The sequence below is a fragment of the Pezoporus flaviventris genome, unplaced genomic scaffold (assembly GCF_033815535.1).
Source record: "Pezoporus flaviventris isolate CSIRO_AGI_PZ_B2104156 unplaced genomic scaffold, CSIRO_AGI_Pfla_v1 ptg000037l, whole genome shotgun sequence".
Classification (NCBI taxonomy): domain Eukaryota; kingdom Metazoa; phylum Chordata; class Aves; order Psittaciformes; family Psittacidae; genus Pezoporus; species Pezoporus flaviventris.
Genome location: NW_026892585.1, coordinates 24,201,985 through 24,261,401, shown reverse-complemented (window position 1 = coordinate 24,261,401; position 59,417 = coordinate 24,201,985). Strand labels below are relative to the sequence as shown.

Here is a 59,417-nt window from a genome sequence, read left to right as displayed (position 1 = left end):
TATTGGCATATTACCTTTAGTTTTATTTCAGCATTTTTTACAATGACGACAAAAAGCCATCCATAAACAGAGAAAGCCTCAAAATATTTTGTTCCTTCGACAGTGGTGGAGGGACAAGAAAAGGACTTTGATTTAGAGAGATGGAGTGCTCAAGTACGAGGATGACAGCTGAAGAATAAGGACCTACTGTTCAGGGACAGTGAATTGCTTATGCCCTTTTACAAGCTCAGGGAGGGTCGAAGCTGCAAACAAGCTTCAGGAGCTTTGGCACAAATACAGTGGATCCTGTCAGCAAAATGGACCTTCCGCAGCATCTAGGTAGTCTTGTGAACCCTTTAGAGCCATTTGAAGCATAGATGGGCAAAATTGCCCTCTTCAGCCAGGAAGCGGGAAAGCAAACAGCTGTCACTGAGGAAGGCAAGGGGTGTCAGATGCCTGGAGACATGCATCTGGGAATTTCTGCCCAACTAAAATATTTCTGAACACACAAGATGATGGTTCCTACTGTAGGGAGCTAGTGGAAAGGGCTATCTGGGAAACCCACATGGATCCACTGCATGTTTGTTGTTCAGGAAGTTGCCATTCTTCTCAAATAACAGGCTTCATTTGGAAAAGGACAAGCTCTGCAGCATCATAATCATCTGCAGCAACCACAGGACAAACACAGGCAAGGCTCAGTGATTTTTCAACCTCTGCTAGCCAAAGCTGCGGTGGGTTTCACCTTCATGCTCAAATGTGAACATATAAAGAACACAGACCCCAATCCTTTAGTGATACAAAAGGCAAGTTCTCAGCTGAATATACTAGAGTGGCATAATAAATAGAAATGCTTAATAAATAAATAAATATAAATAATGTAAATGCATAATAAATATTCATGCTTGTTTACAACTTAACACAAATTGCCCATAGACTCCATCAGCGGTTCCCATCACTTGGCCTCCCATAAGGGCATTAGCATTCCTGAGATTCTCAGTTCTCTGAAGGGCTTTGGGTGAGCAATCCTCACAGGCATGGCTCATAGCTGCCTTTAGTACCTGTCAGCAAAGGAAAAAAAGGTATTTTTAAGTAGATGATTTAAATTAGTGTTATTTGTGTGTGTAAGGCCTAAACAGTGTTAGTTATTTATATAGCTAAGGCCTAAACAGAGGAGGAACATAATTCAATGTATTTTAATAGCCCGGTTTTGTTTTCTGTGGGTTTCCTTTAAATTTATTATCATTACTTAATATTATTTTGTTTCGAGTTTATTTTGCTTATTTACAGATTGTTTCATTCACAAATCTGTTTTTATCTTTTCTTATTTTTATTCCTTTTCCTATTTGGTTTTCTTTTTTTCTTTTCTTTTTTTTTTGCTTTCCAATCCCGAAGCCAGTTCCACTTTTTAAAATGTTTCAGCATCCCCAGTTCTCTCGTTGAGGGCAAGATACCATGTGTCTTCCCTTGCTAGCACAAGCCCCACCAAAACGAGGGTGGCCACTCACTTGGGCACCAGCTGCAACTTTACTTCCAGCAGCCGCTGGTTGCGAGGGGTTCATTAAAAACCGTAATTGTCGCGGGTTTATTTAGGTTTGGTCTCGCAGCGAGCGGTGCAAAAGGCATCACCTGTAATTTTTGCTAACTTCATCGCGGCAGTTTGAAGGCGAGGAAACCTCTGCCTGCCCCCGGCGAGCAACAAACCTGGGGTTCTCCCTCCCGGGCACGGCTGCCCCGGCAGCGACCGCGACGGCGCGGGAAGAAGCCGGTCGCCAGTAGACTGGTCGTAAGAAAACAATTAATCGAGCGACTTAATGTCTAAAGCTGCATTAATGCCCTGATGCTTTCAAAGAACGGCCCCCGGGGCCCCGCTCCTTCCCCGCTCGCATCTCAAACCGAAAAAGAAGGACGAGCAGGGAGGTAGTGCGTCAAACCCAAAGGAGAGAATGGTGGTGGGTCCCGCTAACGAAAACCGGTATTAAAATATCGCGGGGGGTAGTAGGGGACGGGGGTCGGCCGGGCTGGACGCGGGCGGATGGGGGCAGGTCGGGCGGGAGGAGGGCGAATGTTTCCTGCCTGCCGCCACCGCCCCCTGGTCGCCCCCCGCAGCCGGGCGGAAGTCAGCCCGCGCCGTCGGAGCTTAAAAGGCTCTCGCACGCCGCGCCGCGCCAGTGCCACCGCCCGCTGCGGGGCCGGAGTCAGCGCCGCCGACAACACCGCGCCCCCAATTCCCCCTCCCCCGAGGGCCTCGCCCCCCCTCCCTCTCCCGGCTTTGCACCTCCGCACCCCGCCAGGCAGGGGGAAGGTTCCCAGCGCGATGGCTCTCCCCGGATCCCACGCCGCCCGGGACGGTGCTGCCGCATCAGTGAGTAATTCCTGCTAATTCACCCCCCAGGGCTGGTGGGCTCCGGCTCTGCAGATCGCAGGGGAGGCGGGAGTTTGAGGCTTTTTTTTGGCTGTTTTTATTTTTTCCTTCCCTTCCGCCCTCCCTCTCTTCGGCTTTTATATTATTTTTGTTTTCTCAATAAAACACCACGCGAAGAGGCGAGATGACAAAGGAAATGTGATCCTAGGCGCTGCAGGGGCTCAGAGCGAGCGAGAACTGGAGAGGAGGAGGGGACGAGCGTAGCGCTCTCGGATAGCATTGCACAGCGGCTCCAATTTGTGCGAGCGAATATAATACCTCCTTCCATGAATAATTCAGGGAGGCCGCGGGGACCTGCCGCTGCTCCTCTGTCCGGCCGCTGCGGCGTGTGCGATCCGCGTCGAGGTCTCGGTGCTGACCAGCCGGCCGGGAGAGCCCACCGGGCACTGCTTGTGGCGGGGCTCTGTGTGCTCACCGTTCCCTCCGCCACTGCGGGGAGCCCCTCATAAAGGAAGGCGTGCGGTGGGAGCTCCGAGAAGCGAGGGGGGGATGGGATGGGGTGGGGTGGTGGGGACTTGGTCTCCTTAGCCTGCCCCTCCGAGCCCTTTTCTTCTTCCCATTTCCTCCTTCTCCTCCGTGTCCCGCCAGCGTGAGTCTCCGCCGGTGGGGTGGGCACCAGTGCCGGCCCCCATCCCCACCCCCCAGTCATGCGGTGGTGGAGCAGGCGTCGGCGGGGGAGGACGGGAGCTGGAGAAGTCTGCCTGGCCACTGTGTTTCAGTGCCTCTCTCTCTCCTAGAGCTGCTCTGGATTGCAAAAGTGGAGGGGGGAACTGAAACGAAATTTCCCCTTCCCCCCCGACAAGCGCAGGTTTAAAGGAAAAGAGGAAAAACACCAACGCCCCAAGAAGAAAGAGCGAAACTTGAGTTAAGCCCCTGCTGCCCCCCACCCGCGTCCACCCGGCCAAGAGGAACTTGCACTGCCGCCCCGACTCCGTCCTTCGGCCGTGGGAACCGGAGCCGAGCCCGGGCAGACGAAGGCCCGATCCCTGCTGGATGCGGTGGGGATCGGGCAGTTGGCGCCCATGCATTTTCTGTTCAGGAAGACAAGTAACCGAACAGCGTTGTCAAACTGCTGACCCGAGGTGGAGATGGGAAGACTGAGTGAGGTATTGACAGATCTGGAATCGATACAATTTGTCTAATGCAGCGGGGGATCGGGGGTTAAGTACATGTGAGGGAAGAGAGGATCCATTTGCTGAGAGAGAACGGGACAGCTATACGTTGATACCAAAAATATCCCCCTGCAGCAGCGGGAGCAGCATCAAGCCCAGTAGCGGTACGAGGCGAGGACCCACTTCCCTGCAGACTGCCGGATCGATGACACCGTATTTGCAAAACCGGCCAATCGATCCCACTTGGCAAAACGACTGATCGTTGCTAGCTTGCTCGTAAGCCGCTCGCAGAACTACCTTCTCCAAACGCCCCCTGTCTCCTCTTGTGTTTTCTGAGCACGTTATTGTCTTTTCTGACTTATTTTGGTGAGGGAGGGGAGATAACATTTTCACCCCCCATCGAGGAGTCAGGCCCATCGCAAATGGCCTCATTTCCCGAGTCCGACTTCCAGATCTGCCCCCTGTGCAAGGAGATGTGCGGCTCGCCGGCTCCCCTCTCCTCCAACTCCTCTACCTCCTCGTCCTCCTCGCAGACCTCCGGCTCCTCCGGGGGGGGCGGCAGCGGCTCCTCCTGCGGGGGCCCGCCGCGGAGGCTCCACGTCCTGCCCTGTCTGCACGCCTTCTGCCGCCAATGCTTGGAGGCGCAGCGGCACCCCGGTGCGGGCGACGCGCTCAAGCTGCGCTGCCCCATCTGCGACCAGAAGGTGGTGATCTCGGAGCCCTCGGGTATGGACGCGCTGCCCTCCTCCAACTTCCTCCTGAGCAACCTGCTGGACGTCGTCGTCGTGGCCGCCGCTGTCGACGAGCAGAAGAACGGCCGCGCCGCCGGGGCCGGACCCACCGCAGGCTCCGGCGCGGGAGGGGGAAGCGGCGGCAACAACCGCCACCACGGCCGCCCTCCGCCGCCTCCCCGCGCCGCCGGCTCCTCGCCCGCCGCTGCCTCGGCCGCGCCTTCCTCGACATCGTCGTCGTCCTCGGGCGGCGGCGGCGGCCCGGCGGCGCTCCTGCTGCGGCGGCCCCACAGCCGGCAAGGCGAGCCCCGCTGCAGCTCCTGTGACGAGGGCAACGCGGCCAGCTCCCGCTGCCTCGACTGCCAGGAGCACCTGTGCGATAACTGCGTGCGAGCGCACCAGCGCGTCCGCCTCACCAAAGACCACTTCATCGAACGGTTCGCCGCCGGCCCCGCCGCGCCGATCGCCCTGAGCCCACCCTACCCTGCCTCGCCCTACAACATCCTCTCGGTGTTCCCCGACCGGGCCAGCTACTGCCAGCACCACGACGACGAGGTGAGCGAGTACGCGGGAGGTGCGTGGCCGCGCTCCCGCCCCTGGCCGGCGCCAGAGGGCCCCCGCCTGCACTGCACCCGGCCCCGAGGGGCAGGCAGGTGGCGGGGACCAGTCGCGGCGCTTCGTCCTCCCTCCCCGCGTTGCACGGGGAACGCGGGTGGTTTCGGGATGGGTACGGTAAGGCGACGGCGTCCCGGGAGGAAGAGGTGAGCAGGGAGGTTGCGGGAGGCGGTGACACGAGAGGTGGTCGTGGAAGCCTCGGGCCGCTGGTGGGCGGTGGGGAGCCGCTAACGCGATGTGCGGTGGGGCATCGGACTGCGGGCGCCGCTGTTTTGTGGGAGCTTGTGGGGGGCTTAGCGGGGGTGGCGGGTCCGTGGAGGTGAGATGAGGGGAAGTCTGGAGTCCCCCCAAGCCCCTTGATGTGTCTAATGCAAAGTTAAATCACTTCGTGGAATATTTGTGGCGTGTAACCCATTGAAGACAGAAACCCCTACTAGATACAAAGGAAAATGATTGTATCAAGGACAGGATCCTTTTTTAATTAGTTGGAGGTAGTCGGAAAGTTAACAGATACACTTGTGTATGCCAGCTTCATCTCTTGCCCTTGAGTAACAACACTTTAGCTGCCTCTGTGGTGCAAACGGGAACTTCACTGATGTTAAAAATGGGAACTTGGCTTTACGTGCTCTATATTTAAAGCGCTTTGCTTGCGAGTTGTGTTTCTGATGAGCCTTAATATTTTTTCACGGATCTAAAAGAGGCTGTGGCTTCTTCAAAGTGAACTGGGCTGTATTAAGCTTCATCAGAAGAGAGTTTCTTGCTGTGATGGTCTGAGACTTGGTTTTTATCACCGACTGGAAAATGGCGGTCTGCTGTCCCCCCCTTCTGCTCCCGGTGTCAATGCAGGGGATTTTCCTGGAATTTGCCAGTATCTTCAGTGTTTGAGGTAGTTTCCTCCCAGTATGAAAGTGGGCAGCTTCAGGGGGAAAAAAAACTGCCTGAGGACAGGGTAGTATGTGGGATGCTTCCTTGACTGATAGAGGAAGGCGTTTAGCCTAGTGAAATGTGGTGATGCCTTTGTCTTGGGTTTGCAAGGATGCTTTTATTATCTCCTCTAATGCTGCTGTACTTCTGAAATAATGTTCTAGGAGGCTCTGGAAGAACTTTTATTTTTTCTTAAATTTGCTGGTATTGGAGGACAAAGTATGAATTTTGGGAAAACAAAACCTTCAAAGTGTGTAAAATTAAGCAATAGAGGGCTTTTGGCCATAGCAGATAGTATCTTCCAAAGCAGATGTATTCACCACCACTTAGTGAAGATGTAGCTGGGACAGAAGCTCCAAGGTATTTTGTAGACTTAAAATCTTAAATTGTAAAACAAAAAAAGGTCTTCTAGCCTTGCTTAAACTGTACAACTTTTCTAGAAGTAACTGCTAAAAAAGCTTGTTAGCTTATTTTTCATAACTAATTTTATTTTCATTAGTGTGTTTTGAAAAGTGTAAAAGAGTACATGTCTCTTATGATTGATTTTGGGTGCCCTTATGTCCTGTAGACCTAGAAATCGTTTTAAAAGTAGTGAGCATTTTCAAGCCTTTGGCTCCTGTTGAGAAAGGTTTTTATTCTGCAAATTAATGATCTACTAGTGTTCTTAATTAGTGTGAGTTTTGGTGGTTCCTTAAATGTGGGTGTGCCTGATCTGTACTTAGTATCCACTCAAGTGAAGACTTTTGGGAGAGACTGACTGTTTGGAACAGTTTATACTGTTAATCTTTCTCACTTTTGCTGGGAAAAACATAAAGTGGGTGAGGTGTACTTTTTTTTTTGTTTGCTTGTTTTTGAGAAAGGATGGTTGCAAAACTGTGAGGGTTATTGCTTGTTTAATTCTAAGAATGCTATTTACAGCCTCATAAAAGGAATGATAATAGAAAGGCAGCCTTCCAAGAGGGTACTTAAGTGATGCATTAAGTACTTTGTTTGGCTGTCTAATAGTGTGAAAACAAACCTAAAATGCAAGGTGGGAATGCTAGATCGGAACCTTAATTTAGTAGTATTAAACAGTGATTTAACACTAGTTAAATTTAACAGTGGTTAAAAGCAGTGGTTCTGCTCAGTAAGTGAGAAGAGCTGCTGCCAGGCTATGGTCATGCAGGTAGGTTTGAGTGCAGGTGGATCTCATCTGTAAGCTGCTAGAATAGTCCTCTTGGGTGTGGAGTTCTCCTTCCCCAGGATGTAGCACCACAGTTCCTCACCACTGCAAGAAAGGATTTTAAAGTTCTTTCTCCCCTTACCCACATTGTTCCTTTCTTTTGCTCACATCAGTTTTGGCTTTGGTCACCTTCTCTATTGAGCAGATGAATTAACAAGCCCAGAAGTTTCTTGCCAGATAAGCAAGTTGAAATGGCTCATGGTGGGATATCAGTGTATGTGAACATGACTGACTAAAATTAGACTGTTGCCCTGAATTCCGTAGTCGTATATGTTCCTGAAAACTTAGTGTCTTTTTAGACTACCAAAAAAATTACACTTCTCCTTATTGTCTTCCAGATTGCAAAAGATGCAACTTTTGAAGGCTTGTGTATATATAGGGGAAAGCATCCAAACATTTAACTGTCTCCTGAACTGAAAGCTACTTATCTGGTATCTTGGCTGAATTTGCTGATTGAATTTATACCTTTTTCTAGCATTGGATTAAATTTATTTGAATTCCAGAGGAATCTGCCCCAAACTGAACTGCTGGGAGGTAAAAGGAGGGATAATGTGGCTAGGAAGGAAGTGTAGGTTAGAAATGGTTCCTTTTATGTAATGGCTTGCCATCATTGCCAGACACTAAGCTTTACTTCATGGTGCTCTTAAAGCGCACATCTCACCAGAACAGTTGGGTATGCTTGTGTATCCCCAGTTCTGTGTCTTTTGCTCAAGGACTACTTATGTAAAACTTTGGTATGTGACAAATATACTGCAGGCTCTTGCTGTTCCTTTTTCTAATGGTCGGGGGTTTTCTACCTCCTATCAAATGATTGAAACTTTGAGGAGGGCATCTTGGAGGCACTGGTCTTACCATGTAGTACTTTGTGTTGCTGCTGTTGTGGTTGCTATAGCTTCAACTTTAGAGGAAAATGTGCATATGAGCTAGAGAAATTCATACTTCCAGTATATGTAAGCAACTGTATTTATTTCCTTATGCTGATGTGCCCTTCACTTATTGTACTTCTTTTGTCTTTTTTTCTTCTGGTATCAAACGCACATGCAGGTGCCCAATCTGAATGCAATACTTCAAATTCAGTTACTGACACTTGGGTCTTCAATTTTTTCTGGGTGAAGGCAGCAAGTTATTTTGTTCATATGTGGTTTATGTAATGTGGATGTAACATACTCAGAATGAAGGGGTTTAGTAATTTCACACGTTTTTACTTATAATGTTCATATACCTGGTGCTAAACAGGTTGCCTATTAGGTTACTCCGCCTTGTCTTTTAGCTGCTCCTTCCGAGCACACCTGTAGCTCCTGTATCTTCTCTGTATGTAGAACAATTTTATTTAACTGCTGCTTTATTTATTTAACTGATATTCTTATGTTACTGGCCTATTAAACGTAGCTTGAGATAGTTTTCAGTGAGTAAAAATTGGAAGAAACAAAAATGCTTTTGTCTGTTCAGGCAAGTTTCATGGAGTGCTCTTACTTTGAGAACATCTTTGAAAAAACAGTTACCAATACAGTAGAAACTTGCAGGCCACAACATAGACCTAAGGTTATAATAACCCTTGAAAAAATAGGAGTGGGGATAAGTATACAATAAACAGGTTCTCAGTGTACAGTAACTAGTTTCATGCCTAATTTTCTTTAACTTCAGTTTTGCTAAAACTGATGTCTCTTAAGTGTATTTCCTAACTTGTAGACAGGGCCTGATTGAATTTGCACTTCAAGGGATGAAATCTTGCATCATGCGTAGTGAGTTTCTCTTTTCAGCTGAATCTTCAGAGCATGTAGACATGCTTGCTAGACCATGCTTCCTTAGAGGAAAACTATTTAGTTCCTCTGGTTTAAAGTTAAGAAGGTATTACTCCTCTTTCAATACTGTCTTGCCCCTTTTTCTTCTTAGTTCTCTTCCTATACTCCCTTCCTTCCTGCAGAGTTCTTGGTGTCTTTCCATCAGACAAAGAATCACGATGTGTTGAAAGCACAGATCTTAAGATGTATGAACAATGTACCAAATGCAAGACTAATGTTACCACAGGTTTCACGGAAGGGGTTTATTTTCTTTAGGGTTAATCCACTTTCAACAGAGCAGCTACAAATACAACCTTGAATCATAATTATGTAGTACATAATTTTAGTAATGATTTTGACCTGTCATTAAGACTTAATTAAAGTGTAGAAATACTGGATGGGAACAGGACTACTGTTTGGCAGTGCAAGTATTGGTTAATGTAATGATTGGAAGTCCCTGATCCCAAGATAGATAAGGCATATGTCCTTGTTTTAGGTGTTCTCATCATGGCCTCAGCTGCAGTTCCTTCCATGGGTTGTTTTCGGCTTTTTTGAAAGTCACAGGAATAGAATAAAAACATGTTAGAGAATTGGAGCAATAATACCTGCTGTTTTCTAACTCAAAAAGTTCAAAAGTTTCTTCACTACGTAATATCACTTTGAACAACTTTCTCTTCTTTCCCCCTTACCTTTCCCACCTTAAAGAGAAAGTGTAGGTAGCTAGTAAAAGAGTAATATTAACTTCCTAAAGTTCTTCTGACTCTAAGCTACCTGGTTCTTCACCAACCCTCAACAAAATAATGAGATTCTCAACTATGGAGTCCATAGCTAATCTTACTTAGGAACTGAAACTGATGACGAGCTCTGAATACTAAACAGCTCTAGCTGTTTAGTGTGACAGGGAAGAAAACTCAGTACCCACAGATGAGGCTCACTGTGTGTTCTCCGTTGTCCTACTGTGCTGCCTCTTGGATATGTATGCTATACTGGCACTTAAGTGTCAATTTATAGTTACATGTCCAGCTGGAAGAAATAAGAGCTCCATTCCATTTCACTTGAGTGTGTGATATGCATTTTTAAAACCTCAGATGGTGGGCTTGTTGGATAAGATGATGACTGGTAAGCAGTTTTCCCACATATGTAGGCAAAATATTCAAGTGACTGAGACTTAAACCAGAAACTATACAAGAAGCTTATTGTTTTATGATTTGGCATACTTTATGCTATATGCCTCTGCACTGTTGCTGACTTGGAGAAAATGGCTTATCTTCCAGCAGTAGATAGGCAGTTTGAAGAAATCTAACTAGCAATAGTTGTAAGTAATTTTTCGGAGTGAACATTTAAAAATGCTGGAGATTGAGGTCCCCAGTGCTATATCATTCAGTGCTATAGTGGAAATGGTCCTCACTGAATGAAGAGGTAATCACCAAGGCTGCTCCCAGTACTGGTACTCTCCAGGACTGTTAAAACAGTGACAGCCTGCCCTTGGATCTGGGTGCTTTCTGGGGAGAAGGGTCCTTTAGTGAGCTAAAGGTAATAGTTAAACTTGTGTTGCATCATTTTCCCTTTAATGTTGGTCTCCATGCATAACCAAAATATTTAGTAAGCTTGACAAAATACCTTTAACTACTCTTATCTTTTTTTAGTTGCTTGCTTGTATTATACGACCATCCCATGTATTGTGTGGATAGCTGATAAATTACCACCCACTGTAAATATTTCTTTCCCTGCTTAAGGTATCATAAATTTAGAGAGCTATCAAACACTGTGTTTGGCTGGATTAAAAGGTTGGTAGGGACCTGAGATTTGGCAATCAAATGTCGACAGGATTCTCGGATGTTAATGTCAAAGCTTGTTGCTGTATTTTACCCTTGTCGTGTGTTGTCTTGGGTTTTGTAGGTTCCCTTTCCATGTTTAGGTACTTGCTGTCCAGAGTGGCAGGCATATGGTGGAAGACTAATTTTATACAGCCTTTTGTTCAGCTGCTCTTTGTCAACAAAAGGCAAACTGTTATTTAGGGGAAAATGTCAATTATCAAACTTCAAATCCTCCCCTTTCCCTCCCCCTGCACTTCAGTGGTTCTTATTACTCAGCCATTCACGCTGTCAAGACAGTGAAGTGTATACCATTGCCTTAAATCTTTGGTGCAAGCAAAGCATGAAAGCTGTCTGCATTATGGATGTCTTTAAGCTTTGTAATCCAACCTAGTGCTGCATCAAGGAACTAGATAATAGAATGCCCTCTTATGTGAGGGTTGGCAGTATGGTCTGTGAATTGCCAGCAAACTAGTTGATACTGGTCCCTGATCCTCTGTAACCTTGAGTAATGCCATGTCAGGTGATTGTTATCTCTTACATCCTCAATCATTTAGCTTCTAGGGGCTCCCTGTCACTGTGTCTTTCTGTGGCTTGGGAGCCAACTATATAGTCCTAAAACGTTTTAGCAAGTGCATGTATATGGGAGGCAGTCTGTTACTTTGAGGAAGAACATGTTACAGAATGGAAAGGATCATTGTGCCTCCAAGCCTCCTTTTTCCTTTAAAAGCAATGCTGTTAAGGAGTTAAATTCCTGCCCCAGCCTCCTCTCCCCCCCCCCCTCCCCCCCCCCCCCCCCCCCCCCCGCACCGCACACCACACCCTGCCCCCACTGCTATATGCTCTGTGCCCACAGGCAGTGGAGATTTAATACATTGAAGTTGGAGCGTGAAGGGGGTCTGCAGCCTGCTAGACAAAGTCACTCAGATTTCAAGAATACTTGATCCATACAAGGGTGTTACTTGAGAAAGGCATGTCTTCTCCATAAGAAACTGGTTGCCAAATGAGCCAAGTGTATCCTAAACAGTTTTTGTGTATAGATGAGCAAACTGGAAAGCAGATTTTCTTTAATTGAAGACTGATAAGCAATCCAGCTAAAGTGGTTGTAGGATCAATGGTTATTTGTAGGGGAAAATGAAAATTGTGGTTCTCCCATTAAAGTGCTTGCAAGTTACAGAAACTGTTGTGCAGATAACTAGATTATCTATTGTATCATATTGAATTGACTGAACAAATGGCAAATAGAACCTTCCCCCCTCTAGTTACTGTAGAAGCAGCTGTAGTGTTGCAGTGGTGTCCTAACACAGCACATTTGCTATCAACTTCTTTTAAAGGCTTTTAAATGAATGGGCAAATACTTTAGGAAGAGAGGAGGGACGGTTACAGGGGATGAATAAAACAAAAATCAGAACTGGAAATGTCAGGCAGTGGTCTGGATTAGATTCTACCCTGAAATAAATAACCAAGCTAACAACAACAATTAGGGAATTGGAATGGATGAAGTAGAAAAGAATTTCTGGAACACTGATGTTCTAGTTATCCCAGTGCTGCTCTCATACTCAATAATGGTAATAGAAGGAAGATGTAATATTCTTCTTGCTTCTTCCCCTCTTGTACTATATATATATATACCAATAATAATACACTAATAATATAATTGTGAATGAGTGGATGTAATACTACCTCCCCCAATATCATGAAAGTATTGGTAAGATTAGAACTGGGAATTAGATGAAGGTTATAAATGGTGGCTGTTGACAGTGTCCCAAAAGGTGACAGCATGCCCTTTCTTAGAGTGAGGGTGTCATCTGTCTTTCTGCATTCTGGACAGCATGTATTTTAATTGACAGTACTGTTTCATGGTAGCTCTTGCTCTATTCTTTTTTTTTTTTTTTTAAGGACTCTTGAGCCTCTTAATAGAGCAGAGAGAACTTCTGTTGCTGAAGCATGCTTCCCTTACTTGAATTACCCTGTATATACCCTGTCGGTGGGGTTGTTACTATGGAGGTTAGTGGGCAGTCTTAAGCAGGCTGGTGTTGAGTGGAAACAAGTCTATGAGGGTTTTGAGGTGACTTCCTCTGCCGAGCTGGCATGCTGCTGGAGGGCTGTCTACTCCAAACCTTGGGCCCCTCTCGTGCGGTGCTCTTCCCAATGACAGGCTGCATGTGAATGCATACAAATTTGATATACTTGATGGGGCAAGTTTCAGACAATTGTGACTTGTCAAAACAAACCTGATTATGTCTTCACATTACTGCCTTTCTGGCAAAGGTGATGTTATTCCATCTTTGCACCTTGCCAAAAAGAAGTACCCATAAATCTGAACTGTTACTCTAAACAGTAGCAGCTGTGTCAAGACAAACTAACTTCTGTGTCTCTGTACCAAATGCAAGTGGGAAACCTCTAAGGCAGTGTTCATGTGAGACTGAAAGGGAGGGGAGTTCCATTCCATGTGGCTTACTCTTGAAATAATATTTTAGGGAGTAATTGTATGCTTTGATTGCATGTGATGCAGCTACATACAATTAAAACTTCTGTATGATCCAGGAAAACAGACATTCCAGAGAACTAGTAGTCAGATTCTGCTGGAAGTTCTGAAGTACTGCAGCTAAAATTGACGTAATGCCTGCATTTCATTTCCCCTTGAATGAGCACTTGGCACTGACTGGCTATAGGTAAGGTCAGGATGTCTTTGCAAAGACTGCAGTAGTTGGGTTCTTTGGCCACTTAAGCTTGTAGTGGTATACTGTATGTTTGGCCTTGGATTAGGTCCAGAGGCTCTTTCACCTGAATACTTTCTTGTCATCTTTCATTTCCTATGCTTCTGAGTCAGTGAAGTGACTTCACGCAGTACATGATTACTGCCAGTATTTACTAGTGTTTCTATCTTGGTCTCTTTGCAACAATGCCGAAAAAACCTTCTACATTAAGGTTCTCCCATTTCTACTCTCAATGTAAAAGTGTGGGTGTTAACATGAAGTACAGACTAGAACAAAACAAACACTTGAACCATTGTCACAGTTGATGGTTTAATTTTCATATCTCAGTTCTTAGATGAGATGCTACAAGCAAACACACCTTATTTATCTACAGAAAATGCCATCATTTTTATTGTTACAGAAGTCACTGTAACTGTGTTAAACTGTGTGTTAAACTATATGCTAACTTTATGTTAATTGGTTTCTGATTTGCTCATCTAGCCACAAAAACTTTGTGTGGAGGATTTATTCAGCCAATTCATTTGGCAACCAGTTTCTTACAGAGGAGTCGCAGCCTTCCAAGTAACATCCTTGTAAATACAATTCAAGGTTAGCATTTTCATTCTGTATGTTTTCAGTTCCTGAAACCTTAATGCCATGCTATGCCATTCAGAAAAAAACAGAGCTGCTAAGGAGCTCAGGCTGATGAGACCCCTTAATGGTGTGGGGTACAGGCACAGAAAGTTGTATTCATCATATACAACTATATAATGAGGAGGGAAATGATAAAATGTTTGATATGCAGGCAAAGCGGGGGGGTTCATGCGGAAATCGGCTAGTTACCTTGCTAGCCTTGGCACAGGTAACCCTTGTCCTCTTAATCTGCAATTCCTTTCTGCTTCAGCCTTCTTCAGATGGTACGTGTTCTGCATCTGATCCCTTCACACACTGATTAGCAAAAATAGCTCGCATCTAAGAGGAGGAAAGCCAGTGCCTGGTTGGCTAAAATCACTGGACAATGGAGGTAGCAAAACCCTTCAGCTGAAGATGCTGTAGGGAACAAGGAGAAAAAGTACTGAAGTTCCTCTTCTCATGTCCAAACCTGTTCATCTGTTCTCCTCCCCGAGTTCTGCCTTAACTCTAAACCCCAAAATTTTGAAAAGAAATTGAATTACTTGGATGCTTTGAATGAATTTTTGTTAAACCCATAGCTCTGCTTTTCATCATAAAGGATTCTTGTGACTAAACATCTTGCTTTTAAATTGTCATCTTCTCAGCTGTTTAGTAATCTGCTTTTTCTGTTGCCATTCATTTGTCTTCATTCTATATTGTCAGTGTACTTATATAAACATAATTTTTATATAGTATTCATGAGGGTTTGGCTAGCATAATAAGACTTAATTTTTTTCCTAAATGAAAGATAAAGCTTGACAGTTAATCTAGGAATAATGGAACCAGTATCTTGTCAGAATGGATGTTTTCTTGTCAGATGGATTGTCTTCACCAATCTTGAATGCATCTGTTCCAGAAAAAAGTATGGAAAGCTGTATAGTATGTAGTTCTAGAGTAATTGCTCCACAAGGTGTCCTATTTTAAGTTATATCTAAAATCATCATGGGGAAGCCTTGAAGATATCCTGTCTTACATACTCTTTTAACATTAGTTTTCTAATATGAGCAACAAGACCCCTCCATGGTCTCACCTGAAAATACCATAACATATATGAAACTTAATACCATCTTGGTTGGAGAAGACTGTTTTCATAAGTGCTTTTATTGATTAAAACTTAAATTAATGCCACCCAAGGAGGTAACATAGAAGGAAACACTTCTCATAATCTGGGGATAGGTTGCAAAGAGGAAGTGTTGAATGCTGAAACAAGTACCAAAATAAAATAGAATAGCGACACTTCCCAGCTAAGATTACTGTGTGCTATCCAAATATGCTATCAGGAGGTGAGAGACTCACTGAAGTGGTAGGCTCCTTGGAAATCTTGTTTACTCTTCCACGTATTCTTTACTATATGGGGGAACAGTGTTACGTTTTTTTGCAGAATTCAAGTGCATTTGTATATGGCTTACCTTGGAATGGAAATCTGATGAACTACTCATGATAATGAGTATATTGTTAATCTAACTCTATCCTAGTTGTCTGTCCTTGTGGAGCTGACAGAATTTGGTTTATTCCTTTTTGTCGTTCTATGTTGTGGTTTATGATTTTAACAGAAAGGTTCCTGGTAAGAATTTTCCTGAGGTGTGTGCAAAGAAATAGTTGCCACCTGCATTTGCTGGATTCTTAGTTTGGAAATAGGTTGGCAGTTTTCCATTTGGCTCCTGTGGCAGTGATATGTTATCAGACAGTTACGTAGTCCCTTGCCCTAAGGAGGGAAGTAAGGGGAAATAATCCAAGGTGACTTCCAGAGCTGTAAATCTAGTAACTTGTTCTGGATGCGTGTATTCTAAGGAAGTAGCATGTGTTTTTGAGTGGTATGATGTGAAAAGATACAAAATACTATGCTGGTGATCTAGGAAAGGAAACTCCTCTTAAGAGGCCCCTGTCTGACCCCAGGCAAACTGCTGCCAGCAGTTCACTAGGAGCAAATGGCTGTTGATGAAAGATACTCCACTAAATCAGTGTGAGTCAGAACATCATGGTGTGTGCGTTGTTTTTCCCCATTTCATGTATCTCTTTTTCTCCAAGCAGGGGAGACATCCCTACCAAATACTCATGCCATGGCTCTTTTTCCACTAAAACCAGATAGAAATGTTTTCAGAATGAAAGATCTATTATAAATCAAAGCTTCAGCAAACAAAACAAACCCAGCCAAACCCAATTCTCAAAACACCCAACTCTGATGTGTTTGAAGAAGCCACTTCTTGGAGTAAGCTGACTTGTTTCATGTTTGATCACATACGGAGTTACAGAGGGAAACCATTCCTTGAGTGCTTCTGTTAAATAAAGCTGTTGCTGTGAATTAAGCAACACTGTCCTGGAATGTTTCTGATCATGGTCTTGCAGAGCTTGTGACCTTTGCACTGAACATGTGAACTGAAACTTCATCTTCCTGTGTTCAATAACCACATTAGAAATTCAGAGGTGAGGCAGTCTTGGGATTTCCTTAGACTAGCTTAAATGCCAAGTGATATTTAAGTACTGATTTATACAGTTACTTTTTTTTTTTGTAAATCTAATTCAGATTGAAAATGCTAAAATTTTAAAGCTGAGATTTTTTTTTTTCTTTGTCAAGTTAAAAACAACTGTGCAGATGATCTCTTAAAATGCTTCCATTTATTGGGGCCTACTAAAGCTCTAAAATACAGTCACCTTGGCTAGAAACATCCAGTTAGTATTAATCTGGATGTTTGTAGTAGTGTGCTGCTACTGCTTCTTAAAGCAATTGCTTTAACCAAGACCTGGATGTAGTGCCTGAAGAGACTATTCAGCTTAATTGGGCTGCAGCTGAAAGGGAAAAAGGAGCATTTTAATGTCTGTGCCTCTTGCAGTATAGCACTGTTTGATGCCACTGGACTTCCTACCCTACTAAAATGCTATAAACAATTAGTATTGTTCTTGTTTACCAGATAGAAACACTGCCACCTCTTGGCTATTCGTTGTCCTGACCCTTTTAACAATTTTCTAGTTTCTTACGATGTCCTGATGTGTGTTCCTGAATTATCAGGTGGTGGTGTGCTGAAATCCTTAATATCATGTACTGGAGACCTGAGGTTTTGATGGAAATCTTAATTTACTGATTTACTTAATTTACTGGGACAAAATGAAGAGGGGGTGCTACTTGGTTTAGCGACTATGAACTTGCTGACCCATCTCTGTGTATACATCCCTGGAAAATACGCTATGCTAATTTTGGCTCCTGTCTTTGGGTAGATTAGCTGACCAGACAATTAGGCAGCAGTGCTGGCATCTGAAAGTCATGTCTTGTGAATTCTGCCTTTATGCCTTAAAAAGGAGATTGGCAGAATATTTCCTACATATCTTTGTTTATTTGAATTTGATAAAAGACTATGTTGATCAACTACTGAATTCTGCATAGCTGGGGAAAGAGGGTCATGTTAGGTTTTGACCACGTTTCTGATAGCAGTGTCAGCAAAGCTAGCTTGAGGAGTTCTGTAAACTCCTGCAGTAAATACTGCATCTTCAAAACTATCTATATTGTGTGGGGTTATAATAATTTTAATTCCAGAAGACTTTCCATTTGAGCGGGAAGTTACACATGTAATTTTTTTTGCTGTAAGCAGCCTTCTCTTTTCCTATAAACATCCAATGCTGGCCAGGTCTTTGTCTGGTTGTGCAGTGAACCTTAATCCTGAGAATGCATAGAGAAACTGTGAACTGTGAAACCAGCCTTGAGGAACCTGATGCTGGCTCTTACTCTTAACAAGCCAATCCAACAGGGTGCTGCAAAGACCTCCTGCTTAAAACCTGCCCAAGTGAGGAAGAAGTCTGACTTGGATACTTCTCAGAGGACTTTTCCCAAAGAACAACTCTTGTGCAAAGCAGTAACATCCATATCTCAAAAGGCAGCAATAGTAGTTAGTGCAATCCCCACCCCAAGGAGAAAGTTTTAGTGAAGTGCAGAAACTTGAGATGGAGACAAGGTGCTTGTAGAACATGAGAGGACTTCAGTGTTTGAGTGGGATTGTCAGGATGCTGTTGGTGTAAATCCAATTTCCTGTGAATGAACTTTCAAATCTTAACTTGGAGTGTCTTGTGGGAGCTGTTCAACTTTATAGAGCAGAACCTGAGTGATTGGTCCAAGAGAAAGCAAGGATGAACCTGTCTTTCTCATCGGTAGGAGAGGAAGAGGAATCTGGGGTGCCAGTCTGTGCTCCAGTGGCTGTTATTTCATATTATGAGTTCTTTATCCTGAGTTAAAAAGATGAGGATTCAGACTTTGTATTAACTGCAGTGCAAACTAGAAAATAAGCTGGAGTTGCTTAACAACAACACTGTAGCCATAGCAAATAAGGCTTCACTGCGCAAACTATATGGTTCCTTTTGTCAAATTTTAGAGTGAGGAAGTAGAATAAGGCTGAAAGATACTGCACAAATTTTACTAAGGCTTCTCCTGCATCTTGACTTTTTGTAAGTTACAGTTGTTGTCCAGCTTTGTGCATCATAATGTTTAGGAGAGCTCTAAAATTTAATTCTCAAATTTAAATGGCAAGTAATGACAGTCCTAGAAGTTCTAAAACTACTCTTGTTTAGCAGCAAAAAACCTGGCATACAGATAAAAGGTGTATTGTGCTGATGCTGTGTCATTAATAAAACTGATGTCTAGAGTCTTGTATTCCAGCATCTTTTACTATTGCAGAATCACTCATACTGTATAACCGGTAGTAGCTGACCTTTTTAAAATGGAGCCTTGCTGGAGGGGGGAAGGATTGGCAAATGTTGCATCTAAAAATTACTGGAAAACAGCAATTTTCACAAGTATTCTTTTTGGTAATGGCAGATTTAGTCAGGATTAAATACTCACTGAATAGTTCTGGCTAATTTGTGGTAAAAGTGAACAGATAATGGGAATTTCAGAATTGCTTGCAGCTCAGTGGCTCAGTATTTTGAATGGAAGAACAAAAACCTACCTTAAGATTTTTTTTTGGTTTTCAGTCTTTTTGACAAAGCTTAAAAGTTTAACATCTCAAAACATGTTTGACCTTCCCACCCTTAAGCCATTTTGACACTCTTTACCATTGCATTTCAACAGGAAAGAAAGATCCTTTTTATAGCCAAATGGCTTCCTCACTCTCTTCTCCCTCTTTTCCCTTCCATCCCCCACCCCAGAGTGCCTTTCTAGTACTTAGCCTTCAGCTGCTGCCTGGATACTGGCTACATCTGTCTTGTTTAGATGGTCCTAAGGAAAAACAGCACAGAATGTGACCACAGGGCCGACAAGAAGATACCTTTCTTTTCAAATCTGAAAGGAAGCCCTGCACTTTCTTCTGCCTTTTTCCCTAAACTGTTTTAAATCAACCATGGCTAGGGCTGGAAAATGCCGTCTCTTCCCTCACTTCCTGAAATGGTTAAAATCAAAAAGATTTGAGGGGTCTAACTAGTTAAATATGGTGGTGTTCACAGGACTGTTTCCCCTTGTACAACTTGCAGTTGATGAAATAACTTTTTATGGGCTCTTGCTTTGAGATGGCCATTGGGAAAAGATTTGGAGAGGAATAGTGTTGCTGTGGGTGGGATTTAGAGGTTTGCAACTCCATAAAATGCTTGCACTGACAGCAGGCTGGGCTTTTGCATTAAAAGGGACAGCATTTAAGTCTGATTTTGGTTCTGATCGGGGTTAATGTTTTGTGGGGATTGTGGTCTAAAAGATGGTGTCTGTCAAGGGAAAGAGTAATTATTTGGGGCAGATCGAGGACAGTGCAGTTCCTGTTTTAGGGGAATTTTCTGGTATTTAAGTGAAGGATGGATGCTGGAACAATGACAGTTTATGCCAGCTGAGAATGGTGTTATAAGCTTGTGGGGCGGTGGTACATTTTTTAAAGTTACTCAGCTGGGGGGGGGGGGGGGCAATTCAACTTGATCTCGTTCATAAAATTCTGCTATAGCTGAAATTGGTTTGCCCTTGTGACAGTGTCTTGTTGCACACAAAACAGGAGGCTTCGTCTTAAAACATCAGCATGTTCTCATGCATTTACATCACAACCTGTGTGTGTTTGGCTGTTCTGAGGTGCTAGCTTGTGGTTAACAGTCTCCTTACCACCCCCACTCTGGATAAAGGTGCATTATAGTGAACTGCAGGGAACAGAGGAGAAACAAATAGTGAAAGAAATGGCTCTTGTAAGAGTTCATGTTGATATCCCTTGTTTTAATAATGGTAACCGGTACTTTTATCTGTTCAAGAACTTATTAACCATTTGACTTTATAATAGGCTTATACTGCAGTGAGTGGCTGTAGATGTATGAGCTGTGTTTTTATTGTACATTGTGATGTTTTAAAGAGTCATGGAATAAGTGTGTAGGCTCAGGAGATGCAGCCTAAATAGTTACTGGTGTGACAGAGGTGTCTAAGGTTGTGGTCCTTTAAATTTAGTGAAAACACTGCTGGAGTGAGACTCTGGGTTTCGTTTCTGTGCTTCCTCTGTGGTAACAGTGCTTGAACTTTGGAATCCACTTTCCTGGCTTTTGTGTGGGGAGGCAGAGCAAAATGGATGTTAGCGATGAACTCGGCACGTGCGCCAAGCTTCATGTAACAGTTACTTGGCTTTTTAACATCCTTATTTGGCATGTTGAACCAGCCACACAGGATTGCCCTTATGTATTTTTGCACAAGCTACAGAAAGTGACCTAGCCGGCTTGTGAAGCTGAAAACCAGCTTGTGACTGTGCAGAGGCGTATTAACCTAACCCAGCTCTGAGGCTGCTTCATCTTGTGCTGGAACAAGGATTCTGAAGCATGTTATTGAGGATGTGTTATAAAGGACAGTCTCTGCCTTAAGGCAGATCTCAGTACATGCTGCAGAATCTGTTGTACAATGGGTAGCTTAGGCCTGAAACTAAAGGAATTCTTTTAAAATGTGTTTCCCCTGGGGAATGTGGATTAAATAGGGAAATGGATTTGCAAAAAGTGAATTTAATACCTCTGATTCCATTTCCTCTGGACTTGAATAGGTACATCTTTCTCATTCATTGATTCTAATAAAAATTAGTGGCCTAACATCTGCTGATTCTCCGCAGCCCTGGAAGAGGTTGCAAACTGAAGCAGGCACAGCCTATTCAACTGTGCCTATACTGGTGAGATTTAAGCATTGGCATACCCTGACACGTACACTAGGTGGATTTTTGCCTTTACTAAAAGACACGTGGACCCTCCTGAGTCTGAACAGCTACAGTAAATAAATTGTATGCAGCTCTGTCTTCAGACTGCTCTTGAGAGGTGCAGATCGATGTATTAAAATGGTTAACCCTTGCTTTCACTGTCAATTTAGTAGAAGTTGAGATATTCTTGAGTTTCTGGCTTATCATGCTGTGAGAGTAGGTCCCCCTCCCAAAATCCTGCACTGTGCTCATGGCTCTGTGTGCAGCCCTCTTCCTCTGGGGTGGGATGGGAAGGGGGCTCAATGCCCAGGCTGCTGAGGAAGTGGACCTCAAGGATAAATACTATACACAGAAGTAGCATATGAGTAGGGGGAATGCTGCAGGCACTAAGGATAGCTTGTGCTGAGAAACGCTAATACAAACCTGCCATTTCTATTTCTAGTCATTGGAAGCTGATGTTTGGTCTCTCCAGAGCGCCCTGAATGCCTCCAGCTCCTCAAAATGGCGGCTGTTTGCTGATATAAAGGCAATCAGCAACACTGGCAGAAGACGTTCCCTCCCCACCACTTTTCTCCTCCAGGCTGTGGTTCTGCAGTGTTCCCAGGAGTGAAGAGCATGCTTCTGCAGGGAGGAGGAGCATGCCTGCCCCTCTTATGCTTGGACTGCCTCTTCCTACCAGTTGCTTTTACACCAGCGCTTACACCTGTAGTATTGCTGTTGCTTCCCCCGGCACTGGTATAGCAAGCCATATCAGGGAGCTGATCTGACTGGTGAGCAACTTTAGAGATTATGGACAAGTGCAGTGTAGTGCTCAGCCAGATCAATTCTCTGCTTTACAAAGGTATTGACTAAACTGGGGGGATGCTGATGGAGTAAGCCCTCCTTTACTTAGGATTTGCTTAGGTCAACCTTGAAGCAGTTGTAAACCCCCTACTGCAAACACAGATCTGAGGTGTGTGCTGCTTTACATAACTTTGTAATTCCTTTGGAAGTGAAATGGACTTCCCCATACTGCTTCCACAGTGCAGCCTTGGGGACCTGTAGTGCTGACTAGAGGGGAGAAGGGATGTGGGATTGGGATAATTGAGGATCTCTCTGGGTTGCATTGCTTGTTTGACACCATGAAACCACAGTACTGAACAGCTATCTCTTACAGTCAACACTGAACTACATGCACCTTCAAGTCCAAAGTATTGACTGCAGTGAATTTGCTTGCTCTTCAGCACATTAAACTGTGCTGCTAACAGAAGAGCAGCCTTTATCAAAAAGAGGCATTGGTCTGCTGCATGAACTGAGCCTAAAGTCAGTTGTTTGAACCAGCAATGTTACGACTGAAATCTTTAATAGTGGGTTCTTCACTTACTGAAGCCTTCTGCAAATACCATCTTAGAATGGAGCTCTCAACACTTCCAGAGTTCTTGAGTTGTAATCCTGTGTCTTTCAGATCTGCTGCTTGTGTCTGGCACCACTTTTCACCTGTCTTCTCATTCAACACTTGTTTTTTGAGTCTGGCTTTAATAAACAAATGTAACTTTGGGTTAAGTGAAGAATATTAATGTACAGTGTAACTGGGGCTGCTGTTCACTGTAACAGTCTTTTGACCTGCTTATTAGTGGGGGCATTGTTCTGGTAAGCCATTCCAGGACCCATCCTGCCAGTTTTCTGCACAGGATTAATCATTTCCTCTTGACCTCCTGCTCTCTTTTCCTAACATGTTGCATTGATCAGAATACTTAACTCACAAGTTTGCTCCTGTTTTGTAAAAATGGGAGGAAAAGGAGGGAGGAAAGAATGCAGAGAAATTATATATAATGTTTGCTGTTAACATTCTTAGTAAGCTCTTTCCTACTTGAGTCCTCCCTTCTCCCAAGAAAAGAAATCCCTTCCTGGTATGTATTAGCTCCAGATTTCAAGCATCTTGACTGCCTCTGTTTCACTGGAATTAATTTTATTTGAGCATGCAACTTCCTGCAATATCAGCTTTGCTTATAAATGTCACATTTAGAGCTTTACCTAGCAGAGGCTCTCAGCTACTGATCTACCAGATTAGAGTGCTGTAATAATCATCCTGATCTGCAGTATTTCCATCATAGGTAAGGCAGTGTCAAAAATACTGCATGAGACTTTTAATTTCCTTGTTTTTCTTATGGCAGCAGAGGAAGGTATTTATGAGATCATACAATTCTAATAGAGAAAATTCCATGTTTGTCTTCAATGACAGCACCTTTGTTACACCTTTAAAGAGGCTGTTGACCATAAGGTATAAGGGTCTACTGACAGCCAGTCCCAGGTTATAACAGTAGAATAAAGGAATACTTATTCTGTTCAACTTATCCATGGGTCCCTGTATTCCCCTACTGTCTGACTGGTGGCTGAACCAAAATGCCCAGGAGCAGACCTCTAGACTTCAAATTTCACTTCTGCCTGAGCTAGTTGTTCTGACCCACTATGTCCAAGCATGATCTGGCTTTGAGAAGGCTAATGTGGCTTGTGCTTCCTTTCCTGAGATGTTAATAGCAGCTCCAAAGGAGAGAATTAAGCTGGAGAAAGCCAATGGGATAAAAGCAAAGGTCTGGTTCCTCTTTTTGTAAGACCCTCTTTCTGTGAGGCTCCATCTGAAAGGTAGTCTTCCATTCAGCCCTTGCTTTTCTGCAAGCAGGAAAGAAAACAGTGGTAGGACTTAACATCTCGTGGAAATTTAACCCGCTTTGTATCTCTTCTGGCTGATAAGCAGTTCTAGGTTCATGGCCTGGCTCGGATCAGGAATGCTAGATGTCTGAGCACTTCCTGCTACTTTGGACTACCTGGGGATTTATCTTTGCATCCCAGTTTAAGCACAGAATGCTTCCAGAGGGGACTGAGCCATATGACTGACAAAGCAGAGATCTGGACATTCATTTCTGAATAGCAGAAATGACAAAGCCAAAGTAGGCTGTGAGCTGGAAAGTAAAACTGGAAGTGGTTCCCCTATCAAAAGCAAACAGCTTTCTCTCTAATGAAACTCACAGTCCCATGGAGTGAGCTGACTAGAAAGCCCATCTACTAAGCTCATAGGAGCCTGAGCTTGAGACACCACAGCTGTTAGTTCAAGAACTGATTGTTTTGGAGGAATCTCGAAATTCTGTTTTGCCTCCTGCCCCAAGATAGGGTTAGGGGAAAACTGATGGCTGGTAATGTCATCTTGCTCCTCAGAGCAGCATGTTAGGACCAAGCAAAAAGACCACATCATAAAACCCCCCTACCATTTTGTTGCTCTGTATGCGTCACAAATGACCTGAAAGCAAGTGGGCCTTTCCCAGGAACACATCTGGAGATGGAGGGTGGCTTGTTGCCTGCTTGGTGCTAGACAAAGTGAAACAAACCACCTGCACTGAAGGAGACTTCAGGCTGATGGTTCTGGCACTATGCATAGGGGGTCTGGGGCTGGCTGAGGGGAACCATACATCTTATCTATTTCTCAAAAGGTTACTGTGGGGTTGGGGTGCCTTCAGCCATGTTGAAGACTCTGCATTAACATAGTTGTTGTTAGCTGTTGGCCACCACACCCGAACATCCCGGATATTGTCCCTAGCTTTGCTGCTGGCTGTTGAGCTCTCCACCAGCTCCCCGAGCATCTGGCTCTAGTGATAAGACACAGCACAGTAGCAAAGATGAGGGGGAATGTGCAGTCACAGAAGGGGCCCTCTTGGTTGCCCCTGATCTAACTCCTGAAGTCTGACTTCTGTCTCCCTAACCTTCACTGTAGAAGGTTGTAAGCTTTCTTACTGTCGTTAGGTGATATCAAATGTGGACCCCTTCAGTTGAGGTGTGGAAGGGGATAGGGAAGGGGATAGTTGCTTAACATTACCCATATATGTTATCTTGATGGGACTGCATTGGTGATGGATGTTTGCAAAAATCATTATTGATTGTCTAGTAGTTTTTTGTGAATGCTTTCAAGTTTTAGGGTGTTTTACTGTAAACTGGCTCTAGTCCATTTTCAGAGATGAGAATGGGGGTCTAATGGAAAATACTCCCCCCCCCCCCCCCCCAAGCAAAGAAGGTATTTTTCAGCTTCCCATGGCAGCCAGAACAGGGATGAGGCCTTTGTGAATCAGGGCTAGTCAGTCACCTGGGTGATTCCTAGCTTGTTCCACTCCCATGCCATTTTCTGTTGAAGAGCAAATTGTTGTAGTGCTGGTCCACGTTTTGGTTGCTGGTTATGGCTCGGTGAGTATACTTGAACCCCTGAAGGGCTCTAAGGCATAGTCTTGTCTTATTTCTAGCTCAAACAGTAAAAGATCCTACCTTTTCAGGAAAGAAGGTTTTGTAAGTAGCTGGATTTCGTAGGTTTGTGTGGTAGAAGTTGTGTCAGGGTAGTAGTATCCAATTCCAGAAGCAGCCTTATTGCCCAGTCCAAAACCGGTGTCACTTGGTAGCTGGCCTGTTTATATGAGAACTATTTCTTAAACTAGAAAAATGAGGAATAGCTATTTTAGCAAGGCTTCTTTTTAGCTATGTCTGCACTCCTCAGAGGACTATGGAGGGTAGTACAGCAACAACCAGAAGAGTTAAGTTGTGGCTTGCAGACCTGATGAAAGCTTTGGTCTTTCTCTCTTGGTCCTTCTGTCTAGGAAACAGCGGGCACATGCAGGCTGCATGAAGTAAGGATAGATAACGCTTCTGTGGTGTCTCGGTAGAGAATTTGAACTTGTGCTAATGTGTGTAAACCAGAATGCTAACCAAGCAAAATATCTTTTTTTTTTTTTTTCTAGAATGCTAACCAAGCAAAATATCTTTTTTTTTTTTTTTTTTTTTCTATCTGAAAGGTCTTAATGAGGAAATACGTGTCTTCAAGTCTCTCTAATAGAAGGTTTCTTGTTACCTGGTTTGTTCCTTCAGTGCTACCTGCATTGGGTACCTGAAAAGATCATGATCAGCTGGTGATTTGTACCTCTTAATAAGCCAAATGGGTGAACTTTTGAAGTTTTTTCTTCTAAGAAATTACCAGTGTGGTCTTTTCAGTGTTTTGTTTTGGTACTATGGCTTATTAAAACAGACTTGGTTATTCTTTCACTGGTTTGAGCATTGTAACATTGGACTCTTTGGAGAGAGAAGTCTTGCTTCCTGTGGTTAGCTCTGTGACTTGTACATAACAGCTTGTATGTTCATAATGTGTTGTGCTTGTATTGGCTGTGTTACCTTGAACCTTTCCTAGAAAGAAAGGGTGTGGGAAGAGACATTGTTCTGCTCATCCCTATTCACTAAGGTATTTGTTAAAGGTGGTGTGGTTTTTCACCTTAGCAGTGAAAACAGTGATGGTGTTTAAACAAACAATCCACCATGTGACTAGCACAGGGATTTATTTTTACTCAAGTCATTAATGCCTAATTGCAGTTTTCTGAAAGCACTCCTCCTTCTCCCCTTCTTCCCACCAGGGTTGTGGATATATGGCTCACTCCATGCCTGAAGTCTCTGCTGTGACTCTCAGTTTATGCTTCTCATGTGAAGAGCTGTTAGTGATTAATCCTGGAATACTAAAGTGTAAGATGGTGAAGGGGCTCTTTGTTTTGTTTGAACAATTTGGTGCTCCTAAAACACAAAGTAAAGCAAATCTTTCCAGCTGCTTGTATGCATACTGGTTTTGCATGTGTCTGCATGTGCTCAGCTGCTGATGGAGGATCAAACATCTCTTCAAATGTACCTTTGATACCTGTGCTGCTCTTTGCCAAGCAGCAGTAAAACCAACCCCTTTCTAGGAACTTGGAAGCAGCCAAACCAGAGCCCTAGCACGTACTACAGGCATTTGTCAAGGCAGTTCATAAGGACCAGTCAGGAACTGTTATCAGAGGGCAGTAGCAGATAAAATTTAAGATCATGGGAGGCTAGAGAAAGACAAAATAAGAAAATGGCCTTTGCTTTCTGTCCTTGCTAGCTTAGCTATGTCGAAAAATGATTATTAATGGGAGGTACAGATAGACTAAATGCAGTGTTCTTTTTCTTCTCAGTCTGAGAGAAAATCTCAGGTGTGTTTTTAAAAATATGCAACCAAGTAAATTGTTTTTGACCGTAATTTCTGAAAATTCAAATAATTCCAGGGAAGAAATAAAATAATCTAGTGTTCTCTAAAGTGCATTCATTATATTCTTAAATTCTACTTGCTCTCCCTGTGAGGTGAAGAAGAAGCTCCTTGAATGATTCAAATGCTTGAGTATCCTTAAGTTGGATAATTTCATAGTCATTATTTGCATTTACAGCTTCACAGTACAAATTTAGTCTGGAGAGATTAAAGAGTCAGTTTAATCTCTGCTTGCAAGACATTAAACTCCTCCTTCCCTCCCACCCACCCTTTTCAAGGATAATATTCCACTGTGCCAGATTGCCCATATTGCCACCAGAAAATTGCTTGGACCACTTCTTACAAAATCAAAGGTCAACTCCATGACTTTGTGGCAGCTGGGAAACTAATGATTTAATGCTGCTTTGACCTTTGGCCTCCTGGTCCGTTTGAATCTGACCCAATGTTTTAATTTTCCAGTACTGCTGGGCAGTTGGCTTTTGTCTGTTTCCAGATGTAACTTGCATATTGAGGCCTGTTACTGAAGTGAAAACAAAACAACAAAACATTTCAGCCTACAAGGGGAAGGAAGAGTAACAGTGCCTATTTTTTTAATGCTAAAAAATACAGCTGTCCAGTGAGACTGATTATTCTGTAGTAAACAAGGTCAGGTTTAGAGTAACAACATGTGAATATTTGTCCAGCATTTACACCTAGAAGTATTTTAATGGTAGTATTGCTTAAATGCTGCCTGTTTTTACAGATCTGGAAAAAGTAACGTAGTAAAACCGGCAGCTCTTTCCCCTTCTGCCCTCAGTCTCTCGAAATCAGTATTTCTTTTTTATTGGAATAAGTCAGTTGTTTGACCCGATACTGAAACTTGTTAGAAAAATAACAAGTTCTTGCAAAAGCATATGCATGCTGCTGGTGGGGAAATAGAAGTATAAAGTGAGATGGAAAGCAGGCGTAACTTTGCTTTTAGTGTGATTAGGAAGTTGCAACACTTGATCGAGAGTGCTTTGTGATGGATTTTTTTTGTGTGTGTTTATACAAGGTGAATATCGCATTAGGCTTTTGCAATACCGGTAATTTTGCAACCATTACCGAATGGTTTGAATTTGCTATTAATGGTGTGATAATAGTGGAGAAAGCACCCTAAGGTAGTTAGCCTTTTCTTAATGAAAAGACTGCTGATTGCTTGGAAAGATTCCCATTGAGTACTGATGCATGTGGAAACTGCTCTTTGCCTGAAAGTGCAAATCTCTTGGTTTGTCCCTCACAAGTACCAATCCAGTCGATTCCTGCAGCTCTCAAAGGTCACCTCAGAGCTGGGCTTGTGTGCCAGAGGTTAGTTTTGCAGAGCAGATGGGCTCCTAAAACTTTTATGGTCTCCAGTCAAATCACCTCAAGCTGTAATCTCATTAAATCTTAAGTGAATCAGTGGGTCTGGTTATTACTTGAAAGCAGTGTTACAGGAAGCGATGTTCCTGATGCAGTAGGTCTGTCTTGGTAGTAAGCTGCCAGAGGTACTTGCCTGTGTGTGGCTCAAAGCTGCTGTTACTTTGATAGCAAAGGTGGTATGTGAGGTGCATCGTGTTAACCTTTTGGTAGAGGACAGAGGTAGAAATGCAGCTTTTCCTGAAGTCTTTGTGTTAACATAAGGAGTTTTAATTCTCCCTTGTACTTTTGATCACACATCTCCATTAATTGTGCTGTCCCAATTGCAAACCACTTGTATCTTACAATAAATTTAACCTAAATACTAATTTAGGAAACTAGCAGAGTACTTAGAAGGGTGTTGAAAGAACTGCATGACAGCACTGTCCTAAAGCCTGGCCTTCCTCTTGAATTCAGCAAGTCTTTGGAGTTTCTGTGCCAGAAAACATTACAGGGAAGAATACTCTAGAGTCAGGCAGGTAGCTTCCTTGAAAGCCTTTTGTTACCAAGCAGACTTGACTCAATAGGTCAGTTGTCCTGTTCTTGGAAATCTGGTTAAGCATGTTTTGTTCTTCTGCCTGGATTGCTGAAAATCCTCCTCTTTTTAAAGAGAGAATAAATCTAATCTATGACCTCTTCAAACTTTATCCTAAGCGGGGGGGGGGGAGGACACACACGACATGTAGGACTAGTCTGGCAATACATAAAAAATTAATGATCATGGCTTAACATGCAAGACGTGTGTGTACTTGAGTGTTCGTAAAAACTCCTTGCTGATTGTGCAGAGATAATAAAACTACTTCTGCCTTGCCTACCTGTTTTGTCCCTTGGGAGTGGGAAAGAAACATACCTTGTGTAAAGCCAGCCTTTTAATCAATCGGGGTACATAATAAAATAGCTTTTTTTTTTCTTTAGAATAAGACTAGTACATGTTTGTTTGTTTTTGTGGTGTTTGTTTTTTTTGTGTGTTTTTTTTTTTTTCCCAAGAACTGGGCATTTAACCTTAGCCATCCCTTCTTTCTTCCTTTAGTAAAGTGAGTCACACTTAACTCTTCCCTCTAGATCAGCCTGGATAGCTTTCCTTCCCTTCACTGATGATTGAGCAAGCTTTATATATTTGCATTTATCCTGATTTAAAGCTCAAACAAAGCTACAGTTAAAGGTTAGGGTAAGGCTAACTTGCCTGCACAATACAGAAGCAAGGCTAGTGTTATGTGGAAGGCTTGCTTGTTATTTTTCAATAGCAAGATCAAGGCTGGTGTTTTCACTGAAGGATTCAAAGTATTTAAGCATTTTCAATTTTTAAAAGGTCCTTGAAATATCACTGACCCCTGTGGCAGGGTGGCACTAAAGCACTATGGTTCGGTTAGACCAAAACTATAACACTTAATAATGAGAAATTTATTTGGCTGTATGAATGCATGCACTATGTGCTTGACCCATTGGAGTCCCATGGAATGGTCAAAAATAAAGTGTGTGTATCAATTGTAAGTTAAACCTTGAATAGAATGGAAGATTGTTCTCTCCCCTAACTGAACCTACTTCATAACAATGTCTATGACACAATGTATGTTAAATGGAATTATTAGCATTTCTCATTGTCTGTAAGCATACGAAATCTACCCTGCAGTTTGAAGCAGTAGTAATTCTGTTCTTCAGGTTTCATTTGATCAAATGTTCATCCTGGAGTGTCTATCTCTTCCCACCTCTCCCAGATTAAAAAGGGAAACATTCTTACACTGTTTCCATGAGGAAATGTGCTCTTGTAGTAGGATGTTATGCAGCACTTAAATCTATGACAGAATGGTGGGAAAGTAGGGGGTGAGTGTTTAAAAAAAAAAATAAATCCACCAACAAAAAAAAAACCACCAAAAACAAGATCCGTGCAACAACAAAGACTACCCCTTTAGGAGAAGGGGAGGTGGAGGAAGGGAATATAAGCTTTAAACTTGCTAGTACCTGTATTTCACCCATTTGGAAATAAGTGCAAGGCAGGAAAGTGATTAATTTAGAGTTCTGAAACTTAGGAGGTCCTGCTTGCCAGAGAGGCAAACAGCTAGGGATAAATGAAGAATACTTAAATTGTCCATCAGGACTTGTCTTTTCAGATGGAAATAAAAGTGCCTCTCATTTTGTGTTAATGGCTTGTAAACCTTAGTTTATCTGTTCTTGCTGTCCTATAGTGATGGAGAAAAAATTATTCTGAGTAAACACTTCTGACTTCCTGGAACAGATCTCCTTATTCTTATATGTTCTTTTATGATTTACAGTATCTTCTTGGCAGTAACTGCAGAGCTGTATCATTATATGATAGATGGACAAGCATTTACTCATTCACTCACAAGGGATTAAAGAATAACCTGCTGTAGTGTTTGTTATATGATTATTGAAATGCCCTGTGGCTGTTAAGACAGCTAGGTCTGCCAAAACAAACATTAAATACTAGAGTTCAGTTGAAAGTAATAGTGCACTAGCACCCATAGGATAATACTTTCATGAAGAGTCTTTTCATAAAATGATTGTATAATCCTCCTTGAAATTATGAGGAATTGTAACAAGCATGTTAATCTGCCCAATTTAGTCTGGCATTTTACTGCAAGCAGCAAAGCTTTGATCCTCAAGGAGAACATTGCTTCTCTGAATAAGATACTACAATTATGTGCCAAGTCCTATACTGGGAGCAGATAATGATTATTTTTTTATGTGGAGGGTGCAATTTGATGTTATCTGAGGAACCCTAATATGGCATGTATATATACACTTTGGGGTGTGGGTATATATATATACACACACTTGAGTATATAGTGGTGTATATATAGTTGTATATATGTGTATATACACTTGCATATATACTGGTATATATACTCATATGTATATATACACTTGTATGTGTACTTTGGAGCAAACTGATTTTTTTTCTTTCAATGCAATCTAAATTTGTTTTTGCTTAATTAAGATTCTTCCTTTATGAGGGAATCCCAGCTGAAACCTCAACATGTTGTAATTTTTCTTCCTGCTCTGAAACATGTACTTTGGCTAATAAAACTTTTACACTTGCATATTTTTAGTGTGTGAGCATTTGAGAGGATGGTGGTAGAGAGAGCGAGCCTGAATGCTTTTTGGAAAGATAACCTTCTAAGTGTTCATGTTAGCCATTTTGGGTCTTCAGTGAAGAGAAGGTCCTTTAAAGTCAGTCCTTATTCTTGGTACATTGGTATATAGCTGTTTTAAGAATAGTTTTTGGGACAGAGTAAGGCAAAGGGGAGCAGGGAAGGCAGAGCACAGAGCAGGCCACTTCACTGCTGCCTTTGTGCTTTCTGTGAAACCTGTCCCACATAAGCAGTAACTAAAAACATTGAAGTATAAAACACTCGGAATGGGTTTATATGTCAATTTTCCCAGACAGCTCTCTTGCCTGTATTTCCTAATAAAAGGCTGTAGTTGGTCATATTCACTTTGACCTGAGTTTCATGTGCATATGGCACTAGTGGTAACTGGATTTGTTTAATAGGCATGGATTGTTTCACAATTGAAGGAAAAAATGTAACAGCTCCTGCTGTGGGGGTTTAGTACTATGGCTGTTCATGTTACAGCTTTCCTCTGCAGACAGAAGAGGTGCAAGGCAGAAATGTGAGGGAGAGCAGAGCTGTGTTATGCTCATCAGGCATCCAGGCTGCAGTAGTAGCCAGTGCTCCATGTTGGGGTGGTGGTGCAGGAGTAAAGGAGAGAAGAAGGACACTTTCTTCCCCCTCCCTTGCCTGTCTCACATGCTTGGCCAACTAGGCAGTTACCATGGAGAAAATAGCATAGAATGGTTTGGGTTGTAAGGGACCTAAAAGCTCATCCAGTTCCAACCCCCCTGCCGTGGACAGGGACACCTTCCACTAGACCAGATTGCTCCAAACCCCATCCAGCCTGGCTTTGCATGTGAGGAGGCAGGAATTCCTTCCTGTAATATTCCAGGTGATTAACTTACACCCTAATGCATAAATTTCTGGTCTTGTTTAGTTTTATTCCACATAGTTTAAACTGACATAGGATTGCTGTGATTCTGTTTGTAAATGAAAACTGATAGAGGCATTTAATTTATATGTAAGACTTCAGTCTTGCCACAAGGATTCATTGCAAGCAGCCCAGACCCTTTAGTAATTGCTGTATCTGTACAGATATTAGCTTGCATAATACTAGGTAAAATCTCTGCTGAAGAACTGATACTGGAAATGGGGGAGGGACAGTGTCTTATACAAGTATGTGGACTGATCTTGCCTATCAGACAGTTACTCAGACTGGAATTACCAGAGTCTAGTAGTGGTGGTGTTGAATATCTGAATCGCTTCATTTTGCTAAATGTATGTCAAAAACTCTCTTTGTTATAAGGGCTTTCAGATTTGTTAGTGTGAAAGTAGTTATATTTTTGCTTTCACCCTAACACAAAGCTTTCTTGATTAAAAAAAAAAAAGACAAACAAACATAGAGAGATGGGGTTTTAATTCTGTAAGAGATTATGTAATTTTGCTAAAATGGTTTTAAACAAATAGTTGGTACAGAGACAAACCTCTCCTGAGTACACACTTGAAGATAGAAATTAAAGATGTTGAGCTACCTCATTCTTATGGTTTTAAGTTGATGGTACTTACATATAAAAATGACTTTATTTGAAATTCTTTACTTTCTGAGCACTGTTTTTTTACTAGTTGTTTCGACTCTGTATTCTTAATGTTCTTCCCCTGTGATTGACAGTAAGGCCACACAAGGTAGAACAGCCAGAGTGTAAAGCTATAGAGTGGGCTCAGAATTCATAATCACTTCATTTTCTAGTACTCTCCAGCTACTGCAGTTTGAGCTACAGGTTAAATTCATGTGGTGGTTCAGCTGTGGGAGTTTTCAAATGTGTGCTTTCAATCTTTTTCCTTGTAGCAGGCAATTACTAGATGATGTAATTGGAAGTGTTACACTGTGTGAAAGAATAAGCACATACTCATGTTCTAAAGAATACTTTTCTAAAACAAGCTTTCTAATACTGCTGAAAACAACAACAAAACCCCCAAACAACCAAAATCCATCCATTCCCCCCCCACCCCCCCCCCCCAATGGGTAGAACCTATTGCGAAGGTAAAAATAGGTAAAGCCATAGTTCCTTATATAAATGTGTTCTTTTTCCTCGTACTCTGTTTTTCCCTAACAGTTGAGCATTAGGAATTAAAGATGTCTAGCCTGATAGGCTTTCTGTTCCCCCAGAAGAGCCCTCTAAAAATATTAATGGGAAGCTGTTGCACCAAAACAAATTTTCTTGGGTAGTGGTGGCTTGACTGCAGACTAGCTCTGTAAGGAAATGTATGATACAAAGACCTGTTTGTTCTGGGATCAGGAAAACTCTCAGGCAAACTGCATGCAGCCCATCTGCTTAAGATGAGGTTTCACAATTGGCTTTTCCTCATTGTGAGGACTGGCTGGCCTTTGAGTGAAATCTGCAAGCTTGAGTTGTTTCTTTCCTCTTCCCACTCCCCCTATCAAATAAAGAATAAGGCTTGTCTCCAGTATATTAAGAGACAAAAAACATTTTCTAGCTATTTGTTTGCAGGGCAGATGATAGCATCCTTGCTGACAGCTTTCCATGTGAAGGTCAACAGTTACCAGGGACCTGAATGGAAGTAGTGTTCTCTGCAGTGGTGTAGGAACAACGTGGAGTTGAGGAATACAAGTTTTTGAGAAGCAAGGGCTGTAGTGATAGTTACAGAGCAGGATGCAGGAGCCATGCGTGTACACTAACTCCTAGTTTAATTCCTTCTGTGCATAGAAGGAAAACTTCAAAAGCTCTAATGCTGAACTGTGCAGGAAAGGAGAAAATCTATTATGTAAGGAGTTTGTAGAGGTGTTGAACTTTGGTTCTGTCTAAAAGCAAAATGCCATGTGCAATAGCAAAGCAATTGTCAACACATTGAGTTACAGCATGACTGAAACCATGGCCAAGCTTTGGCTGAGAACTATAAGAACTAACTTTCCAAGAGCTGGAGAGTTAGGGAGGCTCAGTGAAGGATGTGCAGGGAGTCACACTAGCAACTTGGACAGATGGACTTGAAAGTATAGCTGGGTCCTGATGCACTCTAGCTAGTGTCTACTTCCACAGAAGGCTGTTAGCTGCTTGCTTGAACTGTTGAATATTTAGATCCACCCACTGTCCCCTGTGCCAAGACCACCCTGCTACTGCTCCTGTCATGTAGATTTGGCACAGAAGCTGCATTTAAACAGGTAATGAGTTGCATGTTGAAGCACAGGCTGGTCTCCCCTATGGAAAAGTCTGTAAAGAGCTAACTTGCCACTGGCTGAGTTATTTACTAGCTGCTGATACTATTTTGTCTTTCCCTAGACTGGCTACTTTACCTGCTTCAGTGCTGAAGCAGATGCTGTGACTTTTTAAAAAGAAATGAAATGCAGATTTTCTTACCCCAGACAATTTATTTAACAGAAAAATGTGAAATGGGCTTACCATTATGCCGTAATGGAATGGTAGCCCACAGTGGGATAATTATACCTGTACCACCTCAGTATTAATGTTGGAAAAATATTGAACTTTGCTTATACCTATTTAGGAAGAACCTGAGTGATGCGTGTAAGGTGGATGTGAGATGTTCTTTCCAGTCCATCAGTAATTGGAATCTCTGGGGTAGTGTGTTACATCAGCTGGCCATGTTACCTTGCACCCAAGAGCTTACAGGAGGCTATGTGATTAGATGGGTGAAGTCCGGGTGAGTGGTGTAGCGCTCCCTCCATACCACAGCTGGCAGATGCTGCTGAGAGAAATACTTGAGATGCTCCAGCTTGAGGCTGGTGGCTATAGCAGGAGCTACAGTCCTCACATGAAGTTTTAACTATAAGATTTTAATTCAAAACACGAAGGATGGGATTTTGTAGTATGCTGTAGCCATCAGATCCTTAACCAGCTTTGTCAAAGGTGTGACTTTGTCACCTAGCCCATTTGCAGCTTCTTGTCTTGCACCGTTCTTGCACCATTACAGTGATGATACAGAGTGAAGTGGATCTTGATTGTCCCTTGTAGCCCAAGTCCTTTTGAATTTGAAAATGCTGTTGTATTGGCAAAGACAACTTAAATGCACTCTGCTCCACTCTCAGCTGACTGGTAATACCCACTGGGTTTTCTAAACTCTTAATGAATCTGTATCTTCCAAAACCCCTTTGCTCCTAGCTAGTTTATTTGACAGACCCAGTTACCACTCTCTAAAATATGCTGCTGCTTTTACTGGTTTAATAATATCATAGCAGGACTGAAAAAGGTAAACATCAAGAATGTTAAGAGTGTAATAGTCTTGTTTGGTTTAACAGTCTGTTCAGTGTATCTCACTCAGTGTAGGCTGGAGACTCTTCTTCTGGTAAGAATTTGAGGTGAATACTGTCAGTGAGAAGATTTACACTAATTCTAGCTGGGAGGCTGGTGAAGTACCAGAGCTGAACCATGTGGCTTAGTGCTGTGGTTCAGCTGGTATTTAATATACTTGTCATCAGATGTCTCCATGTCTTTAGTTGTGGGTTCTTCTTCCGCCCTTGTGCTGGGTCTGCTGCGGTTCTGATCCCACAGTCAGCTGATAGAAAATAGCTTATTTAAAAAACTGATATTCCACTGCCTGCAGAGATCCCCAAATTTCTTCTGTGAGACTGGAGGAGCAGTTAAGAGGGGAGGAAAGGAGGAAGGCAAGAGGCACAGGGCTTCCTTGTAGAGTGGTTGTCAGTTTAACTGAATGAAATGATAGCCTTGAGCTGTGTGTGGTTTCACACTGGGAGCAATGCTGGTTAGATTGGGGGTTTTATTAGTGAGCTTCTTCCCCATCATATGCTGGGCCAGGAGATACCTGTGTGGCTGAGAAACTGGAACAAGGAGCAGAACCCACTGGAGCATTTGGGGAAGGGTGTTAACACTGGTGCTAGGAAAAAAATGCACATGAAATTACAGCTTTATTTCCTAAAAATGGACTTACACGAGTATTAATCATCTGTTAGCTGGGCTTTCTGTTATTTTTATGGGCTAGGGAAATCTAAACTTAACAGAAGTGCTGAATGATTATCTTGAACTTATAAATGGACCCAGCCATATCTCTTCATCCAGGTAGAAAAGGAAGGTAATAAACAGCGAACTGGCTTCAACTAATCACACTTGGTACAACTTTCTGTGCATATATTGTATGCCTTGTGTAGTATAGGGCTGTAATTCAAGGTGTCCGTATTCTTGTGGAAATTTTAGTAGAATATTGTCCTGAATTTGAGAATTAACTCTTTTGTCTGCTGTGGAGACCTTCTGGAGTTGGTGTATCGTTTCCCATTACATGCAGCAAAGAAAATTGGTGTTAAGCCAGTCTCTTCTACACCAGAGCATTAAGTCAAAATACAGTTTCCAAGGGTAATTTGATGATTAATAGGTACACAGAAACACTAGGGTTTTAAGTATCTCTGAAAGCAAAATGCTTCAGGTATGCTGGCAAATAGCCTGTAGTTCTGATGTGTATCGCACTACTTGCTTATATCTTCAGTCTTTATATTTAGCATTTAAATTAAAGAGTGTTATCAGTGCAGAAGTGAAGGTTCTTAAAATGCTGCTCTGATTGTGGTATGAATCAAGGTAATTGCCATAAATTGCTATTAAAATGGAAACTAATGACTAGCTTCCTACAGAGTAAAAATATTAGTGCTCTCCACTTAAAACTTGTAACACTTACATGCACCAAACTTTGAGCCAGTCATCCTGGGTGGTATATTTATATGCTGTTCAAATTAAAAATTACTGTGGGTGATACAGGGAAGGAGCTTTCGGGGGGGGGGGGGAAGGGGAAAGGGCAAAAAAACCCAGACCATAGTGCTGAAGGAAGACAACTAAAACTCATTGGAAAATTAGTTTATGCTAAATGGATAGTCCTCCAAGGCTTACACTAAACCTTACACACTACCTAACAAAGCCACTGTTGTTTGAGTTATTGTCAAGGGAACGAGATAATAAAACACCTTTAATTATGGAAAACTTCAGATTGTATGTAGTAAGTATGATACTTTTATTTTTGGTCATAAACTAAATTAACTTACAAATGCCATACTGAAACTTTTCCAGAAGTAGAAACCAAGAGGCTACTGTTTTGTCTGTAGACTTTTTGTAATTGTTGATTACAGGGTGCCTTTTAAAGCATCAGACTCGTATTTTAAAATAATATAACCTTATGTGGTATGACCTTGTGCAAATTCTTAACACTAAAGATAAAAACAGATAAAAAAATTAGATAAAAATCATTGCAAGACACTGAAATGTGATGGAAAACAAATGCTTAAATGATTAGATTCCACATGCTTTGACAATTGCATGCTTACATGCTCTTAAATACGCTCTGATATGAGAGAAATCAAGTGTTTGCAAGCTGGGAAGAAAACGCCAGAGTACTAGTGAGAGAAAAATTGTTTAAACACAGGTTAAGGCTAAGCCTCCTTAGATGCTGTTTCTGCTGAATTCTTCCCTGTCATGGTGCCTGCTACATTCCATTGCTTTTGTCTGGGCTTGGTATTTGGGATATTTTGGTGTGAGGGCTGGAAGGTGGGGGGGGGGGGGGGACACGCTGGAAGCTGGTCAGCAGTAAGTGGAGGAGCAGTGGTGTGGGAATTGTGGAGTGGGGTCAGGGTTTAACTTTAGTGGCCATTCATCAGATGATGATTGATTGCTGTGCAGTCCCTGGGGACGTTTAACAGCATCTCCGCCCATCCCCCTGCCCCCTTTGAAAGCAGATGGACCAAAAAAGAGGGAGAACGACACCCAGGAATTCCTGCTGTTGTAAAATGTTTTTACGGTGCACTGTACAGCCTTTCCTGAAGCAATCACATTTATGGCCTTGCTGTTGTATTTCTTGGGCTGCTGTGGCTGTAAAAGATGAATAGCCCTGTAATATGGTTCACTGATTCTGTTTAAATTGAAGTAGGCTCCCTTTATTGTTTTGTGTCTAAAATTGTATGCCACCAATTCAGGAAATATTTCCTGTTTGGGAAATAATCAGCCCATAGCTGATTTATTTTAAAATAAATCACTTTTAACTGTCTCTAAAACTAAATTCCCCCCTTGCTTCTGACTCCTCTTTTCATTTAATTTGGGTGGAAAGTCCAAAGTACTAATTAATGTGCTGAAGCAGTTTCTTTAAAGCAAAGCAAAACATGCACACAAAACTAATCACACACAACAAAAAAACCTACTACTAAAATTGATTACGAGTCTTTTTTTTCCCTTAATAGACATTTAACAGAATAGGCATTGGAAGGGCAACAGCTTTTATCTTAAACATTTATATTATTAAAAAACCCCAACCAAACAACCAAAACGATCAAATTTTATTTTTATTAAAACCAGTGAAAGCCCACAAAAACCTTTCCAAACAATTGTCTTGTCTTTAAAGCAAAAAATAAAATAAAATTGTATTTTTACTTTAAAACAATTGAATTTTTACTTTATTACTACAAAAAAAAGAATCTATTCACTAAATGAAGTTTTCACAATTCTGAATTTCTTTTGAAAGGTGTAATCTGTGTCTGCTTTCTAGTCTCTTTCCTTTCTGCCTATCAGAATGTTTGTGTAGTTTGGAAAAAGCAGCATGTTTGTTTTTTTTTCTTAAAACCAATCTTTTGTACACTTGGGAAAATGGTAAAATAGTATTATTTACAGCTTGATGGATCTTTTTGACTATCATCTCTGCCTCTTCAGATAAGGGGGGAGGAGGAGGAGTGTTAGGACTCTCCTTAAAGTACTGTGGTGTTTTTAAGATGATATCTGGTATGGAAGAATTAGTGTTTTATTATTCCTTCCCACTGCCCATGCACATTTCAAGACCAGCCTTGTTACTTGTCATATAATGAGCATAGAAGGAGCAATATGTTTGCTGTATTAACAGCACAACTAAAATGCTTTGCTTTTAGGCACACAGTGCATGAAGTCTGAATTGAAAACATACTCGTGTATTGTCCTTATTACTGTGCTTATACTGCTGGTATGAATTTTTTGCAGGGGGTGCTTGTTGGTGGCCTGGCGTGGGGGGTGCGTTTGGATTATTTTCTCCCCCTTCTATTTAGAAACAGGCATAGAAACTTAATCTAGCAGTGCGTGACCTTTGTAGCCATGACCTAGGGACTGGTGTGTGAGCAGGCTTGAGCTTTAACAATAAATGCCTGGTTGTGGTTGCAAGCACAGGCAAGCTGGATGCTGTTCTCCAAGCTCCGTTAGCCCGGCTGGCACAAATAAACTCCCATTGCTGTTGCACCCTGCACAGCTGGGCTCTTTCCAGTTTAATTCTATAGGAGTGTGGCCCCATTGCTGGGTAGAGCTGATGTCAGGAGCCTGTTGGGTGCTTCTGACAGTGAGTATGTAAAATCAGCCACAAGAGGAAAATTCCCCTTGTACCTCTGCCAAGTTTGAGGTTTCTGTTGTAGTCTTTGTATCCAGAAAGGAGTTTCCTGGGAGCTGCTAGTTCATCTTGAAGCTGGCTGACTCTTTTACTTCTCTTCTGGTGACTAGCTCCCTTTCCCACTGAGAGCAGTAGGGATTATGCATTTGTGCTTCCTCTTGTGTGCATTTAAGGGTAACTGTTTTGAGTAACAGTGTAGTGATGGAGGTCAGTCCATCACTGTCTACTTTTTTCACCCAAGTTTAACTCTTTTGCTCTCAGATTTAAATCTGTGTTGTTTTCATCATTTTGTTTACTAAGAAACAAATATCAATGGCTCTGTAGTATCTACCCAAGGCTTTCCCCTGATATGTCCTATGTAAGCGGCATATTTCTGAAATGACATTATAGCTCTTGTCTCTCTTCATTCTAAATTCATGACTGCTGGTTTCCACCACATTGTGGTGGGTGGCAGGAGGCAACTGAATAGCTAAGCTTCTCTTTGGTTTGAACAGCTGGTGACTCCTTTAGCACTGGATGATGTTACTTCACAGGAGTGCCTGGGTGACAGGGCTGATCTGTGGTGTCTTACAGAGCTTTTGCTTCTGGTATCCTCCAAAATGGAGGATTGACAATAGGTTTAACGTCCTTCTGGACTTCTGTTCATATGGTTACCACTTTCCTTTCAGCTGCTTCTGCTTGATTGAGGCCCCAAATCCCTGCTGTATGTTTTTAAAGTATATCAGATTCATATGACTTAACTTGATACCCTGTCTTGGTTTTCATTCTCTCTTAACTTCCCAGTTGTTTAAGTGGAGTCATTCAGTGACATGTAATAAGCATTCCCTGTAATTTTCAACAGCGAAATTACAGAACTGCACGAGCAAGTGAACATTGTATACAGATTTAGACAACTGCAGTGTAAAGACAGGGAACCCTCTAGTTGAGGAAGATGATGCATTTGACTAATATATTTCGGAGCCAAGGCAGCTTTTTACTCACAAAAGATGGAAGATCTTAGATGCTGCTTGAACAGAAGCAAAACAGTTTGCTCCAGTTTCCCTATAGCAAAACTTAACTTGAGTTTTACTAAAGCTTTTCCCCATTCATGCACAAACAAACACACACATATCCCTTGAGAAATTAAGCCATGTACCATTTCAGCTGTTGTGTTTATATGAGCTTAACATGTCACTTTCTGCAGCACAGGCAATCTGAGGGAATCACCTGTCCTAGCCTCCCCCTTGCTTTTGAGGGAGAAGGGAAAGGGGGGATGTTATGCACCATATCACAAACTGTTAGCTGGAATTGGGAGTGGCTGGATGACAGCTGTGAGAAGACAGGCATATCAAACACTTGCCCAAACTTTGTTCTGCTCTTGCTCCTTTCTGTGAGGTAGATTTCAAATAGCTGGTGATGGAAAAACTGTAGCAGGAAAAATTGTTTGCCATTTTGTAGTGGAGTTTTGACTCTTCCATGGCAATACAGATTTTCTGACATACCACTCTAATTGAAATAGTGTATGTAATGAAGAGCAGGACTTGGGATGTAAAGCTTTCTTGTGTTGACTTGTTGTACTCCTTGCATCTTTGAAAATAGCTGGTTTCAGCTTGCCTCTAAGAAAACACTTCCATCGAAGTTGTTTCTGTGTACTGCTTCGCTATTTCTGTGTGCTGCTTCCCTCTACTGGACGGAATGGGAACAGTTATGGCTGAATGGATCCAGCTTCCTAGGCTAACATCTTGGTGTAAGACTTCCACTGTGATTTGAATACAGGTTTTTAAGTGCTTTGTGAATAGAATGGGGATTTAGTGGTTACCCACAGTTGGCTGTAGCTTTCAAATGCGCTGATAGACATGCTAATGTTCCAGTCTTGCTTTCCAATTCTAGCATCTCCTGAGTATCACTAGTATAGGAACATTATGTCATAGCAAAGGGTTTTTTTGCTTTGTTGTTGGGAGTGGCAGGAGGGCTCTTGCCTAATATTGTCACTGCCCTGAACAAATAAGATATTTGCATGTTTTGAAAACATAAAGGATGGGTTTTGGCATGCACAATTTGTCGTCTTCCCCCCCCCCCCCCCTTTCCCCCTCTATGGGGTGGTGTGCTGGATCTACAATTCTCCAGTGTGTTGGTTGTTAAATGACCCACTTAAGAGAATGTGATGGTTGTGTATGCAGGAAAAGTCTTCACCTGAAACTTGCTATAGATGCCATCTCCAATCTGCAAGTGTTGGCAGATGGCTTCCGCTCCTAAGAGGAGCTGATGTGGACACTCTTCCTAGTATTGTGTTGCAAAGAAAACAATGACACTTCCATCTAACTGTTAGAGTATGATCTGGAGATTACTGGGGAGGATAGCTCTTACTCTGTAGAGAGAGAAATCCAAAGTCTTTGCCTATTACCTCTGTCTCCTTTTATAGTTGATCTCTTGGCCTTTCTTACACCCTGACTCTGTTTTCTCCTTAATATTTCATTAGATAGTAATATAGTTCATGTTTGTTTGTTTGTTTTTCCCTTATAGGTACTGCATTTCTACTGTGATACCTGTTCTGTCCCCATATGTCGGGAATGTACCATGGGACGACATGTGGGTCACAGCTTTATCTACCTCCAAGATGCCCTACAGGATTCCAGGACTCTCACCATTCAGCTCCTGGCAGATGCTCAGCAGGGACGACAAGCTATTCAAGTAAGATGCTCCCAACTTGAATACTCTCCCCCCCCCCCCCCCCCGCTTGTCTGTTACAGGGCAAGGTGTCAAGGCAAAACGCTCTCTGCTTCTGCTGTCAGTCTTCTCACCCCTTCTGTTCTCTCAGATCTCTGACAGAAGCAGCTGTGGAGCTGAAAATAAAGTGCTGTTATGAGTTTTGCATTCTTGCAGCATAATCCTGTCATGTAAATCACAATATGAAGCTCTGTACAAACATGGCTGTGTAAAGCATTTTGATGAAAGTTCTGATCTTGTATAGTAGCGCTAAGTATAGCTTTGTTTTTATGACTGAGACTTTTCAGCTGTCTTTCATGCCTGTACAGCATCTAACATGTTAACTACCTGTGGCTCTGGTTACCTCTTCAGTGTTGCTACCAAATAGAAAATACTTAATTGGCTGTTGGATTAGTGTGAAACTTCTAACCTGCCTTTGCAGAGGATCTGGAGCTACCTCTGTGCAAAGATTACTCCATGCACACACACAGATGCATACTGTAATTGCCTATTATTGCATTGTACCTCAGCTATGTTTTATAATGCAAAGGACTGGAAGGAAGTGCTTCAAACTACATAAGAAATTTACATAGAGAACTAACTTGCAGGGATATGCAGATAGTTACTTTTGCTGAGTAATACATCGTAGTAACTATTACAATCTTGGCAGTAGTTTTGCCTATATAAAGATTGAGAAAGCTTAGTGGGAAGTTTTACTCCACACTACTGCTTTCTAGCTTTGTTAGCCTCATGCCGTAGATTCAAGCTGGAAATTCTGAAACTCAGCACTTCAATGTGATATAACTAAGGCTTTTTTTTTTTTTGTAAATATTGGTAGAATGCCATGAATAGGAAGTAAACTTGCTTTCTGCGTTGGGTTTGCTTTCCTGGTACATGCATGGTACAAATAACACAAAACCCAAACCAAATCTGTTGTCCACCTACCACTGTTTATTTCTAGTATATGAGGAAGTAGCTTGTTCAGTGAAACAGAGGCAGCTAACTTCTGTCCTTAAGCCTTTGTGCCTGTGGAATGAAGTAAGTGTTGTGGCAGTCTAGATAGTAAACTGTTGTTGCTGTCTCCCTTTAGCTTGTGGTGTTTAACTTGTTACGTCAGAACAGCAAACACCAAATTTCTGAACCTGGATGGCTAATTTAGAACTCGCTTAAAACAGAATCCTGCAAACCGCAGCTTCCTCTAATATTTGTTTTAAATGGATCATAAGGCTCTTCAGCAGCATGCATACTGAAGCATTTCATGTGTCCCCAAAATGAGCAAGAAGGAAGGGATTATACCTCACTGGTGTTCTGAATTTCTCCAGCTTGTCATAGACAAGGGCTTGTCTGTTAGTAATTTATTTACTGCCTTTGACCTCCAGAGCTCTTAATCATCTAACTGATGTGGTTAAATCCTCTAAGAAGGGACTGTCTTTTGGAGTAGAAACTAACAGAATATCATTGAGTACCACTCTGCTTCTATAGCATGAATGCTTTTGTGCCTGCCTGCTTCACACTAGGCTTACTTTATTCTTCCTCTTCCAGTTTTCCTATGGCTTTCATGTAAGAGGCTCCTGCCTCTGGGGTGAGCTGCTTAATGTATGACAGTACAGGTAGAAGGAGGGTGGTACTGGTTATGCTCATGTAATTCAAACAAGCAGCTCAATTGAACTTAGTCTGCAGTTTTGCCCTGGTCTAGCTACAGCCCATCCAGGTTAAGAGGCTATCTTGGAGGTGTTAATAAAGCAGCCTGTGTGAAGATTATGAAAAATGAACCATGCTTAAGAACTATGTTGTATTAGTTTAGTGAGATTTTTAATCTGGACCACTGTCTGGAAAATGGGTGGTGAGTGAGCAGGTTGGTGGCAATCTGTGCGTGCATGTGCAGGAATTAGGAAGACTACAGCTAAAGGCATCTCTACTAAGTAGTAACAGCAACAAATAGAAGAGCATGTGATGCAGTGAAAAGCAGACGTGTCTGACTGAAAGGCTGATGCAGTGAGCCTGCTGCATAAGGAAGCTTTCCTGGAGCAGAGCTTTCCCTGTTCTTGGGCTGTGAAGCAATATATTTATCCTAGGGAGATGACAGCATGCCAGCATAAATTTGAAACAAGCTCTAGCTAGCCTCTATATTAAAAGGAATTGGCTTCAGTGCTTTTCTTAAAGATGGGAAACAGTCAATGGAGAATTAATGCCAGGGCAAGCTGCAGTATGAGGAACACGGAGCGCTAAGAGCATTGAAAGTAATATGGTGTAGTAACACTTCTTAGTGGGACTGATTCCTACTGCTGTATTAGTAACTCTTTTTTAATAGGCTCTGAAATAGCCGTCTTGGCATGAGATGTTGAGGCTGGATGAGGAGGAGTAGTTGTGAATAAAGGGGAAAAGGTGCAGGAGAGAGGAAGTCAAGCTGTGAGTCAACTGGCCAGGGAGAGTATCTGGTTAACTGAAGTTGAAGGTTTTTAGGAAGAACTGTTTATTTAAACTCTTCCTGTGGCTGTGGAGGAAAGATTTTTTTTTCAGACACAAAAAAAAGGGCAAGCTGTGAGCTGGGATACATCTCAGCCTCTTGGTCCACGGAAGCCTGATGTAGCCTGTCACTCCTAAAAGTCCAAACCTCACTTTTCAAAGGAGTTGAAGGGAGAGGCTTGCCTTTTACATCAGTGAAGTTCTGCAGCAATAGAGCACTTCCACTGCTTCCCTCTGCTGTACTGATCCTGGCCTGGATCATCTGTTTGTGAGCTTGTTCCTAACACAAGAACTTGCACTTGCGCAGCTGGGTGGTGAGTTGATGTAGCCAAAAGGATAACCTTTCTTTGGGATTACTTTTTGGCTGGGTCAGCCTCCTGGCTGATCTATTGCAATGGTCCAAGGCCTGTTCATGGTTGCCAGGGAATGGAGCAGGAACACCCATCTTTATGGCTTGTAGGCCCTCTTTCTTGTTTCACTGGAAAGCTATCCTCCTTGCTGGGATACTTTCCTAGCCTTTTCAGAGGCTTGAATTGATTTGCAGGATGTGCAAGCCAAAGCTGACATTGGATTAATAGCACTGGGGCAAGCAGGGTTGCTGGCTTTCTATATGGGGAGCTTGCTCTGCTGCCTTGTTTTACCCCGTGAAAGTGCACACTTAGCTGTCTTCTTTCAGAATTTTTTCCAAGGACTGGGCCACAAACTGAATGTAAATCTCTTATGATGAAAGATAGATTGCTTCTTCAAAATGTCATGTCCTTTAAATACGTCTATACATGTGTAATTGTGTGTGTGTGTATATATATATATATATATATATATATATATATCATGTAATCTAATGCACTTGCATTAACAGTAAAGCATTGAGTGCTTTTTCCCATTTAGGGTCAATTTCCAGGTGAAGATGTTAAAATACAGTTTAATCTGTTCATGTCAGTTGTCTTAAAAGTGGTTTTAGTGGAAAACGTTCTTTCCTGGATGAGCCTTTAGCCATTTTTGCTGGGATGCTTGGAAGTGCAGGCTTCCACACTTAATGCAGTGACATTGGTTGTGCACAGGACATAGAGGGTGCTGCTCTCATCTAACAGCATGAAAGGCTTAGGAGCTGGTGGTAAAGTAGGTCAGCCATTAAGGCAGTGCCTCTTCCCTCGCAAATACAGGATATTCTAGGAAAAAGGGGTAGAGAGCTACTGCAAGAAACTCGGCCAGCCAGAGGCGGAAGCTGATCTGTTGCCTTGAGCCTCTGCCCTTCAGTGAAAGCTTCCCTGTTGCCATATGGGTCCCTGCTAAAGGGAGGTCAGTACTGGAGAAGGATGGCACAGCTGTGCTACAAGGGATCGTCCTGGCGTTGTCACATTGAGTTTAGCTCAGGCACCCTTGTGCCTGGCTTTGAAGTCAGGCTTTCAGGCTTGAGAGTCCAAAACAAACCAAAATGGAGTCTGTGCCTTTCTGGATCCAGGATATGTATCAACAGAGCCTGAATTTCTTTGTACTTCTAGTTACTGTTTTGTGTTGTCTTTTGAGTTCTATAGCTTAACATATGAGCAGCTGGTTATTGGCAAAGATGGATTTGACACAGCTGTCCATACTATTGTTCTGCCTAAAACTGTAGGCAAAAAGTCTGTTCTTACAGTACAAATCAAAGTGATTGTCAGCTTTTGATAGGAGTTAACTTCTAGCCCTCCCCTTCATCAAAGCTTCTCTTTAAATTCTCTTCATGTGAGAATTTTTCTTCAAGTGAGTTTAAGTGGTTTACGTGTTTGGCCTGAAACCTTTACATTGGTCCAGTTACTATGGAGTTCTATAGCTGCACCAATATTACTGCAAAGCCACTGTTAACTAAGCCTGTTAATCCTAGTATATTTACTGCAACTGTATTTTGTATATGATCTTGCAGTTAATTTTTAAGTATAAGAACATTAAGAAGGTTATATCCAGTTCTTGATGCTGGCTATTATGTTCTGGTTGCTTTATCCTGCTCTGAAACAGTCATAAGTAATTTGAAAAGGTCTGGGAAACAAGCCTTTGTTACCATAAGGAGCTAAAAAACAAACGAGTTAGGGATGGAGCACCTTCCATCTGGTGGAAGAGGGCTTACTTGAGAGATATGGAAAGGTTTCCTTAAGCTTTTTTGTAGTTTGTGTGCTTTTAAAAGCTAGAGAGGTGTTTGTCAGAGAATATTAATCTCAAAGGTTTTTTCCTCTAATGAGGATTAACTTCCTCTTAAATTCCTTTAAGTGTAAATTCTCCATAGTGAGGTAGGCAAGTATGCATTTACAGTTCTTTAGCCATTACCTGTGGTCCATTCACCCCTGAAATACTGAAGGATTCGTCTGAAGAAAACAAACTTCACTTTCAAGTTTGAACTTTCTCTCCAGACACTTGGCACCTTCATTAGAAAACTTGAGAGCAGCAAACTTGAATACTGGAATTAATGCCTGAAAAATGATGCCACATTCCCCAGTGTTTAGATAAAGAATCTTAAAGATGTTTTTAACAGAGCTGGCATTGATGAGTTGCAATACAGTTCACATAAGCAGCCTTTACGTATCTCATGGCATTGCCACAGTGGCATGTTGTTGCTGCAATTTTTTCAAATGGATAACTTGCTAAACTGAATTGGTGTAACCATGGCTCAACATCTGGATTAATAGGCTCTGTTAAGTAGCTGTGTGCTGTGTTGACATAACTGGACATACTGATTTAATTTGGGTATTGAACTATGGAAGCCCTGCAGTGAGGGCATCGGAACCTTCATGATAGCTCTGTAGTTTGTAGGCTGTCAGAACACATGCTTTGTAATGTTTCTTTCTCCTGGAGTGTTATGTGCTCCCAGTCATAATTTTTCATTTAAAAAAGCAGCACTAGTGAAAACACGGAGTACTGATATTTCTAGAACACCATGTTTAAATATTCCAATATTTAAGACTAAATTGTGAAAAGGCTTTTCTGCTAACCTGAAGCTCCAGTTCCTAATGACCAATAGAAGACGGAAGATGTGGAAAATGGCTGAAACCTGCTGTTGTACAAAATGGCAAATCCCAATTTGGGCTGTTCTGTAGTCAGCCCAGATATCCGTAAGTGCAGCCATGTTCTATGATACTGCTTAGCTGCTACTGGCTCTTGTAGATGGCTTCTTCATAGTTTAGTGTTGTAGCATCCGTTGCCATGTCAGAGCCATGGGAGCAAGCTTGTTACTAGTTTTTGTCCTAGGAGTGTTTAGTTTAGCATGTTGTGTGTAGGCACTGAGTGCCAATGACCCTTTACGTATAGTTATGTTTATGCAGAGCTAGGTCTAATAAGATGTAAAATAATGTATGAATTGCAGGAATAGCCTCCTTGAGGTGTTAACAAAGGTGTTTGTATGAAATGTCCAGAGAATAAAAACTTAGACATGCACGTTTAATAACCCGCATTAAATGCTTTGAAACATGAAAGCACAGTTAATACCTCATGCCTCTGTCCTCTGCTGCTAAAGTGTGTGTTCTGAATATTGTTTGTTGCTATTTGGGTAGGTCTATAGAGAAGAGGAAGACGTTCAGAAACGTGTTGGTTGCAGCTACTAGTGATGGATATCTGCATTGCTTTCCTGCATGGGAAACAAGCTTTTCTGCCCCTTAGGAAGCTCTAGATGCAAGGTTTCCATTTGTTAGGGCCCTCTGGAACATACCACCTGCACAAACACTGTTACTTAAAGTTTACTCTGAGGAACTGGAAGTACTGGTTTAAACCCTAAACTTTACAAAACATGTTGCAAAGTCCTTTTGTTTTTTAACACAAGATACTGGTGACATCGCTAATAAAATGGGGTTTGGGCCCCTGAGAAGTCACAAGTGAAACAGATATGGCCAACATCAGGAAGCAATAATTGTTGTTCACCTCAAATTCAGTAGCCCAGTTCTTTGCTAAACACAGGCCTTGTCTTCTGTTTCCCAAATGTGTGAACTTGCTTATCTCATTCACTAGCACTGGAATAATGATGACATAGCATGAGGAGTGTGTATTGTAAAAGCTGCTTTTCTTTAAAAAGAGACAAGTTCTGTACAGGAAATGCCTGCAGAACAGCTGGAGAGAGTTATCATGATGAAGCTGTGAATATCATACAGCAATCAAAAAGAACAAGGGATTTCCATGTAAAGAAGGCTCCCTAAAGTTGTACTGAAAGCTCTTGGCTTTTGCTTCAGATAGGTAACTTGCCTACCGCTGTGCCCCATCATCATACCACTGCCTGCTGCTGTGCCTTTGATGCTGTTCAGGCTCTTTTAGCCTGTTTTGGAAGAGTGCAGGATCATGTGAATTTTGCCAAAGCTTTACCAATATCCTGAACATCCTGCCTTAGATCAGTGAAGGATGCCCAAAATACTAAGCTATTCAGTGTCGGGCAAGTAAAAATAAATTGAGATGATGGTAGGAGTTGTTGATCACAACTTTGCGTTATTAAGTGTAGTGACTTACCCTACCATAACTGGTTCCTATGGCTGAAGGATCACAACATCCCCAGGGAATTAATACCTCTCCTGCTGTGGAGTTCCTGAAAGGTGGACTCTGATTTTAGTGAAGAACTGAGATTGCTTTTAGCTATTTAATGTTCAGTGCTGTATAAAAAGCTCAAATAAGCAAATAAAGACCTTTCTGCTTTCACAGACATGCTTGCTAGAATTGGAATATGACTGGATAGCATGGTTCCCTATGGTTCACTTCTACCTATTTCTCTTTGCCAAGAGGAGGAAGAGTGTTTTGCTGTAGTTAACAAGAATCCAGGTCTGTACTGGAAGAAATACATACCTTTTCCCTGCAGTAGGTTCTGTATTTGAATGGCAAAGCAGAGTTGATAGAGGTGCAGTATTCCTACATGTGGACTCTTCTAGCTAGGACTGAGACTTCCTGGCTTTTATGAAGCCTTGATCTGTGGCCAACTGTGACTTCGTTTCTGCTTTGCTAATTGTTTTAATGAGATTTTTCACTTTCTGTCAACTTGAAGCATTGAGTTAAATTTGTCTGCCAGAAGCTTTGTGTGAAGGCAGGTCACATCTTCCTCCAGTGGGATGTGGGATATTTAGGCTGTCCATGATTTTGAAGACATTCCCTGTTAAAAATGTAGTGACCTGTGAGTTGCACAAAGGAGGAACAGCTAAAAGGCATGCTCCTTTTACTTAGCCCTGTGCTGCAGAGGGGCTCTCAAGTAGCACTCCTATTTTCTTCTGCCAGTTTGCAAGAGAATTCTTTGGATTTAAGATCAGAAACTTTGCCTTGTCTTATTTTTTTCAGGGTTGTCCTTATCTTGTCTCCAGATGCTAGTCACCTGACCCAGATAGTCTTCCTTTTCTTTTAGTTCTTTATTCCTACGTGACCTGGAAAAATACATTAAACTCAAATTAGTTCAAAATAACTACCTGGAATGAAAACGTCCAAGTAACAGTGCACTTCGGGGTTTTAGTGTTCTCCTTGGCATAATCTAGATGCTGTTGAACTTGTCAGATCAGACTTTGAAAATACCATGAAAGATAACAAAAATCCCATCTGACTTTCTAGATGAAGCTGGATCACATTGAGTAGCATCAGCTTCAATACATACTTATACACAGAATTAAACTGAGGATGTTTTACAGCCTTTAAATTACTTTTGCCAACTTTATCAAGCCTGCATTTCTAAAGATCGGAGGTGCTTTCTGCAAGAGCATTCTCTGGTCTGCCTAGTCTGAAACAGTTTGTGTTGTGGAGGGGCTCCTTGTATGAGAGTGAGGGAAAGGTGGTAAAAAGTCTATCTAAAATGTTGTCTTTAAAAACTAATATCCAAGCTTATTTTCATGGCTCTTTGTGTAATGTTTTCTGAAACTGAGAACAGTTTGGAAAGGATTTTTGCAAAGAAATATTTTTTCATATGAGGGTAGAAATGAGACTTGTTCCTTCCAGATGCATTCTGTGTATTTGCGGAATACTACTATGGAATGTTTTTAAAATACTAACATTACTGAGCTATATTGGAGGGAATTTGGTCTCTGTCCAAGGTGTGTGTCCTGGGTTCAGCAGTAGCAGTCATTTTTCTCCTTCTTAGTAGCTGGTGCAGTGCCGTGGTTTTGACTTTCAGCCTGGGAATAGCACTGATAACACTGTTTTTAGTTGTTGCTCAGTAATGTTTAGTCTGAGTTTCATGCTCTGCCAGGGAGGAGGGAAAGCTGGGAGGAAGCAGAGACAGGACACCTGACCCAAACTAGCCAAAGAGGTATTCCATACCGCAGCATGTCATGCCCATTATATAAACTGGGGGCAGTTTACCCAGAAGGGCTAGATCACTGCTCGGTCAGACTGGGTGTTGGTCGGCGCGTGGTGAGCGGTTGTATTCTCTTCCCTTGTTATTTCCTTTATCATTATTATCATTGGTGGTAGCAGTAGTGATCTGTGTAATACCTTAGTTACTAAACTGTTCTTATCTCAACCCGTGGGAGTTGCATTCTTTGGATTCTCCCGGGGTGGGGGTGGGGGGTGGAAGGGCGGGGAGTGAACTAATGGCTGCGTGGTTCTGAGTTGCCAGCTGTGCTTAAACCAATACAGTGTGAAAAACTGAGTGCTGTTTAATGATAGCTATCTAATCTTTGGTTTTTTTTCTTTTGAAGTTGATTCACTTCACATTCTTCTAGGGGTATTTCTGTGAAGCTCCAGATGCATGGAGAACACAGTCACTTTTTTACAGTGTCATTTCTTAGTAGAAGCAGAACCATCAGATAGCAATGTTCTGAATCATTTTGAGGGAGAAAACAAACTGGGTTCTCTGTGTGGGGAAAATGGGAGTATAAATTTCTGTCTAAGTCTCCTGTTTGAGTTCGTACTAGCTGCTTGCTGGAATTGCACAGGGAGTTTAGTCCTGTGGTGTTGGTGCATGGTACAGTGAAGGTGTAAACTCCGTGTAATAGAATCACAGAATAGTTAGGATTGGAAAGGACCTTAAGATCATCTAGTTCCAACCCCCCTGCCATGGGCAGGGACACCTCACACTAAACCATGTCACCCAAGGCTCTGTCCAACCTGATCTTGAACACTGCCAGGGATGGAGCTTTCACAACTTCCCTGGGCAACCCGTTCCAGTGCCTCCCCATCCTCACAGTAAAGAATTTCCTCCCTATATCCAGTCTGAACTTCCCCTGTTTAAGTTTTAACCCATCGCCCCTTGTCCTATCACTACAGTCCCTAATGAAGAGTCTGTCCCCAGCATCTTTATAGGCCCCCTTCAGATACTGGAAGGCTGCTATGAGGTCTCCACGCAGCCTTCTCTTCTCCAGGCTGAACAGCCCCAACTTTCTCAGCCTGTCTTCATATGGGTGTATGTATAGCTGTATTAATTGTTTTCAAGCTGTCATATATGAAATAGGTAAAGGTGTGGTAAAAAAATGAGAGTTGTCACTTCATGCCTTCACCTGAAGGACAGTGAAATGTAAACAGTCTGGCTTCTGATGCATTTCTGATTGGTTTCTTGAGCCCTAACTTTCTTTTTTTGTTTGTTTTTGTTTGTTTGTTTGTTTGTTTGTTTGTTTTTTTAATTTTTATTTACTTCCCTCCCAGCTGAGTATTGAGCAGGCCCAGGCTGTGGCAGAGCAGGTTGAGATGAAAGCGAAGGTGGTACAGTCTGAAGTCAAAGTAGTGACTACTAGACATAAGAAGGCCTTGGAAGAGCGGGAGTGTGAACTGCTCTGGAAGGTAGGCACCTTACATTTGTTATGTGAACTGCTGACATGTACCTTCTCAAAATTGAAAGCATGGTTTTTAACTAGTGCATGGCTAGATTCCTCCAAAGGAACAGTGAATTGAAACACTGTGGTTTACTCTGAGCTCATTTTGCTGTAGGTAGGATGCTGGATTCTGGCCTTGGTTGGTTTTGTGCTGTAGATATTTCTTATCTGAGAAACTGGCTGCATAAGGACTGCTGTATGCTCAGTCCCACAAGCAGTGTTGGCACTCCCTCTGCCTCATATCTTGGTACTGACCTGAGAGAGAAGACATCACCTTTAAACACATTATTTAAAGAGTGTCTTTAAAACCTCTTTAATGTTGCTGTAGAACTAGTATATGGGTTTTCTTAATGATCCACTTCTCATAAACAAAGGAAAGGAGTCAAGCTCTTATGTGCTGAGTCCTGTTTAGAAAGACTGATAGAAATTCTGCAAGACTTCCATTGTTCCCACACCTAAAAAACTATTCTCAAAGCAGTGTCCCTCTCCAGCCAGGAGTGCTTTGTTGTAGGTGCCAGTGGCAAGGTAAAAACTGTACTTTTTATAGTTACTGTACTTCTAATGCTGCTTTTTCTGAGGTACTTAGATTGAGGGACACGAGTTCACTTTCCACTGTTAGCCTTCCCCAGGAAGCTTGGCAGCTATCTCTTGAGGTATTCCTAGTGAAAAGGAAGAGCTGCCCCTGTGCAGTTTGTATCTTGAGAGGCTGCATAAATCCGCTTTAGTGGAATATCTGCACTGAGAGCAAGTTCTCTTCAGTTTATATAAAACATTAAGAAGGAAACTTGGTTGTGGTGATAAACCATTCTAGCAAAAACAGCTGAGTATATTAAGCCTTCATGTGAAGCATGTTAGTGAATAGTTTTGAGTACCAAAGATGAGGCCAGATTAAGTTGTGATTTAAGATTAAATCTCTTTTGGAAATGTGTTGGAGGAAGCATTTGTTTCCTTTTTATTTTGCATTCTGATGCATGCCTTAACCCTAAGTGAAATAGCATGTTTGTACATTTGTTATCTAGTCAGTGTATAACCAAGCAGTCATCAGTGAGCCGTCCCTCCTTAAAACACATTTCTGGTATTGTACTGCAGCCAAGCAGGAAAAGTATTTTTGTAACAATAAAGCAATTTCATATTTGGTTAGTTTTACACAGCAGGTGTCTTTGCCAGATGGTCTAAAGTGGTTTTTCACAAGTGAAGATATACACAGGCCTATATAAAATAGTTATAAGCAAACCGTTTTTGGTTCGGCTTCAGACCCCCCAGGTGGGGACTGGTAGTGGCCTTCTGTCATTTGAAATGACATGATAAAGTTTCCTGTTATAAAGCACTAGCTCAGCATAACTGCCCCAATTTGCAGTAAAATATTAAACTGATTGGACCCCACAAATCTCTGGAGATATGTCTGGTATTGTCCAGTCACATGAACACAGCCCTGACAGGTAGGGGAATGGCAAGAGCCCCTGTGCAGTAGCTGATGCTGACTCATATCCTTAGCTTTATGTGATAGCAGCCTACCTTCTGAAATTGGCCTCAGTTCTGGTTAGAGAAGTCTCAGTCTCTGCTCTTCCTTGAGAGCCTGCCTGTCCCCCCTGGAGTCTAAGTAAGATGTACCTTTGGATGATCTGTCAAGTACCTTGTGATTAGAATAGCATTTGGGGAAGCAAAACACTGTTAGTAAGCAGGTGACTTTCTTTCAAATGGCACTCCAGCAGATCATGCAGAGTAAGAATGCATGATGTGGGCTGGAGGGTGGGAGAGATTAATCCTGAATTTGGATAAATAATACCTTTCCCTTATTTCTGCTTGTCTGCAGTATGGCTTTTAGAGTCCTGTCCCGCAGTTGTGCGTCACAACACTGAAACAACTGCACAACCAGTTTTTATGTAGAAGGGTGACATTATGGAATGTTTGCATTATGGGTTGTCTTTCCTGGTGTAAATGTGCTTTTCTCTCCCTCCTTGTCCCCTGTAAGGTGGAAAAGATTCGTCAAGTCAAGGCTAAGTCCCTCTACTTGCAAGTCGAGAAGTTACGTCAGAACCTAAATAAGTTGGACAACACCATTAGTGCTGTTCAGCAGGTCCTGGAGGAAGGCCGTACTATGGATATTCTCCTGGCTCGGGACCGCATGCTGGCTCAGGTACAGGAACTGAAGAATGTGAGAGGCCTTCTCCAGCCACAGGAAGATGACAGGATCATGTTCACTCCCCCTGACCAGGCATTGTATATGGCCATTAAATCAATGGGATTTGTCAGCAGTGGGGCTTTTGCTCCTCTGACCAAAGCCACTGGGGAAGGCCTCAAGCGTGCACTGCAGGGCAAAGTGGCCTCTTTCACAGTGATAGGCTATGACCATGATGGTGAGCCTCGCCTCTCAGGAGGTGACATGATCTCTGTGGTGGTGATGGGCCCAGATGGAAACCTCTTTGGGGCAGATGTCAGTGACCAGCAGAATGGAACCTACCTGGTCAGCTACCGTCCACAGCTGGAGGGGGAGCACCTGGTGTCCGTGATGATGTGCAACCAACACATTGAGAGCAGCCCTTTCAAAGTTGTGGTGAAATCTGGGCGCAGCTACATCGGCATTGGACTGCCGGGGCTGTCCTTTGGCAGTGAGGGAGACAGCGATGGCAAGCTCTGCCGCCCCTGGGGAGTTAGCGTAGACAAAGAAGGCTACATCATTGTTGCTGACCGGAGTAATAACCGTGTCCAAGTGTTCAAACCATGTGGGACCTTCCACCACAAGTTTGGCACACTGGGCTCCCGGCCAGGCCAGTTCGATCGCCCTGCCGGTGTGGCCTGCGACATCTCGCGTCGCATCATTGTAGCTGACAAGGACAATCATCGCATCCAGATCTTCACGTTCGAGGGGCAGTTCATTCTGAAGTTTGGGGAAAAAGGAACAAAGAATGGGCAATTCAATTACCCATGGGATGTGGCTGTCAACGCAGAGGGCAAGATCCTGGTCTCTGATACAAGGAACCATCGTGTTCAGCTATTCGGGCCAGATGGTGTGTTTCTGAACAAGTATGGCTTTGAAGGGGCACTCTGGAAGCACTTTGATTCCCCCCGAGGTGTGACTTTCAATCACGAGGGCCACTTGGTAGTAACAGACTTCAACAACCATCGCCTTCTGGTCATCCATCCGGATTGCCAGTCGGCACGCTTCCTGGGCTCGGAGGGCACTGGGAATGGCCAGTTTCTGCGCCCACAGGGAGTGGCAGTGGATCAAGAGGGGCGCATCATCGTGGCTGACTCCAGGAACCACCGGGTGCAGATATTTGAGTCAAATGGCAGCTTTTTATGCAAGTTTGGTACTCAGGGAAGTGGCTTTGGTCAGATGGACCGTCCTTCAGGTATAGCTGTCACCCCTGATGGCATGATTGTTGTGGTCGATTTTGGAAACAATCGAATTCTCATCTTCTAATCGGTGTTTGAATTAGGAAGAAACTGTCTCAGGGAAATTCTTCTAAGAAAAAAAAAGAAATACAACGTTAATTCAAACCTACCTCATCTTTAATTTTTTTTACAGATGAATGTACTTATCTTCTGTGCAGGGAGTGAGCCTGTGAAGTTTAAATTCTATCTACCTCATTGTCCTCCCTTCCCTCCCTGGTTTCTTGCCCTTGTCCCCATCCCCACACACTCACAGTTCAGAATGTTTTACCTCTTTTTTTCAACCCCCAATGGGGTTTCATGCACAAACAAGTGTTGCTGTGCACATTAGGTGGTTTGTGTGGCGGGTTCTGTAGACAAAGCCAAAAAAGGCTCTATGTAACTTTTTTAATGGAGAAAATGGTAGTAGGTGTTTGTAGAGAATTTGTGTTCTTGACCATATTGCAGTTCTTGGGGGGGGGGGACGGGACGGGGACACTTTTGTTTTGTTTGATTGCTGCTGCAGCAGAGAACTTTATCCTGTTCTCCTTTTTATACCTCAGTGTGTTTGATTTATCGGTGAGCACAGCATCTTGCTCCCAGATGACTTGGAACATTTTGTGACAGTGAGTGGGATTCACTCGCTGGGAAGAGCAAGTTTGTATTATTATTGGGTTTTGTCATTTCTGTGTGTTTTTTTCTGAAACACAGTAATCCGACAGCACAAATTGAAGCTGAAGAAAATGCACAAAAATTCTTTAAGTTTAAACCAAATTGTTCATTTTAATGGTTTGGTGCGGTTGTTGTAAAGTTTAGGAGAAAAGCAAGGCTTCCTTTAATGTACCCCATCAGTTAGTAGTTCTTTTTTTTTTTTTTTTTTTTTTTTTTTTTTACCCTTTTAACCTGAAAGCTTAAGTGAGTTTAAAAGTTACTGTGTATTTTATCATTCCACTTAATCTGGGTAGCAGAAGAGGATGCAAGGAGCATTGAAGCAGGGAAAATCAAACCCTTTTGATTTAATTTCTTGTTAAATGACTAGGTTTTTTTTTTTTTTTTAGCCCCTCCCTATAGAAAGACTTTAAGAGAATGATGTTTGGATTTGCTAGAACAGAAGTGATACCTTTTTCCAAAAGTAAGAAATCAGCATAGCTTTGGAGATTCAGGGTGTGTTTTGGAGAAGTCAGCAAGTTTTTTGTGTGTGTTTAAAGAGGATTGCAGTAACTGTCAATGACAAAAGTTTTTGGGGTTTGTTTTTTGTGGTTTTTTTTTGTTGTTTTTTTTTTTTTTTTCATCTGGCTTCCCCAAAGAGCTGGACTGAAAAATTCAGGAAGGTCTGCTGTAGTTTTTAAGGTCCGGTGGAGTTGTAGCTCCATGTAACTCTTGCTACAGATCCTAGTGAAAAGTTACCAGTACCAGCATAAGGCAAACTGCGTCAAGATGAAACCTCACTGTGTTTTTTCCAGGGCAGTACCAAAGAATTTTGTGTAAAATAAACGTATGTGATCCTTTAAAGCTTGGAGGCAGGAGGAAGTTGGCCTTTTCAGGGATATAAAAATAGCTTTTTGGAGAAGCAGAAACATCTGGGGAGAATAGAGATCTCTCTAGCAAAATGTGACTGAGTCCCTGGAAGTATTTTTGTATTCTTCAGTGTCTCACTTTCCAGTTTAGCTGTTGCTTCATGCTCTGCATAAGGCCTTTGGTGGCAATTAGCAATGGTTAAAGTAGGGAACAGAGGGCTTTTCCATGTCTCTGCAATGGAAAAATTCATGTATCAGTACTCTTAAGCTTGGAAATGCCATGGGATTTACCTTACTGCTTGCAAGAGATCATGTCTGAAACGTCAATGTGGTTGTTACCAAAAAGTCCAAAAAGCCTTAACCATCCTTCAAGAAAAGGGTTCATCTCTGCCAGCCACCATGCACAAAAGTGACCTGAGATTGAACGGCTCTTTACAAGTTTGTGAGAAATCACAAGGTGCACTTTCCTTCTTGCTGCTTTTCCCCTCTGAGGAGTGTTAACTTTCTGGCCTTTGTAGAAATCCCCATGATGTGTGCAGACAGATGGCTGCCGTAGAGGAGGCTTAAACTAAAGGACCAGAAAGAAATGGACAGATTCATGAGATGGCATAACCTCTTTTGAAAGAAGGGTGAGGAAAGAACACCTAACTTCAGTGAGATAAAATAACTGTGCTGTCTTTAAGCCAAAGCCTCAAGGAAGCAAGCTCTTCAAAGCAGTGTGTTTCAGTTAGGCTTAATCTTAGGATAACATAGTTTAAAAATAGTCTTTAAAGGATAATCTTTATACAGATGTCTGTCATTAAATTGCTGTAGCCACTCCAAAATATGGGTATGAGAGAAAACTAGTTTACCTTCAACTTTGTCAAGTTCTGCTTGTATACACGCCTCGCTTCTTGGGAGTGACCTACAGTTGTGACAGATATCCACACTTGTCTTGTATTATTCAGTCCAAGAATGGTATTCAGCTTGGGCTGTAAAAACCTAATAGCCTGAAAGATATAGATACCAAAGAAAACTGGTTTAAAAAGCTTTAACGTTTAGTTTGGAGTGTCCTTGCATTTATCCTATCATGTCTTAATAGAAATGCCAGGTCTTTTGATACCTTTGCCAGTGTGGCTGACAGTGTTAAAGTGCACTAGAAATATTCTTGTGCTTTAATGCTTGTTGGGTTCCCCCTTCTCTGGGGCTAGAAGGGAGGTGTTTTTTTAACTAAAGAAGTTAAGTATGCATTCAGGATTATGTTGAACTGCAGAAACCTTCTTGCCCCTCTGCAGGCTGCACCACATAGAAGGTGACAGACACTGAAGTTGCCTTTTGCTATTTTGTATGGAGCCATTGCACAAATCCCCAGTCCAGCTCTGTCAGGAAGCAGAATGACTAACTCTAAGTTGCTGTCTATTTAATCCAGTGTGATTTGCTTACAGACCAAACCTCAAGTGTTCGACCTCACATCTTGGGGAGCTTTTTCGTTTTAAAAACAAGACTATTTAGCTTTCCCCAAATAATTCCTTATCTTTGTCATAGATAGTGCTAAGCACACTTGGTCTCATTGAAAAGTGGTAGTGTAGCTTATAAAATGGTGTGTTTTATATGCAATGAAAATAAGTAGCGGTGATATACAATGCCAACATAAGATGCCTCATAGGGGCTTTTAA

The 59,417-nt window shown here is 42.3% G+C and overlaps 1 protein-coding gene across 2 annotated transcripts; it reads left to right on the top strand.

Moving 5' to 3' along the window:
- The first annotated feature begins 2,230 nt into the window (after positions 1-2,230).
- Positions 2,231-57,121, top strand: TRIM71 (tripartite motif containing 71). 2 transcript variants are annotated; one of them, XM_061465018.1, is made up of 5 exons: positions 2,231-2,341; positions 3,210-4,799; positions 42,498-42,665; positions 52,707-52,841; positions 54,846-57,121. In XM_061465018.1, exons 2-5 carry the CDS (start codon positions 3,936-3,938, stop codon positions 56,295-56,297), a joined length of 2,619 nt encoding a protein of 872 aa, XP_061321002.1. In that variant the 5' UTR covers positions 2,231-2,341; positions 3,210-3,935; the 3' UTR covers positions 56,298-57,121. The 2 variants fall into 2 exon arrangements, with proteins under 2 accessions (XP_061321002.1, XP_061321001.1); XM_061465017.1 differs by lacking the exon at positions 2,231-2,341 and having other exon boundaries at positions 2,947-4,799.
- Positions 57,122-59,417: the final 2,296 nt, after the last annotated feature.

What these genes read in the sequence shown, in the direction of transcription:
- TRIM71 (XM_061465018.1), top strand. Translation starts at nt 3,936, where the DNA reads ATGGCCTCATTTCCCGAGTCCGACTTCCAGATCTGCCCCCTGTGCAAG. An exon ending in GCCAGCACCACGACGACGAG is followed by an intron (nt 4,800 to 42,497) that starts GTGAGCGAGTAC and finishes TTTCCCTTATAG; the next exon opens with GTACTGCATTTCTACTGTGA. An exon ending in AGGGACGACAAGCTATTCAA is followed by an intron (nt 42,666 to 52,706) that starts GTAAGATGCTCC and finishes CTTCCCTCCCAG; the next exon opens with CTGAGTATTGAGCAGGCCCA.